At 37.4% G+C, this 56,651-nt stretch overlaps 1 protein-coding gene and 1 long non-coding RNA gene across 10 annotated transcripts; one reads left to right on the forward strand and one right to left on the reverse strand.

Annotated features, from left to right (window-relative positions):
* The first annotated feature begins 427 nt into the window (after positions 1 to 427).
* On the forward strand, positions 428 to 31,645 carry LOC18425643 (uncharacterized). 8 transcript variants are annotated; one of them, XR_016055034.1, is made up of 5 exons: positions 492 to 708; positions 1,189 to 2,768; positions 3,198 to 4,147; positions 5,833 to 5,949; positions 31,500 to 31,645. XR_016055034.1 is itself a non-coding variant. In XM_020662133.2 (4 exons), the coding sequence occupies exons 2-4, from the start codon at positions 1,230 to 1,232 to the stop codon at positions 31,618 to 31,620; spliced, it is 2,610 nt and encodes an 869-aa protein (XP_020517792.1). In that variant the 5' UTR covers positions 492 to 708; positions 1,189 to 1,229; the 3' UTR covers positions 31,621 to 31,645. The 8 variants fall into 8 exon arrangements, 4 of the variants coding, with proteins under 4 accessions (XP_011629373.1, XP_020517792.1, XP_088722067.1 ...); XR_016055035.1 differs by having other exon boundaries at positions 499 to 708; positions 1,176 to 2,768; XR_002279511.2 differs by having other exon boundaries at positions 561 to 708; positions 879 to 2,768.
* A 22,293-nt stretch (positions 31,646 to 53,938) lies between these two features.
* Positions 53,939 to 55,927, reverse strand: LOC148783840 (uncharacterized). Of its 2 annotated transcripts, XR_016055036.1 has the most exons (3): positions 54,741 to 55,927; positions 54,510 to 54,566; positions 53,939 to 54,349 (listed from the first exon to the last, which is right to left on the reverse strand). It is a non-coding gene; the product is annotated as an uncharacterized LOC148783840 (long non-coding RNA). The 2 variants fall into 2 exon arrangements; XR_016055038.1 differs by having other exon boundaries at positions 54,484 to 55,927.
* Between the last annotated feature and the right edge of the window lie 724 nt (positions 55,928 to 56,651).

Here is a 56,651-nt window from a genome sequence, read left to right on the forward strand (position 1 = left end):
CCTGTACCAACCATTTCTCTCTTGCTAATCAATGTTAATGCGGAACACATGAATTCACGAAAGAGAGTTGCTGCTCTACGGGGTCCGTTTGGATCCAAGGTCCGTTTGGGTATTTCAAATTTTTGGGTTACACATACTGTTGAGAGGATTGTTTTTTTGTTTCTTTCACGGTTTCAAAAGTTAGTGATTCAGATTGGAACTAGGTGGTTCGAATTGAAAATCAATAGAGCCAATTCAAATCATGTAAGATATTGAGAATTAATTATAGCATCGAGCATTGGTTCTGGCTAGCCCCACCTATTTTTTTTGAACTTTTTGGATTTCCAATTCAGTAGGTCAGATCTCCAATCCAAATCACGGATATGCCAAACCGATCCGTTTATTAAAACATTAGTATGTTTTATGACGTTGGAGATACTGTTTTGTTTATCCTTATCCATTTTTTTTTTGTAGGTGATGTTGTCCTGGTCAGTTGTAATAACTCGAGGTCTTTTTGGCAATCTCTGAAGGAAGGAGGGGCATTTACGTCATTTTATCTTCTATCATCACCCTTTCTGTGCCTTTTCCTATAAAAAAAAAGTAAATTTTTCCATGTTTCTCTGTCTTTCTGATTGATGGCCGCGATTTTCAGACAATCAAAAAACACGACTCAGCTTCAGAGTTCCATAGCCGCAAATTCCTCTGCGAAGCAAAAGAAACTGTAAAAAGGTAAGCTCAAAAACCTTCACTCTCTCTCTCTTCACTTTCTCTCTCCTCTGTAGCTTACAATAACTCTTTTCCTCAAACAAAAATCCTCTCTCTCTATTTCACCGATTAAGTTTTCAAGAGCTGTAAAACTCTTTTTCTCTGACCAAAAAGTTCCGTGACCCGTGAATCAGGGTTAGGGCTCGCTTCTTCCTTTTCAATCCACACCTCCAAAACTGTAAATACCCTATACAGAGACTTGCGGGATTGGTATAACTAGGGTTTCGACCTCGCAACCACCCATTTACGAAGATTTCTGGTTTCGTATGATGCTTGCATATGTTCTTGTATCGGATTTTTAGGGCAAGCTTCGGATTAGGGTTGTTTTTGCAATGTGTATACTCTGTGTGGTTTCAAGGTCAGCTCGTCGAGCCCTAGCCATGCTCCCATGGCTCGTAGTCCCCATGATTTTCCTCTGGTTATCTTCTCAGCTTTTACCCCCAGGTCTTAGGTTTGAGGCCACGTCTCCACGCTTAGCTTGCGCCATGGTGCTCTTGTTCACGCTCTTCTGGTATGAGGTCTTGATGCCTCGCCTTTCAGCTTGGAGGCTTTGTAGGAAAGCTCGAATGCGAGAAAAGAAGAAGGTTGAAGCTTTTGAAGCTGCTCGTAGAAGGAAGACAGCAACTCGATGTTGCAGGAATTGCAGGGGCCCGTATAGAGACCAGAATCCAGGTGGTGGGAGGTTTATGTGCACGTATTGTGGCCATGTTTCTAAACGCCCTGTTCTTGATGTTGAGCCCGGACCTGGTCCAGGGCCTGGGCATGGGGGTCAAGAAGGGATGGGATTGGGTTTAGGTGTGGGCTTTTTGCAGAATGGGAATGGTGTGTCTGCTGAGTTCCAGGGAAAAAATGGTAGGTTCTGGGATAAGAAGTTATTGGAGGATGGGGTTGGCTGGGGTGGCTCCAAAGGGCAAAATGGGGATTGGGTCTCTGGTTATTGGGGCAAGAATAATGATGGTGGGGGTGTAATTGGAAGCCTCTTTTTTGATGAAGATCGGTGTTCAAAGAAGAATTCTTTCGGCGGGGTTTTTGTTTTTGGTTTTAGGGTTTTTACAACATTTTCTGTCAGCATTCAATGGCTATGGGGAAAGATTTGTAGATGTGGGTCTTTGGGTCAGGATGGGTCATTGGACAGTGGGAGAAAGGGAACAGGGAAGAAGGGGGCAAATGTAGTTGGGTATCAATGGAGTAGAGGAGAGAAAGCAAGAAGGAAGGCAGAGGGGAGAAGGTTGGCGAGGTTAGAGAGAGAGAGTTGGGAAGAGGAGGAGAGGAAACAGAGGGAGGAGGTTGCTCGGTTGGTGGAGGAACAGAGACGATTGAGGTGTGAGAAAATGGAAGCTGATAAAGCAAGCAAAATGGAGGTGGAGGATGATAGAGACAGAGAGAGTAGGAGAGAAAGGGAGGGTGAGAAGAAACGGCATGAGAAAGGAAAGGATAGAGAAAGGGTTACAAGCAAGGATAAGCCTAATGCTGATGGGGATGATTCCAAAAGAAGGGTCTGGCAGGGAGAGTTAGACATGAAGGGTGGAGCTGAAAGGTATGATAGGAGCATGAGCATGAAATTTGAGCCCACAAAATCGACAGAAAAGTCAAGAACTCATGGTAAATACGGTAATTCCAGGTATCAAGACAATACAAGAGCATTGGCTCCTTATCCTTCAAGGGGTTCATACGGCAGTTTTGTTCCTTCATTTTGGGGCAAGGGCTTTCGCTCTTCATCTGGTTCTGTTACAAAGTTTAACAAGAAGCCCGTGAATTCTGGAGACCTCTCTCGAAGTTCTCTTTCTGACAGCTCTAATGGATCTACGATATCACAACCAGTTACCAGAACCCATTCTTCCTGGAATAGGATGTCATGGGCTGGGGTTTTGGGTGGAGTAGTTGATTATGTTCCAGCTGTTCCCCCTAGAAGTCCAAATGCTTCAAGCTGTAGTTCTGGAGATGCACATGGCAGTGGTTTTGAAGGGGACACAAGCACTCTCCAAAGAAGCAGCAAGGTCATGGGAACTGCTTCTCATGCTCCTGTAAGTCTTGCTTACTAGAAATTTTTTTATGCCTTTTAGATAACCCATTTCTGCCCTTGTTTGAAACGTTTCGTGATGTATTATATATGCTGAGCTAGATAAGTTAAAGACTGAATGGAATGTAGGGTACGTTTATTTGTTTCTTTCTTCGAAGATGCTGATTTTTTTCAATGCGTTTTTGGTAGCCCATTTGAAAGTTGCATGATATGTTATTCATATTGAGCAAGATACAGTTAGAGAGATTAACTTAATGTGCAGTACATTTCTTCATTTCTTTCTTTGGGGATGTTTGCTCTTGTTTGGATGATGATATTCCTGTAACAAAACATGTGGACCCTTATACTCTGTTTTTGTTGCAATTTTTTTTTATTGGTAAGGGTAATTTGGTCTCAATTTTTTGCTTGAATTTAAAGCTTTTCCATAATTCAGGAACCTATGGGAGTGGCACCTATTTCGTGGCAGCATTTATTCAAGAGTCCTTCGTCGTTATCACATGAAGAAAGTATCAAACCCCAACAAAACCAGATGTATCCACTGGACATTGGAAGTATAAACATAACAGATCAGCAAGAGTTATATAATTCTACGCATACCCATGCACGTCTTGAATCAAATATACCTGTAAGTATTGGTCCAGATACTGGTAATTCTTTAAGTGGTGATCCTTTACATCATCCTGTAAAAGCGCCATCACCACTGAATTCGGATGTGAGCGAGGTTGACCTTTTTAAAAACCCGTGTTATGATCCGGACCCAGTTACCCTACTTGGACCCTTTTCAGAGTCACTGGATAGCTTCTCTTTGGACCCCATTTCTAATACTACTTCTTCAACCATGGGTAGTGGGGGGTCTTGCCCCCTGAAGAGCATACCTGTATCTACAGCAGTTAGTAGGCCTGGCCCCATTGGGTCCCCTATTCCAAAAGTAGTGCCCCTTGGAGTTTCTGATGAAATCAAACCTCCCTCTTGGTGCAACAACTCAATCAAAGAACCAAATTATGGGTGTGGACAAGGTGAATGGGAGATGTGGCGTTCTCCAAACCCTGTTATTGACGAGCTTGCTTTAGTGGGTGACCAGGGCAGCTGGCTCCCTTTGTTAAGTGGGATGAACGCTAATCAGGATGAGTTCTCTTCTTCTCAGAGACATATGCTGAGGCCTTGCTCAAAGGAAAAATGGTTCCTTGACCAACATAATTCTAGTCCCCAAGTCACTAAACTTTCCACTCCCGTGGAGAATGGCAACAGTTTTGGAGAGTGGGAAGGAGATAAAGATCCTGCTCCTGTTCAAGGTATGGAAAATGTTCCCCAAGGTGTGGAAGTGGCTGAGAATACTGTAATTACTTCTGGCAGCTCTCCATTTCCCCAAGCATGTTGGTCCAAGTGAGTACCTACTTATTTTAGTTTCTGAAATTGTCTTGATTGAAGCATGAATATCTGGTATTGGCGTTGGTTGCTATAACCTTTGCGTTTTGATTGTAGACATATGCAAGTTTTCACCTTCTGGAAATGTTTATTTCTGAGATTCTTCCTCGGCCAAATTGACTGCATCTTTGAAAACTGATATTTATCTTACATTTATAACATGTGGGATAAAATTCATTGGGTGGAAATTTGCAGGTTTTTTCCTTCATTTCCACTTGCTTCCAAATATCAATAGAATCCTAATGTCGTTTGTGCTTAATCTATTCGAATTTAAGTGTCCTTCTGGAGGCCTTTAAGGTACCATTTTCCATGGGATTCGGTTGTATCATAAGGGAAAGATTTGTATACTTCTCCTACTGCATATAAGATATATAATTCCCCCCTTCATCCAGCCGTCCAATTTAGATCAACTGAGCTACTGACCGTTTGATATGGATCCGACGCCTCAAAGTATTTTATTTGTTGTTTTTTTATACGTAGTTTATGAATATGAAATTTGGTATGTGTCATCATATCAATGGGGCACACCTAAAAAAAATATTAATTTTTTTTTTTTGATAAAATATAATAACCAAAATACCCCTTGAAACTTTCAGGAGTATTTTGGTCATTTTATTTTATTAAGAATATTTTTTTAATATTTTTTACAAGTGCGAGTTTAATAGAGGAGTGGACGCCCAAAATTTGGTATCAAACTAATTTTTAGAAAAAAATTAAAAATAAAATAGTGTAGAGATGTGACGTGATTGGGGCCATCTCAACCATTCATTCAAAATGAATGGTTCTATAGGGGGAGGAAACATATAAGTTTTATGCTGTAGGGGAAGCATAGAAAGCTTGCCCATATCATAATGCTTGTGTAATCTTCTTAAGATTAGGTATTTCATTTAGCTTCTTCATTTGTGCTTGAATGATCTGCTTGGCTAGGAAAATATGATCAGACTGGTGGAAGTTTGCAAATAATTTTGCACTCGTACAGAAATATATTTCATTTAGCTTCCTTCATTTGTGCTTGAAAGATCTGCTTGGCTAGGAAAATGTGATCAGTCTGGTGGAAGTTTGCAAATAGTTTTGCACTCTTACAAAAATATCCATGGTAAGAAATGTGGTTCGACACATTTCAATACAGACTGAATGCTTATCATATGGTAGATACTGCTTCTCAATGTGGAGAATGACTAATATGCTTTCTCCTTTTTTCTTTATTGTGAAATGTGTGTTATTGTGACATTCTACGTGGAATTTCGACATTGCATTATTAATTGAATTCTTAGAATATAATCCATCAACTAGGTTCTTAGTTGCACAACAAAAAATTAAAAGACCAAGTTCGTAATTAGAGTGAATGAGAAGAGAAGTTCTTAAGCTTTTCTTGCTACGTGGTTTTAACTTTAATTTTTCAGAATGGCTACTAATATAAAAGTAATCATTAATGAGAACAATTAAAAAAAGAAGCCATAATAGAAAAATTAAAAAGTTTTTCTTCAAATCGTAGGAAGCTAGGTCTTTTTGCCAAAAAATGGCGGCTTTCTAGAAGGAATTAAGATGACACATGGGTATTAATTGAACCACTGATCAATGAAGGTGGTTAGGATTTGTGACAAGGCATCACTTTTACAAATGATTTATTACCTTTATTCCAGTTGAAGTAAAAGGCTCTGATATGAGAAAAGCTTCTTAACGATTTTAGCTGACCCCAAATAGTTGGGAAAATGGCTCTGATGCTGCTGCTGCTGCTGATTCGAGTTGAAGGAAGTTAGGTATCAACATAAGCTCATGAAGGGACTTGAATGTTTTAGCTTGCTTTTGGACTTAATCTTGAATGGAAATATGTGATCCATGATATTTGTATATTCAATTTTTTGTTCCTAGTTTAATTTAGGATATTGATGTTCTCAAATCTTGGAGAGAAATTGGGTAAGCTGATACACTTTAATTTTTTTTGTACATAGCATTCATGAAGTTTAGATGTCGTATGCATTAAGTTGAATGGGAACCCATGCAAATAGGATTTTTTACAAATTATAATTAAGGAAACAAACAAGAAGACACCCTCAATGTTAACGCTTCTTGCGTTAGTCCACCCTATGTAGGGTAGCCAGCTTCATGTTTGGCCTCTTTCTGGACATGGGAGAAGGAGATCCCTTGTAACTTAGAAATCTCAAAGCAGTAACAATAATGTCGTCAATAATGGTTATTCGCTTCCTGAATAGTCAATATATTTTTTGAGAGTCTTCTAGCCATTAGGCATCCTTGAAAATCACCTATACAAACCTCAAGGCCTGCTTGAAAATTCTTACTTCTTTGGATACTGGCTTAGGGGTGGGTACAGTTGGTTGTCCTCATGTTGAGAGGCAGTCCCTATAAATGTACAACGTAATTTGTTGTCGTTTGTAGAAGATCCCTTTTAGGTTTTGTGTGTTAATGTGAACAACTCCTCCACGTCATTGTTATGCCTTCCATGATCTACACATAAGAAGTGGTTATGTGGAACTCAAGGAATTGAATTTAAATTTTTATTTTATTTTTTACTCAATACACCTGAATTCCACTTACATGGGCCACTAAATATAAATCAAATAAATACCTTAATTAGTAAATACAACCTAGCATCTTTAAGGCCACTAAATATAAATCAAATAAATACCTTAAATAGTAAATACAATCTAGGATCTTTGCTTTCAACAAATAGAAACTATCTAGGCGCTTTACACAAACTTCTATTATAATTTTTAGTACAATATATGCTCTTGGACTTACTGGAAGATGCCTTGAGTTACCCTCACAGGTCTTGGTATACTCCACACTTGATTCCCTGACAGATGACACTTTTATTCTTTAGGTGTTGTTGGAAATTCTGAGATAGAAAAGTTTTACAGGAGATACCTTTCGATCTAGGGTTTTATAGAGCTCAAAACCTGTACTAGGGTTTGTAGAAACCCTATAGGAACAAATTAGGGGTGAACTTAGGTGTGGATTTCTCTTTGGGCTGCAAGTATTCCCTTTTCTTCTAAAGTCAGCAAACCCTAGTCCTAGGGTTTCATGTGCCACCACCTATTTTGCTGTTTTTTTTTTGGGTGTCTTCACAAGCAAGACAAGGAGAGAGAATGGCATCTCAATCAGGAGGAGGAGAGAAGGTGGCATCACATAAAGAGGATAGATGGTGGCGTGACTTTAAGAGAAGAAGAAAGAGTCACGTGCCAAACTATGGGCGAAAGAGAGACTTTCCTTTTTTTGGTGCATGAGAGAGAGAAAGAAAAATATTGGCGTGAGAGAGATGGAGAGAATAACTGGGGCATGCGAGAGAGAGAATCTTGTTGTAATGAGAGAGGAGGCTCAAATCTAGTTTAAATAGAAATAAGATCTATGTCCTACATTGACTAGGATTTTAATTTAGGTATGCTATATCTAATTTCCAGCTTGACCTTTAGGATAATTAGAAAATCTGTGGGGTGAGAGAGATTTAATCAGAGCCATTCATCCCACAAATCATCCATCAAGATTTTGGGTGAAAAATAAGAACTTTATCCCCTTCAAATTTGACCCATATCCAACTCCTATTTAGAATTTCAAATATAACCAATCTTATCATTATGTAGATCTCTCATAATCGTTAGGAAGTCAAGGATAATATATATTTTAGATCTCCCACTAAAATAGGAAACTAAGTCTTATTAAAAAGTAAAAGATTTATTGTCTTTAACTAATTTAAAATTTAAACAAACAAAGTAAGAGTGGTGTGTCCCCCCCCCCGTCCCTGCTTTTTGCTAAAAAAAGTGGCATGCCACTATGTTTAAAAAATGGGGCGTCCCCCTAAGGGGGTTCACGGGGGCCCCACATAAAATTTGCATACACACTTGGGGTTGGGTCCTTGGTCCCACATGTCATCTTAAGTTATGAAAATTTTAGAAATGGTTTTTTTAATGTATTTTTAACAAAAATAACATTTTAAAATTCTGAAAAATATTTAGACCAAAATAAAATATACTAGGAACGGGCCATTACTAATGGGAAAAAAATAGCGATAATAAGGGCATTCCATTTGCCCCAAGAACTATGGGCCACTACTGATGTCTTATTCAACCAACAAAGACCCATGGCTCACTGTCTCATTGCAGGGGCTTATGATTGACTTGTCAAAGTTGAAGAATAAACATTGGGACCGTGATCTTAGAATGTGGATTTCAATTCCCTCATTTAAGAGCAAGTCTAACACTTGTCACCACAGTGCAAAAGGGGCTCTCTCTATGCACTTGTACATGTATCCCTCTATAGGGTTGCTTACTAGTAATGCGGTTGTCATGTGTGCATGTCATGCAGAAGTTTGTTGACGCTTAGGCCCTTGCTTTCACAAGCCTACAACCGCACACAGGAGTTCACACGTTTCTGCTAGCTTACAAACATCATCCCTGGGTATCTCTCCGACCTCAACAAGGGATGACCCACTGTAAATCCTTCTCGGTAGTGCCACATCCCCAGGGGTAAGGGTTTTGGATATCACCAGGGTCATAAACTGCTCAACCCTTGGTCAGTCAACACACCCATTCCCACTAAAGTGCATATTCAACTATAAAATGTCATATTTATAAGTTCTCTAAACCTTTAAAGGCCACAAAACCCAACACGTACCTTTCATTTATTTGAGTAGGCAGATTGTGCAAACCTGAGAAAAAAGAAAGTTACTTGAAATCAAATATTTTGAGTGAAGTAATTAGGATAAAGCTCACAATGGGGTCGTTGTACCCCTATTGTTTTAACTCAACCAAATATTCTTTGAAGCTGAAATTTTCCACAAGGTTCTTGCTAGTATTACATCAATCGTACATATTTTACAGAATCTCACTTTTCAAACCCACTTCAGCCCTTCTCATATTTCTCATATCTATTCCACCAACTTCCGTTTTTTCTTTGATTGGTAGCAACTTCCAAATTTTCTGCTCCCCTTTTTCATATGCAATTTTTTTTGATAACTTATGATAGGAGTATTTTAGAAGGCACAACATAGGATTTCATTTTATTTTTGTTGTACATATCTACCTTTGACACGTAGGGTTACACAAAGGTATTGGAAATATATCTTGATTCCACACATTTCCAACTTGGTTTCCATCTATATTTGTTTTTTATCTTCATTTTCCTTTAAGACTTGATACCTTTAGCAATTCTTTGAGGGATAATCCATCTTGGATTAAGAGGTCATAGCCATTATGGACTCTCATTTTCACAAATTTTCCATTGTGAAAGAAGGTAGAGTTCTTTCAGCCACGTCTTCAACAATTAGGAGAGGAAAACATTTCATATGTCCAAGTGCTGACTGCTGCAGTGCCCTCCCCATTTTGTGGGCCTTTGGGGCATTTCTTTGGGTCCAAATTTGGGGCGAAATTGTTCATGGACCTGGCAAAGAAGATGGTGGAAAAATTTCAAAAAAAACTATGGAAAGCGGTTTTTATTGAGGAGGGAAAAAATACAATTAACATGTGCTGTCCATTTTAAGAGCAAAAATGGTGCTGGATCAAATTTACAAGGATCTGCTATCTAATGTGGCATTCCTTCTCTTGGACCACGGTTCCACGGCCCGGGAGCATACACTCATTCCTAGTATGTTCAATCCTTTTGGGAATCTGTTACTTATTTTCTTGGGCACTCTCTCTACTAAAGATGCCAAGGAAGTGTCTGATCTCTCATTCAGCAGACTCCATTGTGCGAATCACAAACTCTTGATAAGGTAAAATTTGGTTTTCAAAAGGGGGGGCATTTTTTGTTAGACAAAATTTATAAGGAAACTCAAACATCAAAATCATTCAATAATCTTGAAGTATATCTTTTAAAATAATTTTTTTATTTCTTAGTATTATTTCTCTCCCTACGGAGCTTCTGTCAAGCAACTCAAGTATCAAAGCCCTTCAATCATCTTTTGGATTATATCTTTATAAAATATTTATTTATTTTTTAATGTTTATTTTGTGGGTGCTCCTCTAGTGCCCTCTCCCTGTGGAGCTTTTGGCAAGCAAAGATCGTTGCTCTCGTTCGCGCTCCAAGTCCTAACATCTATATGCTGGATTGAGGCTTGAGTTTTTAGTTGACCCTAAATCAATTTTCTAAAACATGGCTTGGGCAAGGTAATCGGCACTTGCCTGAGCCGAGCTACTCTGTCGAGTCGACTCGGACATCCATGTGTCATGTTTGAGATATAAAGAGGCGAAAAGTTAACATTCTCAAAAAAAAAAAAAAAAGGCGAAAATTTTTGGAAAAAAAGTTGAAAACCTAAAAAGTAATAAAAAATCACAAAAATGCAAAACAATATAAGAAAACCATACAAAACATACAACAATAATAAAATTGGTGTGATTGGCTTCAAATAATTTGAAAATATGTAAAAGTGGAATTTTAGAAAATAGAAAGTCTAAAAAATCATAAAAAATGAAGGCATGGACAAAATGAACTATAAATCAATTATTTTTGATTTAGTAAAAGCTAAATTAATTTTATGAATTTAATTAAGAAAATAAAAATACCTAAAATTTTGAGGTCAACCCCACAATCTTCATTCTCGATATGAATTCATGCTTCCAATCTTTGTCAAAGGTTCCTCAAGCAAACCCAAATCAAAACCCTGAAGCAAAAATTGGGTTTTGAGCAATGTTTTAAAAACGGTCCACCCGACGTCTAGGCGGCCTGGACCAAAACACCACATGCCCAGACCTAAGCGGCCCTACACTGACGGATGTACATGGGTGGGCACCTAGGGACGTGGCTTTTTTTTCTTTTTTCAATACCCAAAAGGGAAAATAGGGTAATTTTAAGGTTTAAATAGGTTATGGGGGTTATTTTCAACCCCCAAAGTTAAAAGAAAAATTCCATAAACCCTCAATCTCTTACCTATATCTGTTTCTGAGAATCAAAAATATTTTTTGTGGTTTGAAGAACCTTCTTAAACCTTTTCACTTATTATGAAATATGGAGAGTTAGACACTATTACTAATACATATCGTATTAGACTTTTAAATTTTTTATGGTTTGAATTTTGAAAATTTGAACAAATTTATTTTCAACATGCGATATGTCATATTTTTGTACATCAAAATATATGTTACAATATTTTCAAATGTAATAAATTCTAAAATTAACACGAATATATGTATATATACTAAATATCTATATAACTTGTACAACAGGGTGCCTGCCTGGGCGCTTGGCGTTAGGCCACAGGTCGGAAACCTAGCATTTTTTGAAACCTTGGTTTTGAGTTCGGATCTAAGAGATACGAGCTCTTGAAAGATTCGATTAAATAGTAAATCCTATTGTCAAATATCTAAAAGATGCTTCTTTCTAGGGGAATCAAGGCTTTACTTGTATCATGCTAAAATAGGCTTGGGAATCAAATTTCGTTGACTATTTACCACTGATTGTGAAGAAATCACAAATTTTCCCAACTGGCCAAAATGCTTGGTTTATTTTTTTGATATAAAAAATCTCTCGAATCTTTTTTTTTCTCAAATCTTTTGTTTCCAACTAGATTTGGCAATGGTCTTGGCTGGTAGGCTGGAAGCAGCCCAGGAACGGGCCATTGAATTTGGCTTGAGGGCTAGGCCTTGGCATAAAATCTAGGCAAATTGTTCGCCTCAAGCTTGGCCTAGACCAGAGGCCATGGCCCAACCCTACATTTTTGTTTGTCTTTTTTATGAAATTTGAAAGCAAAAAAAATTACTATATTATGGATCAGGTTGGGCCAGCCCCATTAATACATTGGACCAAGCCACCTTTTTTTTTGGGTTAGGTCAACATTATGAGTTTGATGTAAATCATGAGATGGATAGTTCTAAATTTTTATTTTTTATTTTATTTTGATTTTCATATATTCGAGATGATTGCGATAGATTATTTGGAGTGAGCAGATCGGGACCGGAAGAAGAAGCATCAACGAGGAATTATCTTAAATCGGGACCGGAAGAAGCATTAGCGAGAAATTATTGTATTTTTTTATTTTTATTTTTCTTTCTAGTAGATTTTTTTTTTACTAAGTTTTTTTTTTGGGGGTATTGTTTTTTGACAAGGTTACATAGGAATGGAACTTGAGACGTAGTGCTAAGAAGACCGGCTGTTACTACCTTGACAAGCTTGATTCCTTTCTTTTGGGGGTAGTTCAGTGGTTGTAATCGAACTTGAGATATAGTGTGCTTGGCATCAACAACCAACGACTTATACGCAAGCCTGATTCCTAAGTAGGTTTTTTTTTTTTTGAAGATGATACGAGTCTGTTTTGGCGAATCTTTCAGAGGCATGTGAGGGAGTTTGTTTTAAAAGATGGGAAGTTTATTGTTGTCTTTAATGATTAACGTGAATTAGGAAATTTATCTTTATAGGAGGAAGGATTTTGTTTTTAGAAGGCAAGTTGTAATGAATAAAAGTACATATATTGTACTGGGCTTTTGATTTCTGGTGTGGTAAATGAAACACAATTTTAACGTAGAGGGAGAAATAGAGCTTTTGTCTTGGTTGTGGTGCGTAACTAAGGTCTCGACTCCCCATCTGTACCTTTTTCTCTTTTGAATTCTTATGTCCATTTTGTCTCTCCATAATTGTGGTTGTAGTCATCCTGCCAGAACGAGACATCTGAGACATTGCTATTGAAGTTTTGAGAAAGCAAGTTGAGGAGTTAACTCAATGCTTGGCGCAAAACCGATAGTGAATTGGAAGCTGCCTTTGAGAACCTGTTCTATGCACACGCTCTGTACTGGGAGCCTCATGTTCGGGAGGGAGAGTAAATTGTGCGATTTCAACATTAAAGTTAATCTACCTAAGTTTGAAGGAGAACAACAAGGATCCAATCTTCAATTGGATTCAATATTCTTTAAATCAGTGGAAAGCGCTCTTATCATTGATAGTGGTCCTATTTTTGGTAAAGAACCAGGTGATCCTATGTTTGATGATGATTATGTTTTTGATAAACCATTGGATGAAAATGAAGAACTTAGAGCTCCTATCTTTGTTGAAGAACAAGTTACAGGTGATGATGATGGTGGCTATGTGATGGAGGGAAAATTGTCCTTATTTTTTATTTTTATTTAATTTCAAAGGATGTATATTATAGTTTTAATTTTAGTTTTAGTTTTAGGGTTTATTTTGAGGATTTTAAGTTTTTTTTTCTTGGAATTTCGTATTATTTAGGGTTATTTTAGAATCTTAAATATTTACTTGGATCTCAAGTTAATTAGGGTTTCATAGGCTTATAGAAGGGTGGGATGTCATAGTTTTACGGCTGGAGATTTCAATGGCTGGTCATGGAGGTCTTAGCTGTAAGGATGCCAATCTAATCCAACCGTGCAAGGAAATAAACAACTTGACGGAGAGGGTCTCAAAGGTATTGATGTGCAAGCGGGGCTAGCAACAATGTGATCTAAACGAAGATGAATCTACTAGGATAGATCCAAATCATGATGGTTTTCATGGAGAATGGCGTGGATCATAGTCCGACTCAGAGTTGGAGTGGAATGATGAAGCTGCCTTCAACCGCCTGTTCTATGCATGTGTTTCGCATTGGGAGCCTGATGTATGGAAGAATAAATTATGGGATTTAGTTGATCTACATGATTTAATGGAGATTGAGGTTTTTTGGCATAGGTCGTATAAAAAATCATCAAGTTGTAGATTGAGTTCTGCTAGCAATTTCCGATACATACTTAGATGATGAACATAATCTTCTAAGAGATCCAATCTATAATGATGATCAAAATTACTTGGGTGCATTATCAAAAAAGATTACTTGGGTGAACCTGTCTTTGACGAAGAAAAAGAGGAAGATCTTAAGGATATCAAAGAGGCACAACATTTAAGAGATTTAGGGCATTGAAATCATAGTAGCGTAGTGGAAGTATGGTTGACTCAATCGCAAATTACAGCCCTGATTTCAGAAAGTGATGAAATAGATGTCGAGAAAACCTTGAAAGCATTGAAAATTGGGTTTTTAGTTTCCTACACCATTTTCAACAGGAGTTCATGGATGGCAAATTATCTTTATTTTTTATTTTTATTCAATTTCAAATGATGTATATTATAGTTTTAGTTTTATTGTTTATTTCTATGGGTTTTATTTTTTTAGTAATTCTAGGTTTTTATATATTTTTTATTTATTTCATGAGTACTAGTCATAAGTACTATTCACGAGTACTGTTCATGGATATTGCTCACAGGGGTAAAACTATTATTACGAATTTTAATTTTAAGTTACGATGTAACACTTTTGGTACTTGAAGCATGAAATTATAATATTTAAGAGGTACGTGGAGCTTTCATAATTCCGCATGATTTTTAAAAATTAAGAGAGAGAAAAGCTTAGGCTTTTGGAATCTTAGCTTGGGGTATGGAGAAGAAACTCTAGGTTTCTTTGAATTATGCTTATGTTTGGATTTGTTTTGGCTGATTTTATTGCTCCCTCAAGTTCTCTGCATGACAATGATGGTAATGATGCATATAGTGGTGGTGAAGAGGTTAGAGAAGAGACAATAGGAGGCAGTACTTGGAAAAAGCTTTTTCTTTCGCAAATGGTGGGGTTGACCTTTACTCTTTCCAATTTGAAGATACCACCTCACAGTTGTATGCTACCATGGTTGTTCCAAAACTTTTAGTAATTGGTTCGAGGGCCAAGCAACAAGCAAAGCCAGTGGTCGCAAGGTCAAACTATTGGCTGAGAGTGCTTTGCAGGTGAAGCAAAGCTCTTGTTTGAGAGTGCTTCACAAGAGCAAAAAGCTCTTGTTTGAGAGTGCTTCGCAAGAGCAAGGATATTTTAATCAGGCCTATAACCCATGGGTCCTAGGATCAAGCCCTAATGTCAATGTGCAATATTCAGGTTGAGAGAGACATTGTATTTAGAGTAGGATTTGTATTAACTCATTTCAAATCTTTGTATTAACTTATTTCAAATCTTAGAGGAGAGTTCTCTTCAACCGAGGGAGAGTGATACAAATCAAGAGATGGATAATTCTAAATTTTTATTTTTATTTTATTTTGATTTTCATAAACTTGAGATGATCGTGCTAAAATTATTTGGAATGAGCAGATTGGGACTAGAAGAAGAAGCATTAGCAAGGATTTATCGTAGATCATGATCGAAAGAAGAAGCATTAGTGACGAGTTATTGTATTTTTTTCCTTTTTTTTCTTTTTATCAAATCTTTATTTTTTATATTAAATTTTTTTTTTTTTTAAAGATGATAGTCAGGAGAAAACCAAGAGAAAATCTCTACTTTCTCCCTCTACATTAAAACTGTATTTCATTCTCCAAAGTACAATTAAAAATCCATTACATTGTATGTACTCCTTTTATTTGCTATCACTTGCCTTTGGAAAACAAAATCCTTCCTCTAAAGATAAGCATAAGCTTCCCATCTTTTAAAACAAACTCCCCAAAATAGCTCTAAAGGGTTTGTTTCAAACGGACTGTTGTCATCTTAAAAAAAAAAAAATTTACTAAAAAAAATAAAGATCTGCTAGAAAGAAGAAAATAAAAATAAAAATAAAAATACTATAATTCTTTAATAATTCTTCTTCTTATGGTCCCAATCTACGATAATTCCTTGGTAATACTTCTTCTTCCGGTCTCGATCTACTCACTCCAAATAATCTGGCACGATCATCTCGAGTCTATGAAAATCTAAATGAGAAATAAAATGAAAGAGTAGAATTATCTATTTGTTGATTTGCATCATTATCCTTTGGTTGGAGAAAACTTGCCCTGAAGTTTTGAGTTGATACAAATCCTCATTTAAGTACAAGTTCTCTATCAACCAGAATATTGCACATTGACATATAGCTCGATCCTGGGACCTGTGGGTAGGCCTAATTAAATTATCCTTTAATCAGGTATTGAAGGTTTTGGCACAACCAACTATGGTTGCGTGCAATAGTGGGGTGAAATTTTCAAATTGGAAACATGTATGGTTAACCCCATCCTTGACGAAAGAAAATAGTTCTTTATAGGTGCTGCCCCCTATTGCCTCCTCTTTAACCTCTTCGTGAGCTCTATTCGCATCACTGCCATTATTGCCACCTTCATTACCTGCAACTTGTTCTTCATCAAAGATCGGAACTCCAAGTTCTTTGTTTGCATCTAATGGTTCATCAAAAACAGGCTCACCATCAAAGATAGGATCACTTGGTTATTTATCAAAAATAGGAGCACTATCAAAGGTAGATTGATACAAAGAATATTGAATCCAATTGAAGATTGGATCCTTGTAATTCTCCTTCAAAGTCAGGTAGATTAGTTTTAATGTTGAAATACCCACAATCTACTCTCCTAAACATAGGGCTCCTGACGCGGAGCGTGTGCATAGAACGTGTTCTCGAAAGCAGCTTCGAACTCACTACCGTCATCATAGTGTGTCAGGGCTGGGTTTTGCGTCAAGCGCTGGGTTAACTCCTCAACTTGCCGTCTCAAGTCTTTAATCTCAATATCTTGAATGTCTTGTTCTCGTTGGAGGGCTTGTTCCCAGTAGTTGGTCGTTGATCTCATCCACCAACAATGACATCCCTTCCAAACGACACCAAGATCCCACAGGAACCGAGGTCTAATACCAACTACATAACTGAAAATCACAGGTAGCCGACAACCTGGACTTCAACCATATTTTTAGAGAGAGAGAGAATGGATAGAGAAGAAATCACAGGCAAAACATGTAGAAACGAGGGGACTCGAGACCTACACCAAGCATCACAACCAAGAGAAATGTTCTTTTTCTCCCTTTTCGTTAAAATTGTGTTTCATTCACTAGAGCAAAAATAGAAAACCCATTACATTTTGTGTACTCCTTTTATTTACTACTACTTGTCTTCTAAAATCAAAATCTCCTTCCTCGTCTGAAGATAAACTTCTATTCATGTTGACCTTTAGAAATTAAGGATAAGCTTCCCATCTTTTAATACGAACTCCATAAACTCAAAGTTTTGCTAAATCATACTCTTATCATCTTTTTTTTCTAGAAAGAAATAACTTACTAAAACAAGAAGTATCTGATAGAAAAAAATAATAAAAAAAATACAATAATTCCTCGCTGATGCCTCTTCTTCCGGTCTGATCTTATGATAATTCCTTGCTATATGCTTATTCTTCCAGTCCCGATCTACTCGCTCCAAATAATCTCATCTCGAATTTTTGAGAATCAAAATAATTTTTTTTAGATTATGAAAATCAAAATAAAAATTAAAATAAAACTTTACAATCATCAGAATTGAATTGGAGATGTAGGGTTGCTACTTTCAATTGCTAACCAATCAAGCCCAAGTCTGATTCCAAATTGAGCCAGATCACCATGCTCAAGAGTAGGTCTAGGCAGCTTGGGTTGTGCTCCCTTTGGCTCTGCTCAGTGGCGGACCAAGCTTTAGTCGGCCTATGCTAGGCCTGTTGTCGCTCTTATTTCTAGCAGTTAGGTCAGGTTGAAATCTTATTGAGAATGCAATTCGGGCTCAAATTGGCAACCCTGAAGCACAAAATTGAAGAAAGAAAGACAAAAGGGGGTGCGTTCGCCCCTTTTTCAAACTTCAATTGTATATTATTCAGGCGAGAGTTGTAGCAACTCAGGCGAGTGATATCTGGATTCCACAGTAATTGGGCAACTTGCTACGGAACTCGCCTTTGTCTTGTATGAGTTTTTTACAGGGAGCATTACGTATGCTTTCAAGGACTTGGCAACCTGCTGAATTCGAGTCACTCACCTGCGGTACAAGTTTCTTTTACCTGGTGCATTATGTATGTTATAATGGACTTGGCAACTTGCTAAGTCCGAGTCACTCACTTGAGTTTACATCGGTTCAGATGAGTTTGTAGAACACTTTCGTAGGTTTCATCGATAACTCATGATTACTTGAAGAGCTAGATTTAGCTGTTCATGAAATGGACATCCTGTGCTGACTTGATTTCAAAAACCTATTTTTTGGGGCCTTTTTTTTAATTGCTTTTTTGACGGGGCTTCTTTGTTTCATGCGACATCCTATGCTGACTGAGTTAAAAAAAACTATTTTTTGGGATCTTTTTTTTTATAGCTTTTTTGACGGGCTTCTTTGCTGGACACAAGAAAACATGTGTGCCACATTTGGGGTGAAGGAAATGCCCCTAAGGCCCCAAAGTGGTAGTTGGCAGAGCACTGTAGTGTTCCGCCCTTGGGCGGAAGAAATGTCATCCCATGAGAAGTTGTCTCAAACAAGTCTAGAGACGCTGTTCCAACTTAACAAAATTGGGGTCTGATCGCTGCTCATTCCTCATTGCATTTTTTGATGTAGGATCTAGGTTAGGAACTGGCTTATATGTTAATGTGCAGCACGATAGTTGTCGGGAGAGGGAGTGGGAATGGGTACCATAATGGGAGCAGAAGCAAGAACACCCATGGCTGGACTTTCCAACCTAGTTAGTGCCTGGAGCGTTGTTCCAGGAGCAGCTTACCTGTGGCCAGATGTATGTAGTTATGTATAATATGTAAATGGGAGTGCTTGGGGAGCGTCCTTTGTAAATGGGAGTGCTTGGGAAGCACTCTTTTATATATATATATATATATATATATATATATATATATATATATATATATATATATATATATATATATATATATATATATATATCTGTGTTTTAAAATGCGGGATGCAGCCCTAATACGGTGGGGGGCTGATGCGGCCCGGATGCGGGTGCATCGCGATGATGCGGTCAATAAATGTAAAAAAATTCTAAAAAACCTAAAATAATAAGTTAATGCATAGAAAAAAATATGAAGGTGATATATATGATAGTAGGTATTTTAGTTTAATGATTAACTTGAAAACTATTAACTGTCGGATCTGTATCAAGTTATCCACTATCCCTTGATAGAAACTAGAAACTTGAAACCAGCTTCATAGAGCATTCAACAATCAACAACCATCAGCACAAATTTGCACCATAAGCACAACTATAATAGAGCACAACCATCAACAACCATAAGTACAACCATAAGCACAAAATAATGATATTACAAAATACAAATCAAAGGTTAAGCTCAAGGAGAGTTAATAGTTAATAAATAATAACTTAATACAATCATCCATTTTGAGAGTCAATTTTGAAATTTGAACTTCATTTTTTCAAATATCAATCAGACAAGTCATCTTGAGAGTCTTCATGCGCATCATCAGTATCATCCTCGACGGCCTCCATGTATTCATCTTCATCGGTCTCCTCTGAGTCAGCTTCCTCCTCGACCTCTGAAGCTAATGTGCGAGTGCGATTAGACCCAGCAGCTGCTCTACTCTTTTGTGCTCATGTGTTAGGTCGATCTTCTTCATTAGTCCTTGTTGCTAGCTCGACATCAAGCCATGTAAGATCCTCACCTTCAAACACACGCTTTTGTATTGGATCCATGGTCCACTCACTTATGGAATCACTATCAGCTTCATATAATTGAATAGGGTTGAGCTTCGTGCGATTTTCATACCTCTTCCTAAGCTGCTCGTTATACCGCACATAAACCATATCATTCAACTTTTTTTGCCCCAATCTATTTCTTTTTTTTGTATGGAGCTGTGGTAGAAATTTGAAATCAGACAAATTAGATTTTAGATTAGAAAATTGAAATTCAAGAAATAAGGATTAAGGAATAAGGAGTAAAGGACTTACATGCTCAAATGCACTCCAATTGCGCTCACAACCAGATGAGTTACATGTGAGATTCAACACTCGAATAGCGAGACGTTGTAGATTTGGTGTCTCCCTTCCATATAATTGCCTACTATGCAGCTGTATAATATTTTATAATTTAGAATATAGTTAAAAATTAAGGGTATAAAATAAACAATGGAACTATACATAAAGTAAGAGACAAGTAAGATTATTTTTGGGCTTTTGGCCTTTACCTGGATCTGTAGTGTTCCTATTTCGAATGGCAATATCTCTCCCAAAGTTTCCCAAGGCTAACTTGAACTTAATCAATTCATGGCTCTGGATCTTATCCTGGATATCTTTGTTTGGCACCAACCTCTCTAGCACATCTAAGAAGCCACCATTTAGTACACGATCTGATTCAATGGATGGGTGACCGGTTGAATGGAGGTGCCTGTGAAGCTGGGTATCCCATATCATATCAATAATTTCAAGTATAACCTTGCACATATTTTTATTATCCTTTAAAACATCTTTTATTTCAGTTCTTGCCCTAGTCATTGCCTCATGTATGTAGCCCATGGCGGGCTTTGCATCACCATCAACCAGTCGAAGTACTCTCACTAAAGGGCGAGCCACCTCCAATGTGATAATTATTTGACTCCAAAAAGATGTATTTAGAATAATTTTTTCAGCCTTACTCCTATCCTTATGCTTTGACCATTTGCTTTGACTCCATTGCTCTGAAGCAAACATGGTCTTTAAGGCACTTTTTTGCTTGGCTAGGCTTAGAAGAGTGAGAAATGACGTGGCAAATCTAGTGATACCCGGTCTCAGTAGTTCTCTCTTCTTTGTAAAAGACCTCATCATGCTTAGGACTATGGTGTGATTGTAATTAAATCCAACAACAAACATAGCTCTTGAAATCACTCCACTAAATAACGATGTTGTACCGATTTCCTTTAGCATAATATTAACACAGTGAGCTGCACAAGGAGTCCAAAACATATGCTTCCTTTTCAAAGTCAAGAAATGCCCAGCTTCAGCATGGTTGGCACCATTGTCAGTGATAATTTGTACCACATTTTGCTCCCCAACAAAATCGACAATCTCATCCATCAAGCTAGATAAGTATGTACCATCATGTGACTTGCCTGATGCATCAATAGACTTAAAAAAAAAAGTACCTGTTGGGTAGTTAACCAAAAAATTGATGAATGCCCTTGATTTCCCATCGGATCAACCATCACACATAATAGTGGCCCCATATTTCTCTCATCCTTCTCTCTGAGAAATCAAAATTTTATTTACGTCAAATACAACATCCTTCAACAAGGGCTCCCTAACCTCATGTAGTGAAGGAGGAATAAGTCCTGGGCCATATTACCCAATTGCCTGGACCATACATGCAAAACGATCCAGAGTTATAGTATTAAAAGGAGTGCCGGCCATGTAAATCCACTTTGCAAGTCACTTACATACCGACTTCTTTTGTTCTTTCTTATATTTATTGTCAATTGTAGTTTGTTTTGTTTTTTCTTTCTCTCTTGAACCACAATTTCGGGGCTAGGGGTGAAAAAAGAATCCATTGGCCCCTTAGAGTGAGGTGTTCTTCTCTCAGCACTACCACCAATATTTATAACCCTCTCTCTTGAGGTTGGAGTATGAGTACGCCTTTGCCTCTTAGCAACTTCAGACATATCATCATCATCATCAACATCATCAAATAATTGCATATCATCAAGTAATTCCTTTTTTTTCTTTTTTTTTTTCTCTTTATCTTTTTTCAATCTATCCAAATATTCTCTAATCTTATTTTTTATATCATCTGTAGCTTGTGGGCATGCTCTTACATTCCCAAAAATTCCGGCTTAATGCTCTTTTTGTCAAAATATACCACCCATATAAGTATTTCCACAGAGCAAGGATATCACACAATTTCTATCTTTCGGATTTTTTAGTTTAGCATATTTCCAAACCGGATCCTTGTTACTAGAAGATTGGGAAGAAGACATTGCCCCAAGAATAAGTATAATAGTATTATTGTACAAGAAGGAATAAAAAGTTACCGACTTTGTGAAGTAGTGCTCGATTTCTTTACTGCTTTTGAAATTCCCAATTTCTTTTCACAAATTCACCTTAACATCCCCAAATCAACAATCAAAGGCATCAAATGAACATCCAATTATCAAACAACTGCCAAATCGAAGGTTTGGATGAAAAAAAAATTTTCACCAATTTTTTTTTCCCTCGATTTGATGCAAAAAAAGCCACAAAAGTGGCTGGAAATCTTCGTTTAGGGGGTATAATACCCCCCCAAACAGTTTCTCTACACTTTGGAACGACAACAAGACCATTTTGCCCCTCCCCAAGGGCAAAATCAAAATTTTTTTCCAAGGAAATAGATGCGGCGCGATGCTGTCTGATGCGGGATGCGGCCTGATGAGGCACATATACGGCCGCATCTGTCAAAAGCGCATATGCGCTTGTTTGCGATGCAGATGCGAGCGCATCCCGGATGATGCTGCCGCATATGCGGCGATGCCGCCGCATTTTAAAACACTGATATATATATATATATATATATATAATGATGGTAACCCCACTGTTAAGTACATAATAAAATAGAAATATATGTCCGATCGAGACAGAACTTGTAACTTGCTATCCTCTTGCCTAGCAGGCAAAGATTTATCTCCGTGGTCCGTGGAGATTACATGGGAGAGGTTCTCACCCGTGGCATTTGGGCCCTTACTACTTTCATTGTACTGTGCTGTCCAAATAGCAAGTCCTCTTAAAATCAATCAAAAGGTGTTGAGTTGGAATCCCATTCTAAGGATTCTTGTGGTTCCAAAGTATCCAATTACAGGAGAACCATGAATGGATTGAGATCATAAGCGAATTGTACAAAGGCTTCTAACTTTGCAAATTCCAATTTTGATTTGCCAGCTACTTATTTTATAGCTTTAATTTGAGCTGCAGATCCTACTCTGGAAACGAAATTAGCCACATTAATAATAGGCTGGATTCCAACGTTGAATAGAGAGGAAGTCAAGCCCCAAGCACGAGAGCATATGTGTGTGTGTGTATATATATATATACACACACACACACATATATATTAAAATTTTTAAAAGAGTGGAGTCCATGTTTTCTAGCATTATCTATATACATGCAGAATAAGAACTATGCCGTGTGAATTGAGCTGTTCTCTATAGTGAAGTGTGAACCACCCAGTTTGGGTTGACCTAGAGATTCCTTGATTTGAGACCATCTCGAACAAGGGATACCCTTGGTTCCTAGTTGACTCCGGTGATTCTGTGTCGCTAGTTTTCAGGCACTAATGCAAGCCACAAGAAATAAAAAGGAAAAAAAAAAAAAAATATCGACAGTTGGTCTTTCGCTAGAAAATCATCAAAAATCAAGAATTAAAATGAAATTAAAGATATCATTATCATCATTTTAGCCTTTTCCCAATTAATTGGGGTTGGCTACATGAATCTTGATTCGCCATTCTCCTCTATTAAAGGCCATATCCTAAGTTCCCATATCTTTTCGGACTACTTCCAACCACGTCGGTTTGGGCCTACCCCTTGCCCTTTTCAGTCATTCCACTTGACCTAAGTTGCATCTCCTAACCGCTGCTGTACTTGGTTGGCGCCACACATGGCCAGCCAACCTAAGTCTTTTGTCTCTCATTTTATTGCCTATTGGTGCCATACCTAAATTCTTTCGAATAGATTCATTTTGAGTTCTATCCTTTTTTGTCTTGCCACTCATCCATCTCAACATCCTCATCTCTTGCTACACTCATTTTATAGGTTTATTGTTTTTTGTCCGCCCAACATTTCGCCCCATAGAGCTAAGCGATGTTCTATAGAACTTGCTCTTCAGCCTCATTGGTATGCGGCGATCACATAAAATTCCAGTTGCACATCTCTACTTCGCCTCCTTGATCCAATTCTGTGTGCGACATCTTCCTCGATTTCTCCATTTTCCTGGATTATCGACCCAAGATATTGAAAGTACGGTCATTTTTGTACTTCCTGGTCGTCAATCTTAACTACTTCCTCGTCTCTAATCCTATTATTACTAAACTTGCACTCCATATAGTTTGTCATAGTCGAATTAATTTTAAAACCTTTGGATTCTAGAGCATCCCTCCAAAGTTCTAACTTTGTGTTGACGTTGTTTTGGGTCTCATCAATCAAAACTATATCATCGGCAAACAACATGCACCACAATACCTCATCCTATAGATGCCTAGTTAAGTCGTCTATAACTAAGACAAAGGTATGGGCTCAAAATTAAAGACATGATTTAAAATTAAATAACTTTCGAATATTCCCTTAGGTTCAAGATCGTTTCAAATTAGGACGGCACCCCTACATGATCCTGTTCCATGTGGTTGAAATCCGTTTTAGTTAGGGATTGAGATACCTCTAAGGGAGAGATCAAGATCGCTCGAACTTTTTTTTAATTTAATTTTATTTTTTGGGGGGTTGGGAAGGGGAGGGGTCACGACCCGCCAACGATGCTTCTAGCATTTATGAGCAGCAGTTTGTAAGCTAGATGGTGAACTAGGTTAAGGGGTTTTGAGGGTATGGTTTAAGGAAAGCTAGGTTTAGGGCATATGGGGACTATAGTTTCATGGACAGCAAGTTAGGATTAAGGTTTGTTGGGTTAGTGTTGGTTTGTAGGAAAAACTTGGCTAAGATTTGGGGTTTGGTTAAAATTGAGTCAAGTTTGGAATTTGGGTTGGTTTAGGACTCTTTACAGAAATAGTTTGGGAAGAAGTTTTGAGTTTTCATTAGGACTACTATTTGAATAGAATTGTTAGGAAATAAAGGACTCCTACTACAAATAGGATCAAAATGCTTGGGTAGGGTTTGGGGTTAGGACCATGGAGGATGGAGAGATATGGTCATCTATCAGCTTTCAAAGGACACAACTTTGCACTTGGATTTTTTTTAGGGTGATACAAAGCTCAAAGCGAAGGGCCCTTCATGATCTACATCATTTTTTAACTTAAAACAGATGTAGGACCAAGGTGGCTTGGTTTCTACATTAGCATACACCAAGTTTTGGTGGGCCATATCTAAGGTTTAGGGTTAGCAGGGTTTTGGGTAGATTGAGATTTCCTATAGTAAGTAGTGGTGGATGGATGACAGGAGGTGTAACGGGGTTAGGGCATAGCCGGGGTATATGGGAGGGTTTGGTGATGTCAAGGCAAAGTATATGGTTACAATTAAAGTTACTGGATTTTATTATGTTCTGCAAGATAGGAGGATGATGATATGGATTCTAGGGTAGATTTTGGGCACATCTAGGGTTTAAATTAAGTTTGGAGTCCATAGAGGTTGTGTATATGAATAGGGGGTATAATGAGGTTGATTAGTTGAGGTTCTGTAGAGTTTATGGTAAGCTTTGAAACATTGACTATTTTGGATGTGAGGAATCTTAGATGGGGATGTGCCACACAAGAGGAAGAAAGGGCCCACGTTAATGCGGGGAGGACTTCCAATACACAAACTAGGGTTTTTGGGAATCTCTTCACAAGTTGGGTTCTAACTTTTCTGGGAGCTTCTCCCAAACCTGGACTAGAGTAGTACAATCACTCTCCCTACCAAGAGAGTTAAGGACTACCCTCCTCTAAAGGTGACGTCTCACTACATTTGAACATGGTTTCCTAGCCAAAGGAAAGCAAGGACTGGTCTACAGGTTGAAAGAGGCTCTTTACGGCATCAGGCAGGCTCCACAAGCATTGCAAGGGCTTGATTTGATGAGTTCAGTGGAGCAATGATCAAGACTGATTACCATTGGCACATATCGATCTTTGAAATTGTGCTGAGTGCTTACGATGTTATATTTGATGATGTAGCCGTGAGCATGTGACATGGCGCAGGATTCCGGGAATAGTTGGGCTAAAGAACTACGTACAGTCATGACAATTTTGAAGGTAAGGTGTTAGGGAAGTGTAGTTATGATTCGATTGACAACTAGGGTCAGGTTTAGAGGGTGTTGAGGGGGATGAATTTGCTGAAAATTTATGGGTTCCACAAGGGTACTAGATGGATTTGAAGGGAATGAGGTAGATTGTGGCTACTTTAGGGTTAGGAGGCTTAGGGGTATGGCAAAAAGGTGGCCTTGGGAAGGGTTGATTTGATGGGGACATGGGGTGGGGTAGAGTTAAGGTGATATCTTTGGTTAAGGCTGTGGGGGGGGGGGGGGGGGGAGGGAATCTCTCAAACTTGTTGGGGATCTTGAGCTAGAGTTGTATGATCACTCTATCTACAAATAAAACCCAGATTTTGTTTATCAAAAAGTGATTGATTTGGCCAACAGCCTAATCATCTATTCATAGTAGTTCCTAATTTCTAATCTAATGATACTAGCTAGCATTTTGATACCTAATCTACCTATAATTGAACTCCGAAAAAATCAAGAATGCTTCGTAATCAAGCTCGAAGTTGATTCCAATGTTTGTAATCCATATAGAAAGGAGAATTTGGTTCCTAGAGATACGTCTAAACCCATTGCTACTAGGAAATAATCAATGATCAGAAATTTTTAACACAAACAAAGCAAAATTCTTCACTATTATTCCACATGGCTTTCAACAATTTGAAGCCTGAAAGTTTGAATTATGGAGAGCCCATAGAAATCAGGGTTGTAGATCTCAATGAGATTCTCAATTTAAGCTTTGGATCATCCCTAAAGGACATGTAGAAGTTACACCTTCAGACAGAGATCTACATCGCATTGGTGCCAACCTTGTTATGTGCAGCAAAAGGCAAGGAATTCTTTTTTTTTTTAGTTATTTATTTATTTTTGCAATAAGAAGGCAACAAGTTGTCCATTTCATGGAATGATATGATGCAATGACATTCTAGACGAGAGTTGGGTATCATCCAGACAATCTATGACCATATTTTGGGGCAATAAGAGACCTAATGCATTACACAGGATCTAGTATTTATGAGAAAACTAAACGTATCAAGACCATTTCTGCAATATGATAGAAGTTTGAGTTGTTCGTCATCATTCCCCAGAATCCATTAAATATCAGTTTTGCGTACATGTTCAATGAATGGAATAGGGAAGGGCGGCTCACTATTTTAACCCACTCTCACTTTTTGCCGTCTCAAATTAAGGTGGGTTGCCTAGGTGTAAGAAGTGCTGTCTAAAAGTATCAAACCTCCATATTGTTATTCCTCTTGTGCATTTTGTGTTTTTCACTTCATCTGCTCGATTTACCACTGATGTTGATTGGGAGATTTTACCAAAGACCAAAGACAACAGGTATTGGTTATTAGCTTGATAAAGACATATTGGAGTAATATTTAGAAAAAAGACATATAGGAATAGTCATACATATTGTTCCTCTTAGTTAGGATTAGCTTAATTAGGAGAGAGACTTGATTCTAACAAAAGTTTAGTTTAATTGGTAGAGAGAAACCCCAAAGTGACGCATAGATATTTCTTTGAAACTGTTCACAATATATTACTGATATGTATAATATACAAAAGTTCTCATGAGAAGTGTGTCTCAAGCATCCCACACACGGGGTGCTCCATACAAAAAAGAATGTAGGCTATAAAAAGGTATTTGGCAGCCTACTAGTTGGGTGCTTGAACCTCAAGAGATCAAAAAAATAGGTGTGGCATCCCAGATCAGGTGTTCAGCACACAAATGTCACCTTGGAGGGTGGCAGCCACAAGCTAGGTGCTTATGCCTCATACGTTTATAGATCTACTTGATTTAAACCATTTTTGAAATTTAAAATTTTATAATTAGATATAAAAATAGATTTTGAGATAATCCTAAGAACATTTTACATCAAAATTGTATACCATAATAAAGTTTGAAGGTGCACCTTACCTCTACAGCTACGGATGCATCCATATGCTAACTGCACCCTTAATAAAATACTTTTGAGGGCTAGTAGATTGGTAGTTTTGGAATAAGTGACGGGCCTTCTAAAGGTTGGGTTCCACACCAAAGGTTGATGGAAAGAGTCGAAAGGCTTAGCAACATAAGCCAAGGGCGAGTTTGAAATTAAGAAAAAATTTGGCCACCTCTCCTTAAAGGGGCACTCCCACTCTCAATCCAAGGGTCAAACCAAAAGGATGCCTTGTTTCCACAATTAATTTTGAACCTAATTGATGACAAAAAGCTTTGGCCAGAGGCTGAGATGTTCTTGAGGATGCCTGAGGACCCGGAAGTAGCCCTTCTTAGAGGAAGCCAGCTAAGGTATTTCGTGTCATATTTGTGCATAAAAGCCTTGGCCAAAGAGTGTCTTGTTTTGTGGTGTATTGCTACCACCATTCACATAGGAGAGCAAGGTTTGTATATTTTAGCTTTTGGATCCTTAGTTCGCCAAGGTGCTTAGGGGTACAATACTAATCCCAAGCCACTTGATGAATGTTCCTTTGATACTTTTCTCCTGACCACAAGAAGGATTTCATGATCGTTACCCAGGAATTAACACTGCTCATCTTAAGGAAGAGAGACATGTAGTAGATGGGGAGATTGGAGAGCATGGCCTTGATGAGTGATATGACCTCTAGGAATACAAAACAACCCCAAAGATCCCTACTGGGGTTGTCGACACAAAGGGGGAGACCGAGATATATTGACAGGAGGGATCTGTAGAACAACCGAATTTGGAAATGAGGAAAGAAAGGGTATCAGGAGAACATCAATGCCCATAAACTTGGATTTTGCAATATTAATAGGTATCGCCGTGGGCTACCTTGAAGCACCTATGGAACAACGGCATAGTATCTTCTTTAGGAATTCATGATAGGAATTGCACAAAACAAGGGTGTCATCTGCGTATTGTAGGTGAGGAATTGTGATCCTTGAATGTTTTGATACCAGATAGGCGAATCCTTTTGTAGACCCCAGATATAGACCTATTGAAAACTTCAACCAGAAATTGAAAGAGAAGGGGGAGGAGATGAATTATCTTGGCGAACCTGTCTAGAGGAAGAGAAGTGACCCTTGGGGAGCCATCAATGAGAACCGAAAGGAAGCTGAGGATACACATTCATGAATCCAGCTCCCCATGAGAACTGTGAACTAGTTAAGGGAAGACCAGTCGAAATGATTGTAGACCTCCTCCCAATCGAGCTTCATGATTAGCCCCGGGGTTTTGGAAAAATGCCTAGAGTGAATAACTTCATGGGCAACCAGGAGTCTGTCAAGGATTTGACAGTTACGGAGGAAACCACTTTAATTGGGTGAGATGACGTTACAAATGACAGACCTAAGCCTAGAAACAAAAGACTTTGGTGAGGATCTTGCAGGAAGTATTGAGGAGGCTAATAGGTCTGAAATCTTGGGGATGGGGGCAATGAAAGTGGAATTCATGCTTCTCTTAATAGATATGAAAACCTACTAAATAGATATAGCTTGACTTTTGTGTGTGTTGTGTGTTTTAGTTTGAGAGAGAGAGAGAGAGCGCGCGAGAGACTCTGATTTTATTATCAGCACGTGATGGCCCATGTGGTAGATCCTACTTGTTCTTTTCAAGTGGCTTAACGTTCCTGTTTGGGCATACAAATCACTTTGGTCCCTTTTTTATTAAAGAAGAAAGGGGATACACTCTGTCTCCAAGCTTGACACTTCTAATGGAAGTGTTGGCACATATTACATGAGTTTATTATGGCAAGACATGTATGTCCTTGTGTCAACATGCGTGACATGCGTCTAAGTGTCGACATGCAACACAATGTGAAATTCTAGGTATGGAAGCAACCCTGCCTGGAAGATGCCTTTTACACCAGTTCAAATTGCCATGGGAGCTTCCATTAAAATTGGGCCTAAGGAACCTTTCAACTGGCTTGCATCAGTGCAAGAAATGTTTTGACTCTTGAAGCATCATTGCCCTACACTTAAAAATTAGGCCCTTCATCCTGATACCACACAACATGAGGATAAGAACTCAGGACATCACAGACTCGTGAATGATTTTCTCTGGCAACCTCCCTATTGTCATTAATGATTTTTTGGATTCACTAAAACATTGGGACAGATCATCCTGTGACAATTACCCACAAGCATAGTGGGGTCATTGACCAGTGTAAATGTTGGAAACAGCCCAAACTTCGTTCAATCCCCCGTTGTCCTTATGAATTGTACATCTCACACTCCATGGCTCTTAGTTGGACACCGGATATGATTTCAAGGCTTTTGATCCTTGCCTTGGCATTCATTTTTCTCTGTATCTCATAAATTTGTACCAATGGCAATGCCATGGCATGCATTTGAAAAGCAATATTAGGCATGAAGTTTTGATGCATGGTCACAAGTGAGGAATCCATGTGTTGCGCTCACATGTAGTTCTAAACTTTACCTTAGATCTCGACAGTTGTGGAGTTTTGACTTTGGAAATAGTCTTCCAAATTTGTGATTCTTTGGGTAAATGTCGCTGGTGAGTGCTGTGCAAATTTTCACCATAAACAATCATGGCTTGTAATGTAATAACATAAAAAGAGGAGTTCAATCCTATTGCTGGTGAAGTTATAGAGAATTGGATTAAAATTCCCCTCCATCTTATGAGCCCCATAGTCTATTGTGATCTAGGAAATGAGTTCAAATGGTCCACTCTGTTGATTTCTTACCACTTTACTCCCCTAGTGCCATCTAGCTGCCCTCTCCGTCATTTTGATAGCCTCAAGATGTGGATAAACCAGGTTTTCTCATGATGAATTGCTGCCTCGAAATATGCTCATTTTGGTCCTATCTTGCCCCAACACACTGGACTGGGCTTGGTCTTTTATTTCAACTCCTCTTTTTCTCTCCTCACTTTCATGCTTCCCTGATTCTAGGCCATTCTCCATGCCTATTCCTTCTGAAGTCTTCTCATCTTCTTTTTATATTGCCTTACACTTTCAAACATATTTGATAGAGATGTTGCTTATTTATTATGGGCAAGTACTTAATTAGCATTAGTTTTCCTTGGTGCTATTGTGTCGAAGTATATTTGAAGCTCTGGGTTAATCATAATTTGTTTGAATGTAGACATGGTTGGCTTGCTTCCTTGAGCAATGTATTAGGTAGGGGCTCCATACTCTGCTGCAACATCCATATTTTGTGTTCCATTGGTTTATTATACAAATGTTATTTATTTATTTTTTTGAGAAAGGTTAACTTGATTATACAAATGTTTTTACAAACGTTTTTGGTAACTATGCTGTTTGATTAGAGTTGCAGTTGATCCTCATAGGGCCACAAATGCCGATGCTATGTACTTGAGATACTGAATATTTTAGTTCCTCATGGATTGTTATTGGCCTAGCAATTCACTAGATGCTGGGGTTATTATGGAGGATGGATGAGCTAAAGGTTTTGCTCGAAAGGGTACCAATTTCTTAACGTGTCTGGCTTTCAGAATAGCTTTAAAACCTCATTAAAAAATATAAAAATAAACAACGAAAATCTTTCTTGAAACCAGTGTTTATTAATTCTAGTGGTTGACTCATCTAGAACAGCTTGATGTCGGTAAGCTTGATGACCACGACTCAGCTAATCATGATTGAATGAATTACTGTTCTCCCTGCTTTCTGAGATGAGAATGTTCCTCTTTAGATTATTGAAGTTGTTAGTACTACTGTTTGTTTGGTTCTGATGTATTATTTAGATGCCGTCTCCGTGATCTTGAAAGTTTGGCTATTGTCATTGCAGGGAAGAGGGGAAGGAGGCAAGGCCATACTGGGGCGGTGTGGGAATGCAATGTCAACTGGGAAGTGGGGACATTTGTGGCACTGAGGATGATGTAGCACGATCAATTTGCTCTTTGAAATAAAATGGGTTCGTAGGATAACGGTAAACATGGTGCTGGTTTCCACTTCTCCTTTGCAGTTTTGTTTCAGAAATATTCCTACAATATGTATATGTATTTCCAAAGTATGCATATTGTAAGAATATTTCTCCTAGAAAAAGAAATATCAGATAAAGGAAAGCTGCTACTATGCATTTTCTTGGAACTAATTGTGGCAACAGGCCGGGCCGGGCCAAAAACAAAAGAAGAAAAAATAATAGAAAAACAAGAAAAAAAGGAGGGCCGGCCAGGTGGAAACTGGGCGGGCATTGGCCCTATCCCAGCCCTCCAGCCACAGTTTGTGGCCCAAGCCCAAATTTTTTAGGGCCGGGCTACCCGACTCATTACCAATCCTAGGCATGTAGATCCTCCAGAAAGCATCGCAAATGTGGGTACCTACAAAACTGAAGAGAGACATGCATTTTGCGTAGGGGTGGCAACGGGTTTGGTTGGACCTGAACCCAGGTCCGACTAGGATACCGGTCCAGGTTTTGGACCCGGATGCGACCCGTCGGGTCCAAAAGTTGGATCCATACCCGAACCTGTCGGATCTTGGGCTTGGTTGGGTCCATTTCCACCCTCATGAGTTTTTTTTTTTCTCTTTTTATTTATTTATTTACTATCATATACCAATATTATTGACAACAAGGTCATAATCACCCATCATTAGATTTCAAGCCATATGATTTGTCTTTAATAGCTAAAGATAATTGCGAGTTCTTATTGTATAAGATTCTTAATACACCCTAACAAATGGGCTCTAAGTATTTTATCTCCAACAGTTTATGGGTATGAGTTGGATACGGATTCGGTCCAACTGGATCCGGATCCAGACCTGAACACTGTTTAGGTCTAGGTTTTGGAATCGGATCCAACCCGCCGGGTCCAAATGTTGGACCCATACCCAGGTTTGGAGCCGGACCCGACCCGCCAGGTCTAAATGTTGGGGACCCATAACCAGATCTGTCGGGTATACCCAGTGGGTCTTGTGTTTGGTTTGGGTCCATTGCCACCCCTAATATTGCGACGCCGGCCTCCAGCATGCCAGCGGTTTGCAAAGTTAACGCATCTGACCATGGACAAAGGATCGTTGAGATGAGCAGTGGCTCTCCGGTCACCTGGACATTGACAGAATTGAGCGAGGATGTAGGAGCTCATCTAGGCCGTCCATTTTCAAGTTGTCAACAGAGTGACAATTATTGGCGATGCATGAAATTACCGTCTTTTTAGCATGATAATTTCGGAGGATGATACCATCTTTGTGATATTATCCAAGGAAATGCAATTATTGCAATATTTTAGGGTTTCTATTAAAATCGCTCTAATTAATCTTCCGATTTAGATTGCCCTTGCCTAAAAATCATGATTATCTATATAAAATGATTCATATTAAATTCTTAAACTTGCCGTATGAAGAGGATTGCGTTAACCTTATGGGCTTTGCAAACAGGGATCATTAGAAGTCCAGCAGTACTGGATTTCTTATGGAAAAAACTTTATTTCAAGGTTAGAAATAGGGAAAAAGATTTCCTTTTATTACCCTTTAATTTATCTTTCCTTATTTATAAAATATAAGTGCATCAATTATCAGTCATCAGTAACTGTAAATCTGCAGGGAAAATGACGTATATCCACCAAAAAGGATATATACCCCCTGTATAATAGGGTTCGTTGGCACTACCCCTTCAACGTAAAAGAAAAGAATATTTGTTCTCTTTTTCTTTTTCATTGTTTAAGTTATAATAGTTACCATTTTTCCTTTTTTCATAACCCCATCATATAAATAGAATTTGTTTTCTTTTTTCATAGGAAAAAGTTTATATTATCTACACCGTCCATTTTCAAAATTTTCATATGTTTATAGATCTACTTGATTTTAACTATATTTGAAATTTGAAATTTTATAATTAGATATAAAAATAGATTTTGAGATAATCATAAGAACATTTTACATCAAAATTATGTCCCATGATAAAATTTGAAGGTACACCTTACCTCTACAGCTACGGATGCATCCGTATGTCAATTGCACCCTTTATCATAAGCCCAGCATATACATGGAATTTGATAGGATACTTGAGGAAACTAAATGGAAAGGAGAAAAAATAAAAAATAAATGGATATCGTCTTTGGGTAAGTAAAAAAATGAAGAAAATAGTAAGCGAGTGGGGATTTGAGCCCCTGCTTTTATGTGAGAATGGAGTTAGAGGCTTCATCATAGGGTTCGTTGATACTACCGTTGAGGCTCTAACCCATTCTAAAAAAAAATGGCTATAAACTTTGGTGTATAGGAAAGGATAATAATAAAAATGTCGTAGGCATGATAGTAGACACATTTAAAAGATGAAATAATTAATATCAGGAGAATAGGTTATAGACTCCTATTAATTAAACTTGTATTATGAGAAGTGGTAATTAACATAATTAATATTTATGCGCCACAAATAGGATTAGATGATAACATTAATGGACAATTTTGGGAAGACATGGATGGAATAGTCCAAGACATACCAAATAAAGAAAATATTTTTTTATGAGAGGACTTGAATGATCATGTAGCGAAAGATAGTATAGGATATGAAGGGATACATGGGGGATATGGGTTTAAGGAAAGAAATGAGATGGGTGAGGTTATTTTAAATTTTGCTATTGCCTATGATCTAGCAATAGCAAACACTTCAAAAAATGAGATGAATATTTAATAATATATAATATTCAAAAGAACATTTAATAACTTATAAAAGTGGATCACATAAAAGCTGGATAGACTTCTTCCTAGTGAAGATGGTAGATCAATCGTCATATAAATATTGCAAGTTTATTCCAAGAGAGAGTTTTACTACCCAACATAGGCTTGTTGTTGTAGACGTCTACATAAAGAAATAGAAGAGAGGGTGAAATTAATAGGTCCCAGAACTAGGTGGTAGACTTTAAAAAATGGGAAGATAGATTTATTTAGGGATAAATTAGTTAACGATTGAAAATAAAGCTTTAAACATGAGGTCAATATTATGTGGAATGAGATGGCTGACTGTATTAAGAAAGTGGCAAAAAACGATTTAAGATAATAGAGGGAAAATAAATTTTGATAAGGAAACTTGGTGTTGAGTGATGAGGATCAGAAGGCCATTAGCGAAAAACCAAGGTTTAAAAAATTAGTGACCTGATCTGGAATCGGGTGATCTGGATCGGGAATTGCCCAGGACGCTCCAGATTAAGCCAAAAAAATGGGATTTGGGAGGGTTCCAAATAGTAGAATCGTCGATTTTTTCGCGGAACCGTCGATTCCTCATCGAGTTCGACTGATTCTTCATGGATTCCGACTGCTTCTTCATTGAGTCAAGTGAAAAAAAAAAGAATGAACAGTTTTTTCTTCAATTGTTTTTTAAAAAAATTGAAGCAAAAATTACCAATCTAATGGTTCTTCCGATCCAAGTATGGGTGTGATCGATACGAGTCATCGATCAGTGTTTTTTAAACCTTGCGAAAATCTATCAAGTTATAAAATTTGTCAATGTAATAGAAATGATCAAAACTTAGAAGAATATAACAATACTAGAAAAACACTAAACAAATAGTAAGTAAGGCTAAACTTAAGGTTTATGATAATCTATATAGTACATTGAGAACAAGAAAAGGTGAAAAAGATATCTTCAAATTAGCATAAATAATAGAGAAAAGTGTATGGATCTAGATCATATTAAATGGCATTAAGAGTGATGATCAAATGATCTTGGTGGGATGAAGATGTCAATGAAAGGTGGAGAGTTTGCTTTTAAAAATTATTAAATGATGAACACGATGAAAACATAGCGGCAGAAGGAACTGTTGGCATAAATAATTGCGAAGGTCATAGATTTATTCGTAGAATTAAGATATTGGAGGTGAAAGAAAGCTTTGAAAATGTGAAGATAGGAAAAGCTTTAGGATCAAATGATATCCCGATAGAGGTTTGTAAGTGCATGGGGAGATTGGTATCGACTGGCCGATTAAGTTGTTCAACATAGTGTTGAGAACAAAAAAAATGACAGACGAATGGAGGAAAAGTATTGTGGTACTTGTTTATAAGAATAAATGAGATATATAGTATAGTGTAAACTATTGAGGGATCAAACTTATGAGCAACATTATGAAGCTTTGTGAGAGATTGATTGAGCACCGACTGAGGCATGAAACGAGTGTATTAGAAAACCAATTGGTTTTTTGTGAGGGAGGTCAACAACCCGAAGCTATTTTTCTACTTAGGCAACTTATTAAGAAGTTTAGGGCGAAGCGAAAAGACGTCTCCCGATACTATATCGACTTGGTGAGCAACATGTACGATGAAGCACTAACTAGTGTATGATAACTAGTGGAGAGATGAGCAAGTTTTCAATGACATTTGGTCTACATAAGGGGTCAGCATCGAGCGCATACCTCATTGTCTTAGTTTTAGGCGGAATGTTGGGTGGTCAAAAAATAATATACTCAAAGAATGAGTATAGCAGATATGAGTATATTGAGATGGATGAGTGATAAGACAAAGAAGTGATGGAATTCGTATTAAATACATTCGAGAAAATTTATGTGTGGCACCTATAGGCGACAAGATAAGAGAGAGTAGACTTGGATGTGCTTGTCTTGTGTGGCACGTATTTAGTACAACACTTGTTAGGATATCCGAGTTAGTTTCAAGTAGAAGGATAAAAAAGGGCAAAGTAGACCCAAAAGGACATGGTTGGAAACAGTGAGAAAAGATATAGAGACATATAGCCTCATTGAGGGTGTGACTATTTACAAAATAAAATAGTAGACCAAGATTTGTGCAGCCGACCCCAATTAGTTGAAAAATAGCTTTGATGATGACCTAAGGTTTACAAGATGAGTGGGAGAGAGATGGGAGTTTAAGGGATGTTGAGAGAGAGTATGTGGAAGGGGTTTAAAGGCGAGGAAAAGAGAGATCAAGATGTGGATTTTTCTAGGGTATGGATAATGAGATCATTAAAAAAAATAGAGAAGGATAAATGCTGTAATTTTGGACAATGAAAAAGATGTTAAAGCGTTATTTTCTTTTAACTTAGAGGGGCCAATGAGTTTTCTATTGACTTGAAGGTTTATTTAATATTATTCTTAGGGCTCTTAAGAACAAAGCCTTACTAGATTTTATTTTTAAGATATAGGTCCTATTAAATATTTAATTTTGGCTCCCTGTTTCTTTTAGAAATCTAATTTTTATTTTCACCCACATTCTCTCACTCTAGAAACCCAACTCCATTTATGCCTCCCATATTCTCTCTATATATGCCCCATCTCATTTCTTCTCTAGAAACCCCAACCCTATCTTGCTTTCTCTATGTAAAGAGGAAAATAATGTGTTAGGTTTTCAAATAGAGGATGCGAGAGAAAGGAAGAAACCATGAAAAGGAGAGATAGAGATGAAAAGCTGTAAGTGTTTGTTGTGAAAAGAGGGGCAAATCGGTCTAATTACAGGACTTTAAAAAGTGGGAGGGCGAGGGCGAAACTTAAAAAAAAAATCTCATAAGGTTTCAGTCCTTAAAAGAAAAATTCGTGCGAGGGTTTTTTATTAAAAAGTCCTTATAATTGCAGAGACTGTATGTCCTTTTCGCAAATTTGGATATATATATATATATATATATATATATATATATATATATAGGAGACGCATGTCGTCACCTATAATCACTAGTAATATAAGTTTACTCGCAACAATCAGATCTTGATCAGGCGGTTGAAAATCGAAGCCACACGCCCAAAATTTCATCCCTATCTGGTTTTTCTTAAAAAAAAAATTAAAAAATTTAAATAACGACATACATTTTCTGCATCTCCAAAAGCCTAATAACCACATGACCTGTATCCTTCCACCATATCACCAACAAAAAGTGCAGACTCAAGAGTTCTTACAGATCAAAAGACCAATTCCTGTTTCTCTCTTGATAATTCATTCCATCATGAAATGATCTATGGAATATCAAATATACAATTTTTTTGAATGTCAAATTGTAACCGCAGTTCTACAACTTGATCAAGAGGTTTTTCACACCCATATTACTAGCGTTATGGCATTGAATAATGCGGCTAGACAAAATCACACATGAAAAGAAATCAAAACCAATAAGATTTATAATAAAACAACAAGAAAAAAAAAAGCAAACTCAACTTTGAATTTCCATTCATGACCATCATAGCCGTTTGAGAAAATGATGGACCTAATTCCAAGTTTTGAAGACCCAATATGAACAAATCCAACTAAACCAACTTATAATATCCATTTGCGTAGCCGATCTCAAATAGTTGAAAAAAGGTTCTGATGATGATGATTCACCATTTTTGGTTGAATCGTTATCAACGCCTCCATCTATCCTTCTGATTCGAAAATAAGGACTATTACTTTGGTTGAGAGTAGTGTTTAAAAAGTCGGTGAGTCGAACTGGACTCGCCCTGTTCGACTCGGGAATCGGCACACCCGTGCTGGTTCCAGCGAAACACGGGGAATCGCCCGAGTCACTGTTCAAACACGGGTAAACAATGTTTTGCGATGGGAATCATCACATTTTGGCATTTTTTTGATAATTGTTGTGCTTTTTCAGCATGTGAATCTAATATTTCAGCTTTTTTATTTAGCTTTTCAGCCTTATCATTCGATAAATTGGAGTTGAAATCTTCAATTTCGATCACAAATAGGTGGATTTGTGACGAACAACGTTTTTTTTTTAGGTTTCTGCTATTTTTTTGATTTCAAGCAAAATAGGGCATCATTTTTTGTAAAATATGAGGGTTATTGATCTTAATAGTGTTATTTAGAAGAAATTAATTATACCTTGTGAGTATTTTGGTCCATTACAACTCAGGTTTGGATTTGAAGCCACGGTTGTAGAAAAATAGGTAAGAAGTTCTGTTTTTTGCCATTTAATTGATTGCATTCAAGTTTTTGCAAATATTTTGTTAATATTATAGGGTTTTGATTTCTTATAGTGTTATTTATAATAAAATGTATTTAATTAGATCGAATTTGTTTGATTTGAGTTGGATTTTCGAGTTCAAATGACTGATGTCAGGTTAGGTCTGCGTTTTTTCTGCGTTTTTTTTTTCCACCATTATTTGAATTGCATATGAAATAGATCACTGTTTTGTATGAAATAAGAGGGAAATTAGTCGTGATTGTGTTATTCATCAGAAATTCTACATCCTTTTGTGTTAATTTTGGTGGATTTGTAGTGGATTTTCGATTTTGAGTCACGGTTTTGGGAAGAACAGTTAGGGTTTTTTTTTTTCCTGCCAAACTACAAGTATGAGACAAATTAAAGTACAATTATGAATTATTTTAGAGGGGGTTTTTAAGGCAATACTGTTATTCAATTAATTTTGTATATAATTTGCCAGATTAAGCAATTTTTATTGCTCGATTTCGGATGAAGAGGAGTTGTGGGTGCGTTTTTTGAATTTTTTTTTTGATGATCGATTTTTTTGAAAAATCGTGATTTTTTGAAAAATTGTAAAAATCGTGACCTTGTTTTGATTATCATGACGAATTAAACTTTATTTTTAATTTTTATTGTTAAATGTTTAGTACGAAAAAATGCATCTTGATAGATTATTGATCCAAAAAATACATGTTAAATTTTTAATGCAAAACTGCAATTTTTTAATTTTAATGCATAAAATGTCTGTATATGATTGATAAATATTTTATCATTATATGATCTTGAATGACTGTATCATTGTAAATATTATTTGTGGCATGTATGTATATTCTTGGTATTTAACTGTATGAATATCATTGTAAAAAAATAGTAGAATGTATGATAATTATATTATCTTGTATTTTTTAATTTTATTATTAAATTTTTAATGCAAAAAATAAATATACATAAATTGTATATACTTTCTTGATAATTGAGTTGTAGGCATGTTTGAAGATTGCATTTTTTGTTATATTATCTTGCATTTTTGTAATTGAGATGTACGATTATTTGTGATCATTTTAATTGAGTTGAGGTTGTACCCACTAGTTCATTGTAAATATTATTTTTGGCATTGTGAATGATTATATCATTGTAGATATTTTTTGTGTCACATGTACGTGTAGTGGCATTATGGATGAGTATATTATTGTAAATTTTTTTGCCAAATTGTATGCTTTATTTTACTCCATGTATGATGATGTACTTAATCCATGATAATTCTATGCTTATCCTTTTGTGTAATGTAAATTAAATGGTAAACAATCGTTCATGCAGGGAAAGAACATATCAATATTTGCATATTCATGCAAAAAAATGAAAATTCTTAATGGAGGACCCCTATTTCTTTTTGGATTTCTAAAAGACAACATTTATAATGAATTTTAATACATTTTTCAAAAATTTTTTAAGGCTTAATCTAATCGATTCGGTCGATTTTCGATCCAGATTGCTGATTCACCGATTCGAAAAGATTTTTGAGGTGCCCGATCCGAGGCAGCGATCCGTTTTTTAAACCATTGGTTGAGAGAGTGCAACCAAAGGGCAACAAGACCTTTGTGTTTAGTGGTTTCCAATAATGCATGTATCCTTTTTAACTCTTTAGCGTGCACTACATAATTCTTAAAAGTCAATTGCTAACTTGAATCAGCCGAAGTTCGGGAGCAGTTAGGTGAAAGAAAGACCTATGTGATCTTTTGACCGGGAAATGCACTTATTATTATTATTATAATAATAATCATCCCTTATAATTTTGGCAACAAGATTACTCACAAATGGTCTCATTACAAACAATAGAAATTCCAAAAATAAATAAATCTCAACTACTTGGTGCCATTCAGACAACCTAATACTGTGCTTGAGATTATAAAATAAAAGAACTTATCAAATAAAAAGAAAAGATGCTGAAGATTACCTCAACTGGGCTTTTACACCCCACATCGAGTCACCACATCCAATGGCGTGGGATCTGTGGTCTAGCTTCAATCTCGAACCAGGATAGCTGATTTCAACCAAATTAGATAATCACCTCTTAAAAACTCTACTAAAATTTTAACCCCCAAAATTAACTTAGATCTAGAGAGGAGAGAGAGTACCACCTAAAATTTGAAGAGAGTAAATTAGAGAGAGAAAGATGGAGGAGAGAGAGTAAGGCGTGCCCCTCTAGAAGAGAGAGAGGTGAGAGAGAGGTTATGAGAGAGAGAGAGAGGTTGTGTTGAGATTGGGGGAGAGCACCCCTATTTATAGTGAATATTTAGGTTTAGGGTTTCTTGAGGGTTTTCCTATAGTTTGCCTCTTTCATGAGATTGAATCTAAACTGTTGATTAAGGTGACTTGTGGGGTGAGAGATCTGAGGCACCTATTCCATAGATGGGCCACCAACATTATGGAAGGTGCTTGGACTATTATCCCCCTTTCCTTAAACCATTTTTCCATCAATATATTTTAAATAAAATAAATATCATACATTCTATAAAATTACACGATTCATGTCACCTATTCCATAAGGATATGTCAAATAATATCAAGTAGATATATACTACAAAATATAAATAAAATAAGATCCATAGCAATTCAAATTGACCATATCTCTTTAAAACAAACTTGCTACAATATAGATAAAGCGATGGTTAATATATCCCTTTCAAGATTTGACCACATGTCATAAATCAAACTAACCTAATCTTAAAAGCAAAGAGGGTGGGGCGTGCCACTCTTTTGCGGCACATAAGGACCCCCACCCATATGCCACATGGTGGGCCCATGTGCACTATGGCCCCCCATGGAATTTTATATAAAAAAAATTATTTTTAAAATTCAATAAAACAATTTAAAATATATATTTGAATTTTTATAATTTGTAAGAACAATAACTGTATGTTTATACGTCCAAAAATCACAAATAAAATATTGAGAGATTCATAAAAATTCAAATAATAAAACAAAAATTATTTCAATTATAAAATGAACACAATTAAATTAATATGATGGAAAAAGAATCCATATCGTTTTAGGAATCTAATATGTAATAACGAGGTACTCCACCTTCAACTGTGGACTACATACCACATTAGCTTTATCGAACCGACCCAGTGTTTCCCATGATTCACAGTCCAAGCAGTGGCTGATTAGCGGATCACCAAAGTCTGGTCGATGAATCAAGGGGTCGCAATCCCAATCTGTGGATTACATGTCCTCCCCTAGAGACGTGTCAAGGTCACCACGACCAGATGCGACCATAGCTCTATGGCGCATAGGGGTATCTCTCGTACATGAATACGCTTCACCCAAAGGTAGAGATCTGGCTTTTTCGAACGATCTATCAATATGCATGCTGTGTGATGGAATATGGATGAGGTTTTGGCCCTCGTCTCAATCGGCCTACCATCACACACAAAGGTCACATAGTCCCTCGACTCACTCATCTAGGCATAAGCTCCGATCTCATCAAGGGCTAACCCAAAGCCCTCATCGGTTAATTATTTATGCCCAGGTATCTTGGGTTTTCCAACCGTTTGGCCTAGATCGATAAGCACAGTCTGGTATAAACAAACATCATTTGCTTAGTATGGTCCTCGAGGGACCACTGAGTTTATGTTTCACTATAAAAGTATTTCAATACACACTCATAAGGCCTTTAAAGGCCACATAAACCCAACATCTCCCATTTGGCCTTTGAAGGCCTTACTTTCTCTCTTCCTCACTTTCTCTCATCCCCATCTCTCTCACTTGTCTTACAAATATTAGGGACAACTATCTTAGTCAAAGTGTCTGCAATCATCAAATCTGTAGATATGCAGTTGATCTCGATCTCTTTCAATCTCATCTCATTTCTCAGGTGATAAAAATAAGACTTAATATGCTTGGAGTTCTTGTGAAACTGAGGCTCCTTAGAGACACAAATAGCCGCATCGCACTGCCTCACAACGTACGGGGTGAAAATTAAGTTGATTAAGCAACTTCTTAATCCACACGGCCTCCTTAGTTGCTAGACAACATGCGACATATTTGGATTCCATGGTGGACAAGGCTACAATATGTTGTTTCTTTGACTTCCAAGAAATCGCACCCCTTCCAAGCATAAACACATACCCAGATATAGATTTCGCATCATCTGGAACCGCGAGATAGCTTGCATCTGAATATCCCTCTATTGCTATTTCAGTTCTCCCCTTATATGTGAGCGCATATTTCAGTTCTCCCCTTATATGTGAGCGCATAGTTCATGGTCACCTTTAAATATATGTGATTTCTTTTTACGGCTTTCCATTGCTTATTTCCCGGATTACTTTGGAAACGGTTTACCAAACTCATGACGAAGGACAAGTCAGGCCTTGTTCCCGTTATGACATATATAAGGACCCAACTGCGCACTTGTATGACACTCTCTCCATGACTCTTATATCTATGTCTTCGGTAGGACACATCTTATTACTAAGCTTCGTCTTTTTGTCAATTAGGGTGGATATGGGCTCACACATACTCATCAAACTTTTCCAGAATCCTCTTACAGTAGGTTGCCTGGGAAAGTTGGATAATCTTCTCTCTCTTGTTTCTTATTATCTTGATGCTCAACATATATGAAGCTTCTCAAAGATCCTTCATATCGAAGTGTTGTGCAAGGAAATTTTTCGTCTCTACTATTAGGGCAATTAGGCTATTAACAATTCGCATATCATCTATATATAACGATATAAAGACCACATCACTCCCACTAACCTTTTGATATATGCAATAATCCTCATTATTTATGGAGAACTCTGCAAGAGCAAGGGTCTCATGGAATTTTATATACCACTGTCGCAAAGCTTGTTTTAGGCCATAAAGGGATTTATTAAGTTTGCATATTAGGTTCTCTTTCTCTTTCTCCTCAAATCCCTCAGGTTGGGTCATGTAAATTTCTTCTTCTAAATCCCCATTTAGAAAGGTTGTTTTGACATCCATTTTATGAACCTCAAAGTCAAAATGGGTTTAGCTATAAAGATTCGGATGGATGGAAATTTGGCAACAGGGGAAAAATTTTTCTCATAATCTATCCCTTCTTTTTGGGTAAAACCCTTTGTAACCAACCTAGCCTTTATATTTTTCTATTTTTCTTTCAGAGTTCAACTTTTTCATGAAAATTCACTTACAACCAATAACCTTACATTTTTCAGTTAGGGATACTAATTTTCATAAATGGTTTTGGTCCATGGAAGCATACTCATCTTTCATGGCTTCTTCCAAGTATTCCCTTTCAGGACAGATAAAGACTTCTCGGTGAGTTCTAGGTTCTGAATCTGGATCTTCCCCAACCTTATCAAAATGTTCTCCAAGGTAGACAAAATGTTCTATGTAAAGAGGTGGTCTACTGACTCGGTTACTTCGTCTTGGTTCAGGTAAAGATTCACTTTCTATAGGGAGTTCAAGATCAGGTTGGGTTGGTTTGGAAGTTTCAGGTTCAGGGTTTCGAACTACATCCTTGTTTTGGGCCTTTTCATAAAAGTCGGTTTGTTTTTCGACTCACCCTTGCTTCAAGGAACTCTTCCTCGAAGAAGTGAGCATCACGACTTTCAATAACCCCACATGTTTCAAGGTTGTAGAATCGATACCCCTTATGATCTAGGTAACTAATGAAAATGGATTTGATAGTTTTGGGTTACAATTTAGTTCTATTTTGATATGAGATAAGGACATGGGCTGAGCAACCCCAAACTTTCAGGTGTTCAAGGGAGGAAGTACGACTTATGAAAATTTCGTGTGGAGTAAGTGATGCAGCTTTTGTGGGAGTACGATTAAGAATGTAACATGCCGTTAATACGGCTTCTTCCCAAACTCCAATGAGAGATTTGCATACCCCATCATACTCCTTACCATTTCCACTAGGGTCTTCTTCCTTCTCTCAACTACACCATTTTTTTCAGAGTATAAGACATGGTGTACTGATGGATGATCTCATTTTCATTACACAATTCTTTGAAAAGGTCAAATGAATATTCTCGCCCCTTATCGATTCTAAGGACTTTAATTTTTAGGTTGGTTTGGTTCTCTACCAGGGCCTTATATTCTTTGAATTTTTCTAGGGCTTCTGATTTTGCAAGAATAAAGTACACATGGCCATATCGCGAGTGGTCACCTATAAAAGAGATAAAATATCTTTTTCCACTTTTGGTGGTCACATTCATAGGTCCACATATGTCACTACAAATGATTTGCAATACGTTAGTAGCTCTTTTTGCCCTGGTGGTATTTTTCTTTATTAGTTTTCCTAACACACAAGACTCGCACACTTTCGATAAATCTCCTTTATAATTTTGAAGAATCCCACCCCTTTTTAATCTTTCCATTCGTTTGATATTAATGTGTCATAACCTCATATGTCATAGGATAGCATTTAATTCATTAGCGGACGAGACATAAGCAACGTTCTCTTTTATTTCAATAGTAAATAGCCCGTCTACAAGTCGTCCAGCCATGATCTCATCTCTCCTATCTTGACCACCGCTTTCTCTCCAATAAAAGTGGTTATGAATCTAGCCATAGATATCTTAGGAATCGAAACCAGACACTTCCTCATATAAGGAGCATAAAGTGCTTGCTTTAGGATCAAGGTACTCTCACTCTTCAATTTCAGCTCAAAATTTCCAACTCCAAATACATCAGTCTTATGATTCCTTCCCATATAAATATGCTGCTGTGCTGACCCTATGGGAGTGAAAAAACGGTAACGTTCCTTGGTGTTTGTGACAGCCCCCGAGTCAAGACAACAAGAAGCTCCCTTGGGGTCGGCTAGCACAGACTCGAAAACCACATATAACAATTCCTTGTAAGTTCCACGAGATTTGTTGAACCGATAACTATTGGCTATGTGGCCCACTTTCTTGCAAATAAAACAAGTTCGAGTCTCTCTCTTTGCTCTCTTATTTCCAAAATCTATTCTTTTGAAATATTTTTTCTTCTCAAAAGTATTTTTTCCTTTTCCTTTATTAAATTTAAAAGATGGTTGAGATTTTACCATATGCACAACATCCCTTGGGGTTTGCCTTGAACTCCTCCTTTCTTCTTCAGATTTGATGGTCATGATGAGTTCCTCCAATTTTGTGGCCTTTCTTCTACCAGAGATGGAAGATATGAAAGTCTCCCATGAATTAAGAAGATAATTCATTAAATGAATCACTTGCATAGATTCATTGCGCTTCATGCCTGTATCTTCCAAATCTCTGACTAGCGAATGAAACACGTGCACATTATCTGCAAACTTGGTACCTTCTATTATTTTTAAATCATTGTACCTTCTCAATGCTATAGTTTGCTTCATTAGAGATGGTTCAACATACTCTCTTTCAAGTTTATCAAAAATCTCACTTTCGTACTCAGAAGCATACGAGTCAGTCATGGCACATAAAAGAATGTGTTTGCATCTCAAGTTTCTCTTCTTCCAATTGGTGTACTCATCTTTGATTATTTGAGATGAGTCGTCAGTTGGACGACGAGGTCGGTCCTCAAAGAGTACCTCGTGCAAGTTTTCTTCATAGAGCATAAATTTGATTTTTCTTTTCCATGAAGCAAAGTTGGTCCCATCAAACCTTTCGATTTTCAGGATCTCAGAGATGAAGGTACGAGCAATCATATATTTCTATTCTCAAGCAAAAATAAGAAAAGACTTCTAATGACAATCAAGTAAAACTAGCTCTGATACTAATGAAAGAAAGACCTATGTGATCTTTTGCCGAGAAAATACAATTTTTTTTTTTTATAATAATAATCACCCCTTATAATTTTGGCAAGAAGATCACTCACAGATGGTCTTCTTACAAACAATAGAAATTTCAAAAAAAATAAATCTCAACTACTTGATGCCATTCATACAACCTAATATTGTGCTTGAGAATATAAAATAAAAGAAATTAACAAATAAATAAAAAAAGATGCCGAAGATTACCTCAATCAGGATTTTTACCCCCCACACCAAGTCACCACATCCAATGGCGCGGGATCTGTGGTCTAGCTTCAATCTCGAACCCGGATAACTGGCCAAACTAGATAATCTTCCCTTAAAAACTCTCTAAAACTTTAAAACCCCCCTAAAAATAACTTAGCTTTAAAGAGGAGAGAGAGTATCACCTAAAATTTGAAGAGAGCAAATTAGATAGAGAAAGATGAAGGAGAGAGAGTAGGGCATGCCCCTCTAGGAGAGAGAAAGGTGAGAGAGAGGTTATGAGAGAGAGAGAGAGGTTGTGTTGAGATTGTAGGGAGAGCACACTTATTTATAGTGAATATTTAGGTTTAGGGTTTTTTTAGAGTTTTTCCATAGTTTACCTCTTTCATGAGATTGAATCTAGACAGTTGATCAAGGTGACTTGTGGGGTGAGAGATTTGAGTCATCTATTCCATAGATGGGTCATCAACATTATGAAAGGTACTCGGACCATTATCCCTCTTTCCTTAAACCATTTTCCTATTAATATATTTAAATAAAATAAATATCATGCATTTTATAAAATTACATGATCCATGTCACATATTCCATAAGGATATGTCAAATAATATCAAATAGATAAATACTACCAAATATAAATAAGATAAGATCCATATCAATTCAAATTGACTATATATCTTTAAAACAAACTTGTTACAAAATAGATAAAGCCATGATCAATATATCCCTTCCAAGATTTGACCACATGCCACATATCAAACTAACCTTATCTTAAAAGCAAAGAGGGTGGGGTGTGCCACCCTTTTTGTGGCACATGTGGGCCCCCACCCACATGCCACATGGTGGGCCCATGTGCACTATGGGCCCCCATGGAATTTTAAATAAAAAAAATTATTTTTTAAATTTGAATAAAATAATTTAAAATATATATTTGAGTTTTTATAATTTGTAAGAACAATAACTTTATTTTTATACATCCAAAAATCACAAATAAAATATTGAGAGATTCATAAAAATTCAAATAATAAATCAAAAATCATTTCAATAATAAAATGAATACAATTAAATTAATATGATGGAAAAATGATTCATATGGTTTTAGGAATCCAATCTGTAATAACGGGGTACTCCACCTTCAACTTTGGACTACAGACCACACTAGTTTTATCGAACCGATCAAGTGTTTCCCGTGTCCCACAGTCCAAGCATGGGCTCATTAGCGGGTCACCAAAGCCAGGTCGATGAATCAAGGAGTCGCAATCCCAGCCTGTAGATTACAGGTCCTCCCTTAGAGACGAGTCAAGGTCGTCATGACCTGATGCGACCACAGCTCTATGGCGCATATGGGTATCTCTCGCACATGCATACGCTTCACCCAAAAGTGGATATCTGGCTTTCCCGAATGATCTATCAATATGCATACCGTGTGATGGAACATGGATGAGCTTTGGCCCTCATCTCAGTAGGCCTACTATCACACACAAAGGTCACACAGTTCTTCGGCTCACTCATCTAGGCATAAGCTCCGAGTTCATCAATTACTAACTCAAAACCCTCATTGGTTAATTATTTATGCCCAGGTACCTTGGGTTTTCTAACCGTCTGGCCTAGATCGATAAACACTGTCTGGTATAAGCAAATATCATTTGCTTAGTATGGTTATCGAGAGATCACACTCCCATTGAGTTTATGTTTCACTATAAAAATATTTAAATACATACTCATAAAGCCTTTAAAGGCCACATAAACCCAACAGTTGGAACATTTATTCTTAAATCCTTGAAGAATTCATTGAAATTTGGACCCGGATAGTATTCAGGTACAAAATTTGAACCCATACCAGGACTCAAGGTTGGCTCTACTTGTCAAGTCTAGGGTTTGGTTGGGTCCATTGCCACCCCTATCGCCGATCGGTGGAGAACATTAGTAGATTGTCAAATATTTTAATGCTTTGAGCCTTTGACACTTCAGGTTAAGAGCAAACATCAATGACTCATCATGTAATAGGCAGGCATTTAAATTCGTCGAAGTAGATCAGTTCAGATAAATAAAAATTAAAATGATGACATAATCGAATAAAGAACAAAAAAAATGAACTCATAGCAATATATTACAAACCAAAAGGAAAAGAAAATTCAAAGGAGCATATTGAGCTTGCCCGTTGAATAATATAAGGTTAGATAACCCTATTCAATGCGAGCACATCCAACGGCCATTTTATGCAGTCACTTTGTTATATTTAAATTTTATTTTTAATTTATCTTTTTGACTTGAAATTTTGTAGAGAGATATGTTGATTAAAAATGTTAATGTTAATTTCAAGCAATTCTTGTAGTTTTTGAATATCCACCCATGTTTCATAGATGCTCTATATAAGTGACTCAAGTTATTATGTAAAAAGAGAGTTGGAAATATACTGGAATGCTTGAGATTCAATAAAAAATTGAGCTCTTTCTCTTCCTTCTAACCCAATTCCAAGCTCAAATAGAGAGGAGAGAGAAACAATTGTTGGAGAGAGAAACTAGCCTACTCCCTAGAACTCCAAACTCCCTACTACCTAGAACCCCAAACTGCCTACTCTTTAGAACCCCAAGCTTCCTACTCTCTAGCCTTCCCAACTTCCTACTCCTTACCCCATACAGCTCACCTTAGACTTCCTACTCCCCACTCCACACACCTCACCCTAGACTACCATACACCCACTTTAGAGTACCCTACATCCTAGATCACCATACACTACCCTAACCCACTTAGGCCCCTTTATTTGAACCTAGACCCTAACCCTAACCCCCAAAGGCCAAGATCTCTCTCTAAGGAGTGCTCAAAGAAGACCATAGAAGGTGCACATAGGCCCAAGCCCACCTAGGTCTATTCTCTCTTCTTTCTCTCTCTCACTCGTGCACAGGCGAACTGTAGGCCCGTCCCCTCTTCCCCATTCTCTCTCCCTCTCTCTATCTCTCTCGTGAACCGGCCCACCGTGGGCCCATCACCCCTCTCTCACCCGTTTTTTCTCTCTCTCTCTCTTGTGCACGAGCTTGCCGTAGGCCTATCACTCTCACCCTCTCTCTCACTGTCACTCCCTCTCTCTTGCACTGGCCAGCAGCGGGCCTGACATTCCTATCTCTCATTCTATAGCTCTCTCTCTATCTCTCTCTCTCTTGTGTGCATGGACCCACAGTGAGTTCGTGACACTCCCCTCTCCCTCTCTTTTTATTCCCCTTCCTCTTCCCTCCTTTCTCCCTACTTCGCATGGGTCTGTACCCCTCTCATCTCACTCTCTTCTTCTCTCCTCTCTCTCTCATATACCGTCTCTCTCCCTTCTACCTTACACTACACAGACCGAGCAAGTCCGTGAAATCCTTCTCTCCTTTATTTCTTATCTCATCTCTCTCCCTTACTTATTATATTCTCTCTCTCTCTTCCTATTTGCTCTCTTCTCTCATACTTGAACACTAGAGCTGGGGTCTTCATGAGGCAGCTTCCTTAGAGAGTTCAACTCTCAGATCGCCCTAACCACCATACTCCAAAAGTGTTTAAGTTGTAAGGGATTTCTCTGTCACTTCTTCATCTCTCTTTCTTCTATCCAATCTTTCTTTTCTTTTCTTTTCTCCTCTCACTTGGTTATTTGTAAGGAGGCTCTTTGGGTTAGTGACTTCCCGATGGGCTAAGCCCTTCGACTTCACGTCCTTTAAACCCTCCGGATACTAAAGCTTTGAGCCTAGTATCTTCTTTTGTCTCTGATAATATATCTTAGGAGAGATTACACCAGAAAGCTGCCGAATTCTTGGGTCATTCTATCTTCTCTTCAATCTTATATTCTTCTTCTTCCTTCTAGTCTTTGAAATAAACCACCCATTAATTCATTCTTATTTTTCTTTCTTCTTTATCTCTTCTTCTTCTTCTTCTCTATCACTCTAACCTCTAAACTAAAAACCCCATTCCACACAAAAAATCTATTAGGAAGAGGTTGCCAAAGGTGAACTCTAAAGAGCCATTTTTAGTGAGAGTCCAAGTGCATTATTGACGACTGAGAGGCCGAATTCAAACCGTACTGCTGGACAACTGAAGGGCTTTCATATTGATCTAAAAAAAGCTAAGGCCCGAATGTGTCCCATGAACTCAACCGGTGAGGTAGGTGTTTGAGTCCACCTCTTTACTGCTTTAACATCCTCTCACCGTGGGACACCTATTCGCACGTGGCACGCGAGCGCACATGTGCACGCAGGTCAAGCGGTTGCTTGAGAGGGGGTTCATCGAGCCCGAGCCCTAGAGCAAGCCCGAGCGACGGCAATCCAGGCCCGACCACAGAGCTATCTAAATTGTACCACAATGTTATGGCCTTTGGATATTACTGGGATTTACGCTACCTCAGACTGTCCACATGTTCCATCCAAAAGGTGTATAAAAACCTAATGCTTGAGATAAGCTGCAACAGATCATTAGATAAAATTGCAATAAAAACATAAATACAAACTAGTTCACAATTTGGTTACTAGCCCATGGATGCAGTAGCTTCAAACATGGCACCTAAACCACCAAAAGAACGACAACCAGTGTATAAACTGCTGAGACATCCAACACACTTCAACATGATTAAACCAAACCAAATAAGCCTCAACAAGCAGCCCATCAGCAGTCATATGAGATCATGCCTATTGGGCAAGTATAAACAATCAATACAAATCAGTAATTAGCCTCACCAACACAATTGCCCAGGTTACAAAAGAAAATATATAATTAATAAAGACCCACATTAGGCTAGTTAACAACAAAGATGGTAACTAAGGGTCCAAATAGATCAAACCACACTGTCAGACACCAAACACCAAAGGGTCCAATGTGTGCTTCAAATTATGAGAGCAGATCAGCAACAACAATCAATGTAAACGGAGATTACTTTACAATCAAGACATCGACCTTTACAAACAAAAAACAAAAATGATATGCATAAACCAGAGCTGATTTAGCCCCACAACGAACAAACAAACAAATTTGTGTCAAATCCAAATAGCAACAGTTCTCCAAGGGATGATGTGCCTATTATCGAATACCCAAAATAAATGGCAATTACGACCACTCATCTCCACATATCCAAATCACAAAAAACAAAAATTGAAAGAATAGTACTGAAATAGAAAGAGAATAGAAATAGATCAAAATAGGATAACCACACATGGAACTGCGATGAAGACTAGCCTCACTATCCATTTCAAACAACTTTAAGCATGGGCGAGATGATTCCATGCGATCACAACAGGAAGCAAAATAATACTTCTCTAAAAACACTAAATAAAGTCATAAGGATCCTTAAACCTACTAAACCACTAGAAGTAAATCCCCTAATAAAAAAGGCAACAACCACAAACTTGCAATGAGCTGCAAATTCAGGAGAAACATATCCAGGTCACGAAGATGGCAATCAAAATAAAACCAGTTAGGATCCAAACTGACCCCTCCCTAAAGAAAAGAAAAGAAAAAAAAAAAAAAAAAAACGTTTCCACATTCAATCTTGAGATGAATAAGTAACCCACATAACAACTTGGATTTAGGAAAACAAAACCAAACAAACTGATAAAAAATGATCCATAGAATAAGCATCAGGACCAACACCTTCCAGACAAAGAATTGTGTATCTACTAACATGCCAAAAGGTATTGAAAGAGAATTATTATTGCAAGCAGCCAACAAAGATAACAGGAATTGAGAGTTTAGTACTCAACAAAAACACCTCCAGAAATTAAGTAGAAAACAATAGAGTTAAATAGATCTGAACCAATTAGTCCGACATCTAGGACCATATCTTCATGTTCCATTGAACAAATTCCACATGTACATGTGCGACTGAACATTTTGAGAAATAGAATGGGAACCCCATCTGACAAACACTAGCCGACACCGTTCTTCAAATCTATGACGCATGTACAAATAACAATAATGGCCATCCATCTACAAAAGTCCAAATTTAAATACAAACAATAATGTAGAATGGAAACTGTAGTACAAGGTAGGTAGTAAGAAAATTGCTTAAAACATAGCCCCCCAATCTAAATGTGATGTTCTACTTGAATGTCTAGAGCCATTCTTCACAATTGCAAGTACCAAAGATGTATATCCAGATTATAACAAACTTAAAAACGTAAAACCATACAACTAAATTACATGGATAGAGTTCAGCAGGTCTCTCAATACCACTGGAAATAAATCCCTATAGCCACAGCTCAGATCTACAGATTCACACAAGTCCAGAACCAATCCAGTAAAAAAAAATAGTTCCCATACTTGTCAAAACACCCGGTAACGATCCAACAAAAATGTTACTGATAAACTATTGCAGCACAAGGCGCAGAAGAAATCCAGAAAACTCAAAGAATATCAAACAATACTATGTAAGAATCCATTGTTCCTTCCAATAAGAGCATCATATGGAACCTATGGGCACAAACATTTTCATCAAGAATTGAGCCAATACTCGTGAAAAACAATACCAAACTCGTGAACTAACTTTTGTTGTAGGAGCACGGCAGTATCCAACAATTTTTCCTTCATGAAAACATCTATGAGGACTCTGTATAATTACGCAACCCAAAGAATACAGATAGTGATCATTAGTGCACCTAATATATACCACCAAGTTTGAAAGAATTGAAATGTGAGATCAATATGGAGCAATTGTTTCCCCAGGTAATTGTTTTCTTAAAACACTACGACCATCTGTGACTCATGATTTGAAATAAGCAACCCAACATGTTGCCTGTCACTAGAAGCACTACACCCCTAGTATTTTAACTCACCAAATTATCTGCACATGTAGAAGAGATAACCAATAATACTCCATCAAACATACCGATTAGAATATTAAAAGAAATAACGGCCAACCAATTTATGAGAAATAATTGTGAAACTCATCAATACCACTAGTGCTTCAACTCATTTAATCATCTGCACATGCAGATGAGATATCCAATGATAGAATTCAATAATATTCCATAAAACGTACTGATTAGAATATTAAAAGAAATAACGGCCTGCCAATTTGCTTTGTTTCCCTAAAGATTTGGAAAAAGTTGTGAAACTCATCACTACCATCTCAAGATAGCTATCTTCTATCAGCATCAATTTGATTACAAATAACCCAAAGTAATAATCTTGTATCTTGAAATCTACAAAAAAAAAAGAAAGAATGTTGAATCGTGAACAACATCGTGAGGCAAACTGAACAGAAGTAATCCCAACAAAAGCAATGCAATAGCTTAGGCATCAATGTCACAAAAGCCAACGTCATCTAGAAATAGAGTACCATAATCAAACCTTATTCCTGGGGAATCAGGTCGCAATGATAGCACAATAACCAATCAACGGAAGAAAGCAGAGATAAATTTTGTTCTTGACCAAAAGAACTTCTCATCAACAAATTCACAAAATAACATAATTAAAAGGAATGTCCTAAATCCTAAAACCACATACAATAAAGACAGGACAACAAAAATGGTCTCAAGTAATCTCTGAAACACAAAATAAAACCATCACTCCCTAAACCAAAATGATAACCTTAAAAGACTGAAAATTGTGAGATTCAATTGATACATAGCACCACAAGAACATATATTACAAAGCGTAGATTAAAATCCTTGAGGAGAGTCAAAGGGCAGGTTACAATGGTTGCAATGATAGCTCTCTAAACGATAACCAAGAAGAAACAGAGAGCAATTTTCAATGCTTGAACGAGAGAATCCTCTTTACCAACTTCACAAAACAACATCACCTAGATGAGAGTAAGTGGGAAGCCCGAGTGCAATAGCATTAGGAGTCAACGAAATCCACCAAAACTAGTAAACTGCAAGCAATCACCAAGAAACATACCAGAGAAGAATCGGAGTGAGACAACTGGATAATTGATAGACCCAATTGAATCATAAAAGAAGGCCCTAATAGAAGGCAACAGGGCCTATCTTATTGATAGTTGATTACTTTACAAAGATTAGATTAGCTTAGACCTTTGAAGCCGCGTCTCAAGTACACTGAAATAGAACATAACCATCCATAATGATACCCTAAAACGATTAAATTAGTAAAGAGCACATAAGTACACGTAGAAGCATGCCAAAAATTGAAGCATAAAAAAGGAGCATTATAAATCTAAGTAAGACCAATAAATAATCATAATACCCAAGAAAAGCTCGTACTAGTGGTTTCTATCTCAAGAATGATTCTTATGGTCACATTACCTGAGCCAAAAAATCTCATAGATTGTATAGTGAGATCCATGTCATGTTGGGTCAATGCAAGGCAAATCAGATTTTGAGTTGGCATCCAATCCCACTTGGTCATAGAGGAAGAGAGCAAACTAGCTTGATCAACGAAAGAAACCTCAATAGAACAAGAAAAGGAGTAAGCCAAGCCAAAAAGAATGACCCTTCGAAAATAACGATCACCAATATACACAGTGATTTGATCTTCTGAGAAAAACTTGCTAGAAAACAATTGGGGGCTTCCGCATTACACACACAATCACATGTGCCATAGCTTCCCTCACAAAAAGACCCCCAAATTAAAATCACAAAACCTTAAAAATAACAACTGGCATTCACGTCACCTCATACTGTCCATATGTTCTGTGATGACCCTAAAGTTTTAGAACTGAAAAATGTGATGATGATGATGATACAAAAGAAAATATATAACTAACAAAGAAAATATACACAATTGCCCATGATACAAAAGAAAATATAACTAACAAATACCCACACACCACACTGTCAGACACCAAAAACCAAAGGATCCAATGTGTGCATCTGATTATGAGAGCATATCAGCAACAACAATCAATGTAAACTGAATATACTTCACAATCAACACAAAGACATTTACAAACAAACAACAAAAATGATATGAATAAACCAGAGCTGATTCAGCCCCCATCCAACAAAAACCAATTTGTGTCAAATCCAAAGAGCAACAGTACTACAAGGGGCGATGTGCCTATTATCGAATACCCAAACTTATGACCACTCATCTCACAGATCCAAATCACAGCAAACAAAAATTCAAAGAATAGAATTGAAATAAGAAGAGAATAAAAATTGGCCAAAACAGGATAACCACCCTTGGAAATGCGATGAAGACTAGCCTCCCGATCCATTTCGAACAACCACAGGCATGGGTGAGATAATTCCATGCCACCACAACAAGAAGCAAAATAATACCTCTCTAAAAAAACTGAATAAAGTCATATGGATCTTTCAAACCACAAAACCACTAGAAGTAAATCCCCTAATACAAAAGGCAATAACCACAAACATGCATGAGCTGCAAATTCAGAAGAAACATATCCATGTCACGACGATGGCACTCACAATAAAACCAGTTAGGATCCAAACTGATCAACATATACATAAAATAACACCCCCGCCAGCACCCCCCCCCGCCCCCCTCCCCCTCCCCCTCCCCCTCCCCCTCCCCCTCCCTCCCAATCTAAATGTGAGTGTTCCACATGAACTCCCCCCCAATCTAAATGTGAGTGTTCCACATGAATGTCTAGAGCCATTCTGTACAACTACAGGTACCAAAGATGTATCTCCAGATTATAACAAACTTAAAAACTAAAAACCATACAACTAAATTGCATCAATAGTATTCAGCAGGACTCCCAATACCACTTGAAATACATCTCTATGGCCACAATGCAGATCTACAGACTCGCACAATCCAGAACCAATAGTTTCCATACTTGTCAAAACACCTGGTAACGATCCAACAAAAATGTTAGCGATAAACTACTGCAACACAATGCACACAAGAAATCCAGAAAACTCAAGGAACATGAGAAATTACCATGTAAGAATCTATTGTTCCTTCGCATAAAAGCATCATATGGAACCTATGGGCACAAATTTTCATCAAGAATTGAGCCAATACTCGTGAACCAAACAAAAATTTTTTTGATGAGGGTTACCCTAAACAAAACTGTGAAAGGACTATGTGCTAAAGCACGATGTATATATGTAAAACTTGCAAGATCACTTACAATGTCAATTACAAAAATAAATAAAAACCCATTATCAATTGCTACCTTTTCAAATAGAACTCTTTATTCGAAAATAAAAACTAGACTTATTGCTTTATCGGAAGAGAAGAAT

The sequence above is a fragment of the Amborella trichopoda genome, chromosome 1 (assembly GCF_054954075.1).
Source record: "Amborella trichopoda isolate Santa Cruz 75 chromosome 1, AtrichopodaSantaCruz75HAP2 v2.0, whole genome shotgun sequence".
NCBI classification, from domain to species: domain Eukaryota; kingdom Viridiplantae; phylum Streptophyta; class Magnoliopsida; order Amborellales; family Amborellaceae; genus Amborella; species Amborella trichopoda.

Excerpts from the sequence above, each read along its gene's own strand:
- LOC18425643 (XM_011631071.3), top strand. The coding sequence starts at position 1,077 with ATGTGTATACTCTGTGTGGTTTCAAGGTCAGCTCGTCGAGCCCTAGCC. Across the intron at positions 2,769-3,197 it reads GAACTGCTTCTCATGCTCCT|GAACCTATGGGAGTGGCACC; the intron begins GTAAGTCTTGCT and ends TCCATAATTCAG. Across the intron at positions 4,148-31,499 it reads CCCCAAGCATGTTGGTCCAA|GGAAGAGGGGAAGGAGGCAA; the intron begins GTGAGTACCTAC and ends TTGTCATTGCAG.